Source organism: Akebia trifoliata, chromosome 14 (genome assembly GCF_017979445.1).
Source record: "Akebia trifoliata isolate Shusen 1 chromosome 14, ASM1797944v1, whole genome shotgun sequence".
NCBI lineage: Eukaryota > Viridiplantae > Streptophyta > Magnoliopsida > Ranunculales > Lardizabalaceae > Akebia > Akebia trifoliata.
The window spans coordinates 13,797,723-13,869,239 of NC_141388.1; the positions used below are offsets into that span (position 1 = coordinate 13,797,723).

Sequence of the window (71,517 nt, forward strand, 5' to 3'; positions counted from 1 at the left end):
TGCCAAACCTAAACTTAAACACGCCAAACCTAAACTTAAACACATGAAAGCAAACACAAAAATCAAAGAAAATTTTTTAGAAAAATACTACTCACACCCCCAAACTTAGTTATTGCATTGTCCCCAATGTAATCAATAGAATCAAAGGTAGGTGAAAGAACTTCCCTGAAATATTTATTGGCGGTCAGGAGTCATCAGCATCATCCGCGCCATCTTCATTGTTATTATCATGCAGTCCTGGTGGTAGTGATGAAATGTTGAAGTTCGTGTTCTGTTACTTTTCACAATCGGTGGTTAAAAATCACGACTCCACAATAAGTAATAGTAACCCAATCACCCACAGTCGAAGTGACAAGTATAGCAACTACACTCAACTATCCAGCAAGCACCATGTATATCAGACAACCCCCAAAATTTTCAACAACTTAATCTTCCCAACCTTTCTCATTATCATTGAACTTTTCACAAATACCTGGTGTGCACAAAAATTTAATGATCTCCCCAAAATTTAGTAATACCAGCTACTGTCACAAAGGACCGTACTTATTGCAGCACATAGTACTCCACCAATCAAACAATCCACACACCCATTCCAACATCAAGCACTCCATCAATCACTCAACATCAATCATCGATTAAATCCATCAAATCTCAAACAACCACAAGTGTAATCAAAACTCGAATTTTTCAATCCAAATAATCAAATATTTATTCACAATACGCAACATAGGTTAATTGAATGTAAGACTTACAGACAAAACCTGATGGTGCCCTACTTGATTTGGTCAAATTGGCAAAGAGAGTAGTTGGAATATCTATTGAAATTTGGCGAAATCGTGCTCACGGATTTGATCTCTCTTTTGACACCCTTGGATATTGAGAGGGAGATATAAAAATAATGCTGGAGAAGAAGAAGAGAGAGGAAGAGTTTTTCTTTCGTTGAGACATGAAGAGACTGTTGGTTGTGAAATTGGGTAACAATAGAAATAGTAGGGCAAATATACCCTTTTTCTATGTGGGTACGAGTTCGGGCCGAGGCCTGTTAGAATATCATGCCGTGGCCCGCCTTTTTATGTTGCTGATCAGTTCTGTCACGGACTAATGCCTTGGCCTGAGAAGAGTTAAGCCATGGCATCCTTTTTAACATTTCTGATTAGTTCTGCCACAAACTAATGCCTTGGCCTGAAAAGAGTTAAGCCATGGCATCTTCAAACTGTGAGAACATGACCTGCTATTTTCGTTAGATGCCACGGCTGTAAATGAATAGATGCCACGGCCTCTTCAATTTGTACTTCCACAGCCTTGCATCATGTTGCCAATGCCCTTGAATTGCTCAGAGACTCCCAACATGTTTCAACACAACATAATTAAATAAAATTAAGAAGAATTCTAAATATTTTAATAAAAGCAAACTAAATAAATTTTTTTTTTTTTTTTTTTTTGAAATAAAAAAAAATAACGAAGAATAATAAAAATCAACATAAACGAAGAGAGAGTTTAGAGCACTTGGGTTGCCTCCCAAGAAGCGCTTGTTTTAAAGTCTTCAGCCTGACTTTCTCTGAAGTCACGTCAAGTTTGCTAGAGTGGTGGTGAATTTTTGGCGATCAATTCTCCACACATCATAGATCTCCACCTCCTTCATGATTGGGTTAAGTCGACGTTGGTACTCAATAAAAGGCTTATGATATTCCTCCATACGGATTTTCTGCATGCTGGTAGAAGGACAAATCCCCTTAATATCCGTTATGGACCATCCCAATGCTTTCTTGTAATCTCGCAACTCCCTTATATGGCTAGGAAGATACTTGAGCTCTAATGATGATGATTCTTGAGTTGACAGCTTCAAATGAGAACATAATGGTGGTACTTCTAACAACTCAAATTCTGGTTTAGAACGAGAGAATTTTGGTGCAGCCTCCAAGTATTTTACCAACTCAAAATACTTAAAATCTTTCTCATTATAAGTATTAATGATTGCTAATTCAAGCTGGTTAAATGGGAGTATTTTTTCATGGTCATGTCGAACACATGTGTCCACTGCATCAATTCTATAGCAATCTTCAGGCTCTTCAGTGGGAAACTTCGTAGCTTTGAAAATATTAAACTTCACCTCTTGATCTTGAACTCTCATAGTAAGCTCTCCCTTTTGCACATCAATAAGAGTTCTACCTGTAGCTAAGAATGGTCTGCCAAGAATGATTGGAACATCCTTATCTTCCTCCATATCAAGAACAATAAAATCCACAGGGAATATAAATTTGTCAACCTTAACAAGCACATCTTCATTACCCCCTTGGATACTTCAGTGATCTATCTGCTAATTGGAGTGTTACAGTAGTAGGCCTGGCTTCTCCCAATCCCAATTTTTGAAATATAGACAGTGGCATTAGATTAATACTAGCTCCCAAATCACACAAAGCTCTACCAGAGAAGTGGTTACCTATTGTGCATGGTATAGTGAAGCTCCCTGGATCCTTAAGCTTTGCTGGAAGTTTCCTTTGAATGATAGCACTGCACTCTTCAGTCAAACCCACTGTTTCAAATTCACTCAATCGCCTCTTTTTAGTTAAGATATCTTTCAAAAACTTGGCATAACTTGGCATTTGCTCTAAAGCTTCCGCGAATGGGATATTAATATGCAACTTCTTGAAGATATTTAGAAATTTTACAAACTGCTCATCATGTTTTTGTTTCTTGAAACGTTGAGGAAATGGTGGGGGTGGGTTGTAATGAGTAATATTTTCAAAGCCCGGCTTGTTATGATCTTGGTTTGTAGTTTCTTTCTCTTGCTCACCCTTCTCTTTAGAGACTGTTTCTTCTGCCACTAAAACATCTGGTTCCTTTGGTTCCTTGACAACATCATTCAACTCTTTTCCACTCCTCAATGTGATAGCATTGCAGTGCTCCTTACCATCTCTTTTTGGATTAGTCTCGGTATTGCTAGGCAAGGTTCCTGGAGGACGGTTGTTAATTGTTGAAGCAAGTTGACCCAATTGAATTTCCATATTGTGAATAGAAGCTGCTTGGCTTTGGAGTTGAGTTCTAGTCTCTGTCATGAACTGATTAGTGTTTGTCATGAACTGCTTAGTATCTGTCATGAACTGATTAGTGTTAGTTCCCATCTGATGTACTAGATCTTCCAAAGAAGGCTTCTTTTCTCTTGGGAGAGCTTGAGGATGATAGCCTGATTGAAACATGGGTTTTGCAGAAGAAGAGGCCTCAACTTGATTATTATTACTCCATGAGAAATTCGGATGAATTTTCCAGCCCGGATTGTAATAGTTAGAATATGGGTTATTCTGCCTACTACCAACAAAATTGAGAGATTCTGGATTATTAGGGCACATATCTCCCGAATGATTGTTTCCACAAACCTCGCATGTAACGGTAGGAGTTTGAATGGCATGAACTCCAAATGAATCAAATTTCTTAGATAACGATGCCACTTGAGCTGTTAAAGCAGTAAGAACATCTAATTCATGCACTCCTGCTGTTCTTCTTGGATTCATCCTCTCTGTATGATGTTGGAAGTTGTTAGAGGCCATTTCTTCCAATAAATTATACCCATCCTCAAATGTCTTCGCCATAAGAGATCCACCTGCTGCAGCATCAACAATTGTTCTAATAGATCCAACCAACCCATTGTAGAAAATTTGGATGATCAACCATTCCGGTAGAGCATGATGAGGACATCTCCGAAGTAAATCTTTGTACCTCTCCCAAGCTTCATAAAGAGATTCACTGTCCGACTGCACGAAAGTAGTGATATCATTCCTCAACTTTGCAGTTTTTGACGGTGGAAAATATTTGGCAAGGAACTTTTTCGCCAAGTCATCCCAAGTGGTAATAGATTCCCTTGGCAATGAGTTCAACCAATTCTTCGCCATGTCCCTCAATGAGAATGGAAATAGTCGCAACCGGATGGCATCATCATCAACACCGTTATACTTGAAAGTAGCACATATCTCTAAAAAATTAGCTAAATGTGCATTGGGATCTTCGACATTTGAACCCCCAAACTGAAATGCTTGTATCATCTGAATAGTAGCTGGTTTGAGTTCAAAATTGTTGGCTTGTATCGTTGGACGACGAATACTAGTGTGAATCCCATCCATTAATGGAACAGCATAGTCCCGCATAGACTTAGGACCTTCATTACCATTAGTTTGGTCGGCCATTGTATGGTGTTGAGAAGCTTCTCGCTTATTCTTTCTATTTCTTCGACAAGTTTTCTCGATCTCAAAATCAAAAGGAACAAGCTCTGAATTCCCTGTACTACGCATACACTAGCCAAACACCTACAAAATAAAGAAAAGTTTGGTCTAAAATCAAATATGATTGAATTAATATTAACAAAAAGATTAATAAATTAGTCCCCGGCAGCGGCGCCAAAAACTTGTTGTCTAAATTTACGCACGCAAGTATACGTATCGAAACAAGTAATAAAGTGATAAGAAAGTATCGTTCCCACGGAGACTAAATACCAATCTATTGCTAATTACCAATTTATCTCACTCTAATTTTATCCAAACAAAAGTAAAAAATAGGAATTAAAACTAAACAAGAAAACTAACTGAGAAAATAAATTTGTAAATTAAAATCAATGAGAATTAAATCAAGAAGAATTCATTAAGAATAAGCTCTCATAAGGGATGCACATGCAACTTGAGTATATGTCTATCTCAAATTAGCATATGTTACTCTATCTAGGTCATGAACACAAAATAACTCTGTCGATATTATTAAGGTTCACCGAATCAATTCAATCAATGGCCAGTTAATTAAATCGCATTAAACATAGGATAGAATAAACAATCACATGTGGAATCAGAGAAGAAAGAAATAAAACTAATCAAATATCATGAATGGGTTCCATTATAACCCTAGAATAGAAATTAGTTCATCATTGAAAAGAAAACAAAATCACAAAAGTATTCAGCCATTCTTAGAGATTACAAATATCAAGAGAAGAGATAAAGTTTAGAAAGATAAAACTCAAAAGTCGAATCTCCAGCTCTCGTCCTCCTTCTCGATCTTGTGCCTCCAAGAAAAACCCCAAAACTTCTGTCCCCAAATAAGGGTTAAACTTTCCTATTTATAGGTATGGAGTCATTAGGGTTTAAGAGTCCCAAAATCCGTCTCTAATTCGGTCACCACAAATTAACGTGTAAAGCTGGAAACGTAAGCAGGCCATGGCCTCCCAATATATCATGCCGCGGCTTGTATTTCTATATTTCTGTTATGCCATTCTTGAATTCCCGCCGCGGCATCGTTTTCTATCAAGCTGCGGCTTGAAAACTTTTTAGCTTGTATGCTTAGCTTCCTTCTTCCGAGAGAACCAATTTGGAGTCCGAATTTCTCCTAAACGTATGCACCTATCCCAATGTTCCATATTGTTCATAATCTGTAAAATAAGCATAAAAATCAAATAAAAACATATAAACACATAAAAAGTATAAAACTAACTAAACTTAAATAAAAACAACTAAAAGACTCTAAAATTAACAAAATATTATATTTAAAAGTGGTTAATTCGTAGGTATAAAACCTACTCATCACCCTCGGTGGCATCTGGCTGGGCAAAATCAAAGATAACCCTTGGCGGCAACTGAGCAAAATCCGAGATAACCTTCGACGGCAACTGGCTGAGCATAATCCGAGCAAACCCTCGACGGCAACTGGCTGAGCAAAATCCAAGATAACCCTTGGCGGCAACTGAGCAAAATCCGAGATAACCCTCGGCGACAACTAGCTGAGCATAATCCGAACAAACCCTCGGTGGCATCTGGCTGAGCATAATCCGAGCAAACCCTCGGCGGCAACTGGCTGAGCAAAATCCAAGATAACGCTTGGCGGCAACTGAGCAAAATCCGAGATAACCCTCGGCGGCAACTGGCGTAGCATAATCCGAGCAAACCCTCGGTGGCATCTGGCTGAGCAAAATCCGAGCAAACCCTCGGCGGCAACTGGCTGAGCATAATCCGAGCAAACCCTCGGTGGCATCTGGCTGAGCATAATCCGAGCAAACCCTCGGCGGCAACTGGCTGAGCAAAATCCAAGATATCCCTTGGCGGCAACTAAGCAAAATCCGAGATAACCCTCGGCGGCAACTGGCTGAGCATAATCCGAGCAAACCCTCGGCGGCAACTGGCTGAGCAAAATCTAAGATAACCCTTGGCGGTAACTGGCTGACCATAATCCGAGCAAACCCTCGGCGGCAACTGGCTGAGCAAAATCCAAGATAACCTTGGCGACAACTGAGCAAAATCCAAGATAACCCTTGGCGACATCTGCGCAAAATCCAAGATAACCCTTGGCGGAAACTAAGCAAAATCCAAGATTACCCTTGGCGGCAACTGAGCAAAATCCAAGATAACCCTTGGCGGCATCTGAGCAAAATCCAAGATAACCCTTGGCGGCAACTGAGCAAAGTCCAAGATAACCCTTGGCGGCATCTAAGCAAAATCCAAGATAACCCTTGGCGGCAACTGAGCAAAATCCAAGATAACCCTTGGCGGAAACTGACTGAGTAAAACTGAGAACAAAGAAATAAATCTGGGAGAGAAACGATTGAAAATGAATCTGGAGAAGAGTGGTTGAATCTGGGAATGAATAAATTTGGGACAGAATGGATGTCCTATCTCCTATGTGAGATTCAGAATGAATTTGTTTGAACCTCAAGGTTTTAAAAAAGTTTTGTAAATTTAAAATCTGAGTTTGAACCTCAAGAGTTTTTTGAAAAACTGCTATCAAGAGGGTAACCTTAAGTTTGGAATTCTCATTTTAGGATTAACATTGCTCAAAAATAAAATGTCCTTAGTTTGACAATAAACATGGCATTGAAAATAATTGAACACATCATAAAGAAGATGCCCCTGGTATAAGGAGGAAATTACATATCTAGATGAAAAAGAAAAATGCCCCTGGTATGAAGATTTGAAATATTTGATTACCACAAGCGCAATAAAGATTCAACTTTTAATTTTGATTAATTTTATTAAAGATTTTGAGTCAGGCTCAAGAGAACAAAATATTTCCTTTTGAGACTCATCATAGAATTCACTATTCTCTCCATTGGTTTACTTGGGGAAGTAAGAATTTTCAGATCGATCGTAGACAAGATACTTGTGACTTCTAAATCTATGCCTGGTTTAAGTTGAGTATTGAACTTGATTATTAGAATTTCTAACGTTTCGGCTCGAACTGCTCTCAGCTTGGGATTTTCTTCTGTTTTTTTTTTATTGCTCTAATTTTTGCCTAGATCGCCTTTCCAGGTTTTCAATCTATCGAGCCTTTTCTAACTTTTGCCTAGATCGCCTTTTCAGGTTTTCAATCTAGCGAGCTTTTTCTTTTTTTTCTTGGCTCTGATTGTTGCCAAAGTTGTCCTTTCAGATTTTCAACTTTGCGAGCTTGCCTTAATTTTTGCCTAAGTCGCCCTTTTCGGGTTTTCAACTTAGCAGGCTTCATCATTTTTTTTTATCTTTTTTCTTTTCCTCTGACCTTCTGGAATCACTGTCTGATCATGTTCTACTACCCTCCTTGACTTTTTCACACGGTACTTAGGAGGACTTTTATAGGTAGGCTTGGGACTAGGCATAAAATGAAAGGGATTTTGAGGCTCAAAAACCCAAATGCCCCTTGTGTGGCATTTCATTTAAACTTTTTCTTGAATTTTCTTCCCCATTTTGGATGATATTTTTTTACAATTTTTTTTTTATAGATTTTTTCTTCATCAGGGAATCTATTTTTTATTTTGATGTGGTCGGGCCTGAAGTAACTTCTCAGGTTGCCTACGTACCCCAAATTTTTGGGATCAGGCAAAAACGTAGTTCAGATTTTTCCCTCCCCTAGGTTAGGTGAACGGGCTGAGAAAGAAAAAGGCATAATTTTTTTTTTTTTTTTTTGAAAATACTGCAAAAGGGTTGAAAAAGGATATATTGAACTGGGTAATAGGAGAATTGATTCGGCCAAAGATGGCCTCCTTAAATGTAGTACCGCTTGATCTGGTCAAGGTTGGTTGGTTCTGGTAGTTCACTTCCATCATGATCTTGAAGTCTGACGACTTTTCCAGACAATATTTCCTTAATGAATGAATTTCTCCAATTGGGTTCAGACTTTCTCTTATAGTCGAGTAGGAGTGTTCAATTTTCTTTGAAGTCTGATAGTTAAATCCTTGACTTGTAAATGATGAGCTTTGACCTTTTTGTCAAATGCACGGGTGACTCTTCTTAGATAAGCTTGCACATGGTACAGGGCTTTAACTCGTTTTCTTCGATCAAGTTTAATTCTTCATGCTGCTGACGAACCCATTCTATTTCTAACAAATGATTTTCCAACAAGACCCTGAGAGACGAAATTTCCATTTCAACTGGCAAGACTGCTTCCATGCCATACACTAAAGAGTAGGGAGTAGCTCTAGTAGAGGATCGAATTGAAGCTCGATATGTCCATAGCGTGAATGATAATTTTTTTGACCAATCTCGATGTGATTGACACAATTTTCCTGATGATAGTCTTGAGACTCTTACTAACTGCTTCAATCGTTCCATTGATCTGAGGACGGTAGGGGGATGATTTGTGCTTCCGGATCTTCAACTTTAAACATAGAGTAATGATTTATGCTTTGAAGTACGACCCATTATCAGAGATCAGTTCAAAAGGTACCCCCATATCGATTGATAATATGTGATTTGAAACTCAAGATGTAGTAAGGATAGTGCTGATACATTTTATAACATCTTCTTTAATTCCATCGATATAGACGAGTATCTATTTCGTGTTGAACAACACCCAAGCTTGTACCTAGCATACCCTCATATGATCACACGAATAAGTCTTTTGAAATTTCTGAGTAAATTCATTATCCCCTCGTGTTCCTTTAGGGATAAGATAGTTTCTATTTGAATCTCTTTAGGAATTATTTTTTGTTTCGAGGTCAAAGACCTTTCCTTTCTCGATTAAAGGTTGAGCCCGACTCTTATCTTCTTGTTCAGAAATGAAATCTATCAAATTATTAGTTAATTCGTTAATGTGCTCGAGGTATTCAAAATTTCCTTTATCCGATCAATTTCAGATGGGACAACAGACACCTCTATAGACTCAATGAACTAACTTGACTCAATAGGAAAAAGTAGACTCAATCTAAGGAAGACATGACCTTGCTGGAAAAAGGGACTCGAGCTAACCCAAATGACTCTTGAAAACTCAAGATAAGTACTCATACGAGTTTGATTAGGACTGAGGACTGAGATATTGCTTATAACCGGTAGGATTGAAGCCCTATGATCTTTAAAGAACAACTGGACGATGTTGAAAAATTTTGAGGTCATTTCTGACTGTTTGACTTGATATTGACGTTTACTCTAACTGACCGGATTTACAGCCCTAGCTAGACGATAGACGATTGAGCTTAGATACAATGATAACCCTTAAACCTCTTTGAAGGTGAATTTAACCAATTTCAGTGTCACCCCCTTGATAACATTTTAAATGAACCCTGAGATTTTTTTGAATTTTGTGCACCAATCCATTAAAAAATTCATCCATTCAATGATTATTCAGAAGAAAAATAATTATGTTGCACTCTTGAAAAATATTGAAAAATAATGTTTTTATTTCACAAATCTGATTATTTTTTTGCAACATTTTTTGGTAGTTTTCCAAGGTCCATAAAAACTTTTCATGCAAAAATAGATCTTTTACAAATTATTTTTCCTTCTTTTTCTTTTCTTTTGGAAAACATTTTCTTCTGGAAAATATTTTTTCTCTGGAAAATAGTTTTTAATTTGGAAAGTATCTTCTCTTGGAAAATATTTTTTGGAAAACGTTTTTTCTTAGAAAACATTTTTTTTTAGAGAATAATACTTTTTTTGGAAAACACTTCTTTTGGAAAATATTTTTTCTGGAAAATACTTTCCCTTTGTAAACTATTTTTCTTCTTTGAAAATTTGATTTCTATTTCGATTTAAATGGCCCGGTCCATCAAGATTGTTGGATCGAGTTGGGCTGGGTCATTTGCAAGTGATGGATTTTTTATTGGGTCGGTGCACCCATTTTGATTTTCAAAAATAACATTTTTTATCCTTGAGGACAATCATACACTCTGATCTCATCATTCACATACATCCATTTCATCATTCACATGCATTCTGATCTCATCATTCACATACATTTATATCAATCACAAAGTCTCATAAAATTCCATTCAATGAACAACCCGGGAACATCCAAGATAAGTTCGAGTCGTGACCTACTGGGAAGGTTTCTAGACTCTAAGCTTACTACGTGCAATACATTTTTATCTAGCCACCCTTGCCCAAGCACACCTATATACCTTTCGATACGTGGTGACTTGGTTTGATATACCGTGTAGGTGATAATCTAAAACCTCAATTCACTTCTCTAAAGTTAAAAAACAGCCAGTTTGATCTCCAGTTGAGAGGTGGCGCACAATGCTGAGCAAGGGCCCACTTAAATACCTCTCGTCTAGAATAGACGTAGTCTATCCCCCTCGTACAGTAGGGTACAGCGGGGCAAGATCTTGCTTAGGCACCGGTTTTGACCAAGAAGTGCAATTGATATACTTAGACTATCTTTTATACCTACGGGTACGAGTCAAGAGTTGTAGCTTTCATAAATGGTTTGGCATCCCACGAGGGGATCGACCACGTACTAGTACTACGTTGGCAATCGGGACATGTGACTGTGTGGCTTACAATAGGTCAAAGGCTCAGGTCGCTCCAGCCTGGGTGCATCAACATACTTCTCAGAATCACCTGATCAGATGGTATTGATGCCCCCAGTTTGATATACCCTAAGGTACGTGACTGGAGTTGTGGGTTTCATGAATGACGTCGCATCTCCGAAGAGACCGGGCCACGCACTAGTGCCACGTTGGCTAAATGGGACGTGTAAGTGAGTAAAACAGTAAACGTACATGTGGTGTGCGCAAAACAGGGTGGGGTGTGCCCGGGACCTTTTTCAAACAAATGGGCCCATGGATCCAATCAAACCAATCATATATTTAATCAAAATCAAAATCATTCAAATCATATGAATATTCAATTAAGATCACATTATTCCCAACACATAAGCACATTAACATTACGATCAACATCAATCATGTATTTCAAGCAAGATCATGGTAAATTAATCAATAAATATGGCATATGATAATGATCAAACAAACATTGCAATAAGCATAATTTTTATAATTTTTAAGGTCCAATCAATGATCACTTTTGGGTGATCCAAAATAAATCGAGATTCCAATAGGTGTTACATTGATGATAGAATGACAATGGTTGAGATGAGCTCACTCTCAAGAACATTAATTGTGCCAACATTAGATAAATTCAGATTTTCTGTGAATTAGGAAAATACAATCTGAACTTGTATCGATGATATCTAAGGCTCCCGATAACAAAATCAAGTGAAATCAAGTTCTAAATTAATCTACTCGATGAGATCTACATTTTATTAATAGGTGTCCAGACTTAGTTCTCACCAGAATGTTCTGTAAAAACGTTTTAACGTTGCTGTCCCAACTTTCATTCAGAAATAATTCCAGATTTACAGATTGAACTTGCATCGATGATATCTAAGGCTTCCGATAACGAAATTGAGTGAACTCAAGTTCTAAATTAATCTACTCGATGAGATCTACGTTTTATTAAAGGTTCCCAGACTTAATTCTCACTAGAATGTTCTGTAAAAAAGTTTTAACGTTGTTGTCCCAACTTTCATTCAGAAATAATTCCAGATTTACAGATTGAACTTACATCGATGATATCTAAGGCTTCTGATAACGAAATTGAGTGAACTCAAATTCTAAATTAATCTACTCGACGAGATCTATGTTTTATTAAGAGGTTCCCAGACTTAATTCTCACTAAAATGTTCTGTAAAAAAGTTTTAACGTTGCTGTCCCAACTTTCATTCAGAAATAATTCCAGATTTACAGATTGAACTTGCATCGATGATATCTAAGGCTTCCGATAACGAAATTGAGTGAACTCAAATTCTAAATTAATCTACTCGACGAGATCTATGTTTTATTAAGAGGTTTCCAAACTTAATTCTCACTAAAATGTTCTGTAAAAATGTTTTACTATTTCTGTCCAACCTTCATCATTCCATCATTTTCATAGGTCAATTTGAATATTTCATTATTTAGGGGTCATCAAAAGTGATCCTTAATTGGAGAAAAAAAAATGCAATACCCAAAATCATCTACAATCAAGATAAAAAATAAATAAATAGAAAAAATAAATAAAATATATCCAACTAAATAATAATAAAAAACTAGGTCATCTTGGCAATGCTCCCATACTTGGGGTTTTTCAAGTTTGATCCTCAATAGTCCCCAGTGGAGTCGTCACTGAAAGCGCCCTCGATCCGCGGGGTGCGCGGATCCGCTTTTGGCCCTTGAGGTTTGGGAGTCGCCACCTAGTTATTACAGTCTAGGAACCAAATTGACCCTACAATGGATAAAAAGAACTAATCTACTATAGAAATCTGGATCCGGGAATCATGTTACGGGGTTGGAAGGTGTTAGGCACCAACCCCGCCCCGCCAATGCCAGTCTCTACTTATCCCAAATAGATCTACATTGCTAATGATAAACCTAGATTAAAAAAAAAAAAAAAAATTTACCTTTGATCTGCAAAAGTATTATTCCCTCAGATCTGGTTAGAATGGCTCCTTGTACCTTATTCCTTACTTCGTTCTATCTCCGGATCTGATTCCTAATCTCCGAGGTAAGGTATCTCCTTCTTGGATCTGAGTGCTTCAAATTTGTTGTAGATTTTTGGGTGTTTTTTAGGCTAAAATCGGAGTAGGGGTGTTAGGGAAGGAGTTGGGGCTCCAAAATTAGGGTTTTGGGAAGGCTATGGAGGCTTCTTTACCTACTTTTCCTAAGGTTTTTTCTTTGATACGAAAATAGGGTGTGGAGGCTCCTATTTATAAAGTTTTTTTGAAGCATTTAAGGTTTGATTAGGATTTCTTTTAGGGTTTCAATTAGGGTTTTGATTTAGTCTTTAGGGTTTTAGGGTTTTGACTTTAGTCTTATGAGATTGACTTGATTAGTTTAGATTAGAATTTTGATTTAGGGTTTTGACCTTAGTCTTATGAGATTGACTCGATTAGTTTAGATTAGGGTTTTGATTTAGGATTTTGACTTTAGTCTTATGAGATTGACTTTAATATTTGACTCTAGTCTTACTTAATTGACTTTAATTTTGACTTTAGTCTTGCTTAATTGACTTTAATACCTTGACTTCAGTCTTGCTTGATTTAATTTTAATTTTTGGAGAACCCCCCTCTAAAATATCTTTAATTCTTTGGACCCCCAAATGGAGGGGTCCTTAAAGAAATATCCCACGAACCCTCAACAATTTTACCCGAAAATCCGATTGATCAATTTTTTAGGTTCAAAATTTTAAATTAATTTTATTAATGTTTTACTTTAATTATTTAATGTTTTAGTTATTAATTTTGAATTTTTTAATTATGAAAATTGTGAAATTATAATTTTGCCCTCGGAGAGGATTTTTTACGTTTTAAATCATTTTTCAATGTTTCAGGATGTTTTGGAATCAGTTTTTCGTAAGGAATTTAATGGGAATGTTGGTTTTTGTCATTTATGAAGTTTTTTGTATGAAATGATTGTGAACTTTATGAGGGGTATTTTCGTAATTTTGTCAAATTTTGTGAAAATTGGCGAAGTGGTTTACTTGATTTCGATTTGTTGTTTAATGTGTTTGAGTGGGTTTTCCTAAGCGTAATGCAGGCTCTAGGGTTGTTTTGATGTTAGGGGTAATTTGATAATTTTAGTGATTTTTATCGTGAAGCTTCTTTTTGGTTTGCAAGATGATGATTTCTATGTTTCTGGGGTCGTATTTTCCTAGCGTAGCGTGGTTTCTAAGTTTTGTCAGTTCGAGATACCTCATCCGGATTTCTAAAACATATCTGGTAACAAAATAAAGCATTGGAATAGACATCCATCATTGGGAACCTTTGCGATCGGGTCGACGAGTTGATTAATCAGGCGAATGCAAAAATGGGGTGTCTACAAAACCAAAACAAAGTTTTGAAATAGATTGATTTAAAAATTGATTTGTTGCACAAATGAAATGAAAATTAACTTGCAATTAAAATTTAAAATAGAAAATAGAGAGTAAAAATTTGAGAGAGAAAGCTTAGAGAAGTCAATCAAACCTTTGCAAATCATCCATAATATAGATTAGTTCTAAGAGATAACTCAATCCATAGAGCAAGCCATTGCTTATGGATCAGAAGGTGGAATAATTGAACCATTGAAAGTAATCAAAAGCTATCCATGAAAATACTAATATGATTTAAATTGCCTAACTTATCTTCTGATTTTTCACAGAGCATAGTTATTCTTGAACTTATCTAAGTAATGACTATCTAAGTTGGATCAGACTATAAGCTAGATTATCTTAATCATAAGAGAACTTTAAGAATAATAAACATGTAAACAAAGTAAGAATCTAAAACTATATTAGAGGGATGAATTTGCTCTGACTTTCTTAACTTCTCTAATGAGAATTTAGCTAATCATCGCAAGAATTAAAATTACAGAAATTAATAAAAGAGCAAAGAACATGGGTGAAGAAGATGATGATCTATCTGAAATTCTTCTTCTATATCTCTCCGAAGAATTACAAAAATAATGAAATCCCACTCTTGATGTTCTCACTACACTCAAGAGCTTTCTTAAAAGAAAATTACAGAGAATTCTAAACAAGAAAAATAAAAAATTACAAAAGAAGAGAAGAGCTTAAGAGGGACCCAAGAGGGGACCCCTTCTTTGAAATCAACCCTCCAATTTATAATATTCGTATTCGGGTAATCGGGGTGATTTGGCGGATAATTCGATTCGAATGACCCAATCGATTACAACCACCGAAGCTTCTGTACGAATCTCAAGGATAAATTCCTCGAGATGACCGCGACGCGGTCTTGGCTACTCGCGGCGCGGTGACGTGGCACTCAAATCAATTTTGCTTCGGCTGATTGTTTTCTCTTTGCTCGCATGCTGTAATAGTAATTGTTACGCTTTTTGTTGGTTTTCGAATGTACCTTTTTTACCTAAAATTAGTAACAAACTATTGGGTAAAAAACAACCGTGCAATCAGGGTTGTGGAGAGACGAGATAAGGGTGGGGCGAAACTCGTGATGTTCAATAGAGAACGCTTGTGGTTGGTACAGATTTTGAAAGATGCCAAGAAGTGGAACTCATGAAGTATGTTTTGGAAGAAATCGACGGTATTGGGACATTACAAGATGGCACGGGTCTATGAGAATGAATACAGACGATTTTTGAAAATTTTTGAGTACTCAGGGCAAGGTTGGTTCTCATCTCTATTGATTCCCGAAGGAAGTGAGGGTGTAGGATGGGATAACTTAGCTGAAACTTTAGCTAGAGAAGGCATAGCTGATATCGACCATTGGAAGAGTAGAATCGAAGGAAGGAAAGTGCCTGTTGAGAACAATAGCAAACTGCAGGAACCTTCAGGTCCAACAAATGTGAATGGTTTCGTAGAGAAGTTTGGTGTGTGGAAGTGGGTGATTATTTGTGAAGTAGGAGACTAGGTGGTTTTTTGGGACGAGACAGCGAGGGTGATCAATTCCTTGGCCTCATCCTCTCCTAAAATTATTCTAAGGCCATGGGGGCGCAATTCGAAAGTATTTTTGTGCCATATGAGAGTTATTTTTTATACTTTTAGAAATCGCAGACAAGTGGAAGTCCAAGATGCATTGATCAATCTGAGAACATGGTTTGCTAATTGTAATAGCATTGAGGCTCGCTTGGAACATGATGGTACATGGATAGATGTCTTCGGCCTCCCATTCCATATGTGGGAGACAAAGACGTTTGCATTCATTGGGGGCCTGTTAGGTGGGCTTATGGAGGTGGAAGAGTCTATAAGGACTTTGGCAGACCTCACAAAGGCTACCATTAAAGTCAGATGGAGAGCTGTAGACATCCCCTAACGGATTAAAGTTCCAGCGAGAAGTGGTACAATCACATTGGGTGTTAGAATACCTGATGAATGGGACAATGAGTTGGAGAAGATAAAGTTGGGATTTAGCCAAACAGATTTGTTTGTATCAAACCAGCACAAGTTAGATGCATTTAATGCAAACTTGAGTGCAACTACTGTAGAGGTGGGTCAAATGGAAGGTTGTAAGGACAATGCGCAGTATCATGGTAAAGGCAAGGCTGCTGTAGTTGATGTACGAGAGGTGTGTGGTACAAGCAACACAGGGTCCAAGGAGCTACTAGTGGGACCGAATCTCTGTAGTAAACAAACGGATCAACCTATAACACTTGAACACATGGCTGATGGTAGAGGGGCATTTTCTAACACAACGCTGAGTTTGGACAAGGAAGGGACTGAAGGGGCCAAGCCTACGTTTGAAGATGCCAGTGGGCCGAAAGTCTTGGATCACGCCCTTTTGGAGTTGGATCAGACCGAGCCCATGAAGATAATCCAAAGCAACTGTGGGCTGGTGCTTTCTAATCCAAATGTTGCAAAGCCTTCAGGTACGAATCATGTCTTTTTGGAGATCGCGTAGGCCAAGCCCATGATGAATAATCAATATGCTTGCAGGCTGGTGCAGCTTGGCCCAGCTGATCCAAACCATTCAGGTTTGAGTTGGGCCCGTTTGGAGGAGGATCAGGCCGAGCCTGTGAGGAACAACCAGTTAGAAGTTGAGTTATTGCAGCCTGATCCAGCTGATCCAAAGCTCTCAGGTATGATTAACCACGAGGCGTTAATAACTTGTAATACTGTTTTTAATAAGGTTGGTTGGAATGTCTGTGAGCCCATAGCAGAAAAGCCCATGGAGGCCTTATTTTTGGAGGGTGATCTCATAATGGATATGTTAAGGAAGGAGCCCATTATGATTGAAGGGTTGGATAAATGTAAAGTCTGTGAAGCTGCTGGAGATGAGTTAATATGCTTAGAGGATAAGACATAGAACGTCCAAACTCACCTGTAGATGTGTGTGTGTTGTTAGAAGATGGATGCTTAGAGATAATAGTCTTGGAGGGGGGCAAGTTGGCAGCACAAGAGGACATACTAACACGTGACCCGATGGCAAGAGCTGAAACTCAATGGGTAGGACATAAGGTGATGTCACAGCAGGTGACTGACAGTATAAGGAGGGGGGCATGAGAGAAGCCGGAAAGGGTGGATTCCTACAGCTCCTTCAATCTGTTGAGGGGGCAAAAACTCGAGGGGAAAGCTATGATAACGGGGAGATAAAAAGGGGAGAAGATGCAAGGTTTGATGCAGTTAATGATACACAGGTAGAAATGGGTTCGGAGTCCATACCATTAGTACGGGTAGATATAGAAGATAATTCGAGGAGTTGAAGTGGAGGAAGAACAAAACATTAGGAGGTGGAAGCTCTAGCTGATTGGATCATTAGTAATCTAAATGAGATCAGTTGGTCTGCTGGTTTGAATATAAAAGGACAAATGGAAGGGTCCAGCCTTTTGTTAGAACTAGCACTCAAAAAGAGGAATGGGATTGAAGAATGTCTCGATACAGTGATTAGAGAGGAAGATCTGGTAGAGTAAGAACAAATCACTATTCGGGACGAGGTGGAATTCACTCTTCGGGTAGAGTGGGATCAGGAAGAGATGAGTCAACAAGGATACCTATGTAAAGGGAAAGGATTAGAAGGGATAGATGAAAACAGAGTGAAGAAACTGAGGGTGAGATTAGCTAAGGAGGTCCAAGAGCTCCAAAAATCATGGGCTACAAGTAAGGCCGGCACATCTGTAGTCTTGAGGAGTGGGAGGAAACTAAAAGAATGTCGATTAAAATTATATCGTGGAATGTGAGAGGGCTCAACGATAAAAATAAAAGGGCTTCGGTTAAGTCACTTCTACAATCGAATAAGCCTCATATTGTAACCTTACAAGAAATCAAGTTGAATCAAGTAAACAAAGTGGTTCTACGAGACATCTAGGGTGGCCAGAACATGGGGTGGAAGTATCTAGCAGCTAATGGGACAGCAGGGGGAGTTTGGGTGTTATGGGATAAAAAAACGATCGTGGTAGAGGATTCTTTAGTAGGAGCCTTTTCAGTGTCAATTTTATGCAAGTGTGTTGGGAAAGAAGACAATTGGGTGTTCTCAGGTGTGTATGGCCCTACTAAAGAGTGGGAATGCAAACAATTTTGGGAGGAGTTGGATGATGTGGGAGTGTATTGGAACCGTCCATGGTGCTTGGGAGGGGATTTTAATGTCATAAGATTAACTTGTGAGAGGCAAGGGGGATCGAGGATAACTACTAAGATGAGGAGATTTGGAGAGTTTGTGAATCGAAACAAGTTGGTAGACATCCCTCTGCAGGGTAGAAGCTTCACTTGGTCTAATCTACAAGATGTGCCCACGCTGAACAGGTTGGACAGATTTCTTGTTTCAGATGACTGGGCTTTGTTATTTTGTCAACTCTCTCAGACGGTCATTCCAAATCCTGTGTCAGACCATTGCCTTATTCAACTAGAAGCAGGGCCTTTTGGGAGGGGACCTATTCCATTTCGCTTTGAAGTTATGTGGTTGAAATACCTTAACTTTAAGGAGTTGGTAACTGAAATCGCCTCGACCCGTTTTCTACCAAATTGTGGGTAGGGGTCCGATTGATAAATTGGGGATTTTGAAAAGTAAGGAGTCGCCACCTAGTTTAGGTCTAGGAATCATAAATGACTCTGAAATGGATCGGGTCGGTCTATGGATTAGAGAAATGGGTAAGGGGTCAGATTACGGGTTTCGGAAGGTGTTAGGCACCGAACCTGCCCGATCGGAATGATCGGTCCCTACTACGATCCAAACTATCGTACGGTCAACGGGTAAAGACTAAAGTCAAGATTATGGTCCAATCATCATTACTATCATCATCAAATTATATCGCATTTGCTAAACAAATCTCAAGGCTAATATTCCCCAAATATCATATAATTTCTTGAATTTCGCATAAAGATGGAAATATTCGAAAAATACCTTAATTCCAGTCTATGCTTCAAAGTCCACGTGGCACCATTTCAATTACAAATCCAAATATGTGAAGATTTTCCAAATCGACCAAACTAGAAATTTGTGAAAACTTCCTAAAGTGGAAAACTGAGAATATGAAACTTCTAATTTGGGAATTCACGAAATTTCTAAATTAGAAATTAGAAATTTCCTAAATTGAGAGATCAAAATTAGAAATTTGAAAAAGGGATTTTCCAAATTAGAAAATTATCAAAATTGGGTTTCCCAAATTAGCAATTTACAAATATCAACTTTCCAAAAATAGAAAATCATGATCTTAGGAAAATCACCAAATCAAAGAAAAATCCATAAATCCCCAAGATTAGCAAGCTGTGAATTTTCAAGAATCCATTTTTGTCACGTGAACATAAATCGACGAGTCGACTCGTTGACAACATTTTGAAAAGTAAAATAAGTTTTCACACCCCAATGTCCACCAAAATCAGTGAGTCAACTCATATGTCCATTTCATCAAAAAATTCGATTTTGAAATTCCTATGTACACCAAAAATCAGTGAATTGGCTCACGTATCAATTTTGTCAAAAATCGATTTTAGTTTCCTATGCACACATACAAGTCAATGAGTTAACTCAATGTCTATTTTGTTAATAAATCAATTTTGGAATTCCAATGTACATAGAAATCAACGAGTCAATCCACATGCTTATTATTAAAAAGAAAATCGATTTTAAGCCCATATGTGCACACAAATCAGTGAGTTGACCTATGCCCATTTTGTCAAAAAAATGATTTTTACATTTTCATGTATATAAAAAGTAGTGAGTCGACTCAGTTGCAACTTCATTAAAAATTCAAATTTAAAATTTCCATACTCACACAAATCAGTGAGTTGACTCACGTGGCCACTTTATTAATAAATCACTTTTGAAGTTCCTATGCATCAGTGAGTTGACCCATATAACAAAATAAATTGTTGAATAATAAAAATTAGGAATGCGTTGCAAATCATCGAATCAACTATTCACATGTATGTGTAAATCTCTCGGATAAAAAAACATCGCCAGTCATTGAATCAACTATTCATACACACATGAAAATATTAAAAAGAAAATTGATTTTACCCATATGAGCACACAAATCAGTTAGTTAATTAGCATGGCAAGTTAATAAAAGTGTCAATCCTAAACTCCTAATGCACACAAGTCAGCGAGTTAATTCGATACCCATTATTAAAAAGAAAATCGATTTTAGACCCATATGTGCACACAAGTCGATTAGTTCATTCGTTGATCACTTGAAGTCTCAATGCCCCACTCGATGCACTCCCCTAAACAGTGAGTCGACTCACCTATTTTTAAAAAAACTTCAAACTTCCAATGTGCGCAAAAAACAATGAATCAATATGCAAATTCTCGAATCAACATTCACAAAGAAAAATCCCCACATGAAATGACGATTGAGGGAGAATAATAATGAAAAAATAAACAAAATAAGCAAAACAAACTTACCACCAACGGGAATTCGGCTGCGTGAGATCCCTTCAGAGTTACTTGATCGTTTTCGCGACGAGAACAAAGCTAATGGGCTGCAATGTAATGGGGCATTGAAGAGAGAATGAAGGAGGTGATCGGCTGCTGTTGGGGGCATTGGTGCAGGGATAAGGAGATGTGTTTGAGGCTGTAAAAACGTTAGGAATGGGCTGTTAATGGAGGCTATATTGCATGTAGGGAGATGATGGCAGCGTGGCTGTAAAAATGTGATGAGTAGGGCTGTAAAAACGTGATGGAAAAGGTGATATCTGGGGACTGTAAAAACGTGATAAATGGGCGGTTAATGGAGGCTATGTTGCAAGGACATGGAGAGGTGTTTGTGGGCTGAAGTGGTGTTGAGAAGAATATGAGAACATGAAGGTAGGGGCTGCTGTGTGGAGCTTGATAGAGTTGCAGCAAGGGCTGCAATGGAATGGTGACTTGGACGTTGTAGCAAAGACAACAATGGAGTGGGGTTGAAGGATGTTATTGCTATAGGATGGAGGAGTTGCAGCAAGAGGGAGACCAACCCGTTGGAGAAGAATTCAGCCAAAAAGGAGGTAGCAGTCCTATAGAGAAGAAGAAGTTCCTTTGCTGTTTTTTTTCTTCTGTTTCTTCTTCTTCTTTTTCCTTCTTTTATTCCTTTTTGTTGCTGTCCGAGAGGACGTGAGGGAGAGAAGAGGGAGATGGGAGGGCTGTTGCAAAGCTTGATAATGAGTCGGAGGGAAAGAGAGAGCAGCCACGTGAGAGAGAGATCCCCTTCTTTTTCCAACGTTTCTCCTTAAATAGAAGCAACGTTTCTATTTTGAAAATATTCTTATTTTTCTTTCTTTCTTACACGTTTCTTAACTCCCCTTTTTTCTTTTTTTTTTTTTTTTTTTTATAGCTAATGAGAATAATCATCCTACGCTACTCGTAGTATGATTGTTATTGTTTAGCTCTTACTTGATTGGTCTATCGAGTTTTAAATTTCATTAGTTTCTTTTGCGATTTGATTTTTATTGATCAATTGCTGATTTTTTATTCAATTTTAAATTTGATTTTTAATTTTAATTGGTTATGTAATTTTAAGTTTGATTTTTAATTTTAATTGTGAATGAGTCGATTAATTAAAATTTTGATTTTGGTTTCATTAGTTGATAGATTTTTAATTTTTTGATTAGTTGATTAATTTTTATTTTGATTTGTTGATGGTTTTTAGTTGGGTTTTGCTTTTAATTAGGATTGGTTAATTAGCTTTTAACTTAATTTATTTTTTATTTAATTTTGAATTTTAAGTTGATTTGAAATTTTAAATTGTCGATTAAATTCTAATTTTAGTTTAATGTTTATTTTCAAGTTGAAATTTGTTATTTGATTGTAAATTTTAATTGATTTTAATTTAATTTTGATTATTCGAGGTTTTTATTGAAGTCTTTTTTTTTTATCTTTTAATTGTGTTTTCCTAAGCGTCAAGGTTTCTAAGAATCGGACATCGAGGGGCGTTACGGTCATTTTGTGATTTTTCATAAATTTCTCTGATTTCAATGATTTGAGTCCCGTTAGACTCAAAATCTCATTCTGAGTGCAATAGATATACTTTCGAGACTTTTTGGAGGTCTGAAATTCATGATGGGTGTTTTCGTCATTTTTTCGATTTTTGTCAATTTGGGTAAATTTTGGCGTGAAGTTTCTTTCAATCGCAATGTGATTATTTCTAAGTCTCGAGGTCATGTTTTCCTAGCGTAGCGAGGTCTCTAAGTTGTCCAAATGTGTAGCGAGCCTAAGTGTACGTACTTTCTAAGTTGAGTGTATGGAGTAACGATCCTAAGCGTATGTAGTTCTATGTCGCGTATCGAGAAGAAAAAGTAGAATAAAATTGGAAGACAGAGAAAATTGAAAGGAGACTTCTCACAAGTTTTTCGAGTTCTTTGCGCTTATCATTAGGAATCCACAGCAACCGGATAACAGATTGCCAAGTCAGGTGGATGCAAAAATGGGGTATCCACAGTAACAGATTGGTGGAGGAGTTTTGCTTGTTCAGGAACAACAGGGGAAATGTTTAGAAAGAAGTTAAAGGCTCTAAAAGCGGTGCTAAAAGAATGGAATAAGGAATCTTTCGGAAAGGTGGACATACAAAAAAAAAAAATAGGCTCTATTGAGAATTGAGGAGATAGACCGAATGGAAGAGTTAAATCCGATTTTAATGGATGACAGGACAATGAGAATGAACCTTCGTGAGAAGTATCAAAGGCTGGCACTTATGGAAGAGATTAGTTGGAAACAGAAGTCTAGAGTTAGATGGCTTAAGAAAGGGGACGACAACACGAAAATTTTTCATTGTATGGCTAATACCCGAAGTAGAAACAATCGCATTACAAAAATAATAGTAAATGGAGAATGTTTGGAAGGGGAAGAGGAGGTCACCAAAGGAATCGTAGAATTCTACTCGAAGTTGTATACCGATGAATCTCGCATTAGACCTAAACTTGCATTGTTGCAATTTGATAGAATCTCTGAGGGTCAACGTGTTTGGTTGGAAAGGTCCGTTGAAGAAGGTGAGATTTGGGATATTATCTCTAGCATGAAGAATGATAAAGCGCCTAGTCCAGATGGTTTCCCTGTGGAATTCTACAAATCTTATTGGGAGATCATCAAAGGTGATTTCATTGCATAGTTGAGGAATTTTTTAGAGATGGTGTGTTGGATCTCGGTTCTAACTGCACTTTTATCGCCTTGATACCTAAAGTAATGGGGACGGAAGATATCAAAGACCTGAGGCCAATAAGTTTGATGAACACTAGTTACAAAATTATCACGAGCATCCTTGCAAAAAGACTAAAAGGTGTTATCCAAGGGTTGATCGGAGGGAGTCAAAGTGCGTTCATCAAAGGGAGGCAAATTCTGGATGGAGTTCTAATAGCAAACGAGTGTATCGATTCTAGATTGAAGTCTGGCAAGGCAGGGATGGTTTGTAAGGTGGATCTGGAGAAGGCTTATGACCACGTCAGTTGGCAATTCTTGGAATACATGTTGGGGAGAATGGGTTTTGGTAGAAGATGGATATCATGGGTTATGACATGCGTGTCCTCTCCTTCTTTTTCGATTCTGGTGAATGGATCGCCCTATGATTTTTTTAAGAGTTCTAGGGGTCTTCGACAAGGGGATCCTTTATCCCCATTCTTATTTATTATTGTGGCAGAAACGCTTGGAAAGATGATGGAGAGAGGGGTTTCGAATGGATTCTTTGCAGGGTTTTCAGTAAGAGCTACTGTTAATGTTTCACACCTTCAATTTGCAGACGATACATTAATTTTCCTAGACGACTCTATTGAGCAGACAAGGAGGCTAAGTGGTATGCTTTGTTGCTTTGAAGCGGTATCGGGTATTCCAATTAATATGAGGAAAAACAAGATATTTCCAATCGGCATGGTTAGGTGTGTCACTCTTCTTACGGCCTCGATGGGTTGGAATGTGGGTAGGTTACCTTCTACTTATTTGGGGTTGCTGCTAGGGGCCCCATATAGGAGGGTGGAGATCTGGGATCCAATAGTGGAAAGGATCAAGAGGAAAATAGCGGTGTGGCAAGCTAATTATCTCTCCAAAGGAGGCAAATTGACTTTGATAAAAAGTGTATTATCTAGTATCCCAGTTTACTTTCTTTCTCTACTTTCATTGCCCAGAAGTGTGGAACAAAGACTAGATAAGCTTTTCTGCAACTTTCTTTGGCATGATAGAGTTGGGAGTAGGAAGCACCATCTAGTGAGTTGGAAACGGGTTTGCTCAGACAAGAAATATGGTGGCCTTGGAGTTAGGAGACTCGGGACTATGAATTTGGCATTGAGGGGAAAATGGCTTTGGAAGTTTGGGACTGACAGAAATAGCTTGTGGAGACAAGTCATAGAAGGGAAGTATGGCGCCAGACGAACGAGGTGGGAAAGCGGGTCAGTTAGACATCCTCATGGATGTGGGATGTGGAAAGGTATCATGAAGATCATTCCGTTGTTCAATCCGAGAATTAAATTCAAAGTGAGGCAAGGTAATCGGGTAAGATTTTGGGAAGATATTTGGTGCGAAAACCAACCACTTGTAGAGGTTTTTCCAAATTTGTACTCCATATCCTCAAAAAAAGGGAGTCCAATCACATCATTTCGACAATCCATAGGTGGTGAATAGGCATGGGACCTTGGTTTTCGGAGAGGACTCGACAATTTGGAACTTGAAGATGTTGTTAGATTAGTTGGTAGAGCTTCAAGCTTAAAATTTCATTCGAGTAGGGAGGATGAGAGAGTGTGGATGGCGAGTAAGGATGGAAAGTTTTCGTTGCGCTCATTCTATCATTCCCTATGTGACAATGCAGATATTTCCTTTCCTCATGTTTCAATTTGGGACTCTAGAGTTCCAAGTAAAGTTGCGTTCTTCACATGGACAGCGTCTTTAGGAAGAATTTAAACGATGGATTTTCTGATGCAACGTGGTTTGTGTAGGGCGAGTTGTTGTGTGCTATGTATGGATAATGGAGAATCGTCAGATCATCTTCTTCTTCATTGTAAATTTACACATGGTATATGGGTGCATTTTTTGAATTTGTTTAGAGTTATATCCTGTCTTCCTCAAACTCTAAAGGAGCTATTTACTTGTTGGTCTTCAACCGGTTACTCGTTTGGTGGTGCGAAGAGACTATTGTGGAGTATTACACCATTTGCAATCTGTTGGGGGGTGTGGCTTGTGAGAAATAGGCGTATCTTCGAGGGGAAGCAGAAAGATTGTGGAGAGACAATTATGTCCATTGTGGGCTTTATATTCTTCTGGTCCAAAGTTTTTAAGGAATTTAGGGGGGTTTTCTTCGAAGATTTTATTTTTAATTGGGATGGGATTTGTTGTATTCCTTATGAGTAGTTCCATATTGTAAGGTCGTGCTTGGTTGGTCATTTCGACTGGCCTGATTTTCTTATATGAATGAATTACTACTTATCAAAAAAAATATATGAGTTCATTGAATATTAAATCATTTTTTGAACTTTGAAATTCATTTTTATCATTTTAATTAAAAATTTATAGAAATTAAATCAAAATAAGGTCCGAGTAGTGGCAGATGACCCAATTGACGGAAATAATCCGATGAAATGTCTCATTCACATATAATTTATTATAAAACACAATTAAACACATATATTTCATATGAATTTGAAATAAATGATGAAAATTCTACATTTTGAAATATAATTAAAAGATTTATTAACATCCTAAAAGTATTTTCGAAATCTATGATTACCAATAATAATCATAAGCCCCTACTACTTTTTGGGCATTAGAATTGAAGAACATGCGTGTAAATCGAGATGATCAAAACAAAAATCGAGGTAAATCTGATGTGGAGATGACTGATTTTTTTAAATGGATCTAGTGATTTTGAAGATCTTGATGATAACGTCATTTTTCCCTTTTGTGACGAGGGACGATTTGGCTTCTAAATGGATGAAATCATAAGTGAAAAAGATTAAAATCCATTTTTTAGTACGGCTGATTTTTGATGAAAAATAAAGAAGGAAAATAGATAGAGTAAAAGAAACAAACGGGATTTGTAGAGTTCGACGTTGCAAACATTTTTTTTCTTCTTTGTCGAGTGTTGACGGAGTCCTGTTTGTTACGAATTCAAATTCAAAGTTAATTCAAAATCAACGTTTACAAAACAAACATATGGGGTGCTATTGGTTGACTGGTTGGGGAAGATGAAGAAATAAAAAATTAAAGAATTCTTTAGATAATAAATATTGGGACGCACGTGATATTTTCGAAGTTATTTTATTTTTTTTACACTAATTCGACTTTTCGGACTCCGAAACTAATGAATGAATACTCAATTTTCTATAATTTTTCGTCGTGGATCCAATGATGCGATTGGATTCTATCAATTCTCACTCTAACAAAAATTTATTTATTTAGTTCTGTTAAATGTGAAAATCAAAGATTTTATAATTTTTTTGTTCAAACTCGTATTTGAGTGTGCTTTCAGACTAAATTATGTTTTTTAATCATTTTGAATCTAATGATGAAGTTAGATTTTATTAAAAATGAATAAAAAAAGTCTTAAAATTTTATTTTTAGAATTTTTTTAAAATTTCACTATTTAATTTTTCTTGAGATATGAATAAAAAAATTCGGAGTATTACAGATGTGGTGAGTAATTTGACCATATTGGAAAATGGCGTGTATATGGGTGATACAAGTAAAAAATGGTGCAAAATAGCCCAACCCATTGATTGATCGGAGGCCCAATGACTCAAGCGAGTCAAGTCGGTATCTGTGGATGAGCGATGACGAGACAAGTCAAGATTCAAGAAGCCATGTTTTAAAAGTTAAAACCATGATAAGCTCGCATTTAGAACCAGAGTGACAGTGACTCGAAACAAAGATGGAGGGAGAAGGAGGAGAAGAAAGTGGTGCCTCACAGATCCTGACCATCCAAGTGAAGTTCAGCGGAAGATCAATCCCAGTTTCCCTCTCTTCGGATTCCACTGTAAAAGATCTCAAATCTCTTCTTCAACCCCTCACCAATGTCTTGCCCAGAGGACAGAAGTTAATCTCCAAAGGTCTCTCTATCTCTCTTTCTATATAATAATAAAAAACGATAGAACCCTAACTAATAATCGTTTTTTGTGTGGCTCTGTAACAGGAAAGATGCTTGTAGACACCATGACTTTGAAGGCATCAGAGATCACGAATGGATCGAAGGTCATGCTTATTGGTTCTCAGGGTTTACATCAAGGGGTACTTTATCTCTTTTTCTTGGTTCTAGGGTTTTCTGTCAAGAATCAAGATGGGATTTTTTTTTTTTTTTTTTTTGTAATTTGATGCAAATTAAATTTGCTTAATTTCATTTTGATACTCTGTACCTAGTAATTTAATCGAATGGGGGCCATTATCTGATTACATTTAGATTGTTCCAGTGAGAAACACCTATTGGGCATTACAAAGTACAAGCTTTCTATCATCTTTATTGGTTCTAGGGTTTTCTTTCAGGATCGAATTTTTTTTTTTTAATGATGCAGATTAAATTTACTTAATTTCATTTTGATTCCCTATATCTAGGAAGAGTTATCTGATTAAATTTGGATTGATCAACCGAGAAACACTAATTACAAGTCCTAAGTATTCCTCTTTTAACAGGATGGTCCCATCACTAAAGCATCTTCTACCCCATCTATCTCGAGGAGGAATGCTGTTGACACTAATCGGATGGTGCACGGTAAGGTTGACGCACCTATTGAAAAGAGTAGGACGGAGCGTTGGAAGATTACTGGAGTTATAGCTTTATCAGAATGTCAATTGAAGGTATGAGGCATGAGTTTATATATATTGTGGCTTGGAAGTGTTGGTAGATTTTCCTTCTTATCAGACGGTTTTGTTGCGAAAAAAGTAGCCAAGGAAAACAATGTGTAGCCCCATGAGTGATCAATCTATAGTCATTGGGGGCAAGAAACAACAGAAAAATACGCAAATCAGAAATATGGAACACGTCACAGAAATTTATGTGGTTTGGCAAGATTGCCTGTCAATGATGATGTGATCCTTACTGCAAAAACCATGGTGACAATCTTTCAATCTCACTTCCTCTTTAAAAAAATCCCTCATAGAAATCCAAAAACGAGTTTTCTATGAATTTTTCCCCTAGGGAAAAAGTTTATGAAATTGTGATAGATGTTTTCCTGGTGTACAGTCCATTGTGCTTTGAAAATCTGATGAGCTTTCCTTTTTTTTATTTATCTATTTGTGGGTAGGGGGGATTTAACATAACAATAAAACCTGGAAAATTCTTCATAGAATTTGTGAGACATTAGATGTCTAGGTTCATAGACCTAGGTTCAAATCCCGCTAGCATCGAGTTACTAAAGTCCTTAAAAACAGGCTTACCAATATACAAAAAAAGTTAGTAAAGTCCAATGTTTTCAAACGCTAAGGCGTGAGGTGAGGCATTGGGATCTCCAGTGCCTCAAAGTGTAAGGTGTAAGCTTCATGCGCATCAATTTTTTTAAATAAATAGTATCAAATATATAAATAATTTAAATAAAAAATAAAATAACCAACACTAAGAATGTTTCAATCTCCTATAATTAAGAGTCGATAGCCAATACTCAACACTAAGAATGTCCATGATCTACCATTATATTAAATTAAAATAAAAAGTTCATGTCCACCACTACAATTGTTTTATGACCGAGGCATACGCGCCTCAGTAAAAACACTTGCGTCTCAGTCGAGGTGTATGTCTCATCCACACCTCAGATGTTTAATCGCCTCGGCACCCTTTTAGTGTGCCTCGAGGCTTATGCGTCAAGCGCCTCTAAAAACACTGGTAAAGTCTATGGGTGATACCATAGACCTGGGTTCAGTTCCTGCCATCACCGAATGGTTAGTGATCTCATTAAAAACAGGCTCGCTAGAACAAAACAATACATTTAAAAAAAAAAAAAAAAAAAAACTAAAAACTAAAGTATTATTTGATGATGCATTATCTGATTTGTTTTTATTTGAAGGTACTAGCTAGCTTAGTTGGTAAATCTATGGTTGATGAATGATGATACCATAGACCTAGGTTCAATTCCCTCCATATTGAGTTATTGATCTCATTAGAAGGCTTACCAATAAAAAAAAGGTACCATGATTGAATTTTTTCTTTATATAATGTTGAGTATGTTTCAGTTGCAAAGGCTTTTGTGAAATATCATTAAAGGTTTTTATGATTGCTATTGAAGGTATAAAATCATTTAGTTTGTCTTGTTTCTAATGTTCCTTTTTCTTCATTTCAGTTTAGTCATGCTAATATTCCCTGAATAATAACATAAGAAAACCAAAAAAAGCTTAGATGCTCCTGCTAATTAGACTTACCAAGAAACCAAAAAACCCAAAAATATTTATGAATTTGGTGTCACCTCAAATTTCCATATTACCAGTGAAAGGAGAAAAAGCTCTCATTCTTGTTCTTGTGAATTGGAAGGTTATCCCTGATGGAGTGTGGGCTTGTGGATCTTCTGTAAGAGTACTGGATCTTAGCAAAAATTATATTCACGAAGTACCAACCAAAGTTGGCTCTCTGAGTTCTATACAGGTACATCTTTCTCACCATCCTGTTGTTTTTCTATTGGAATTTATGGATTTTAATTATTTGGAGAACTTTGTCACTTCAAATTTTGAGAAACTCTGCTGCTTTATTTGCAACCTTTGTAGAAACTGTTCCTGAATTCAAATGATATCTCGGACGAATGCATTAGCTGGGAAGGTGTTACATCTCTAAAGTCTCTAACGGTTTTGTTTCTAAACCAAAATTAGTAAGTGGTTCCCCACCCTTCCCGATATTGGTTTGGTTGTTGTAACCCTTAAAAAAGAAAGAAAGAAAGATGAAAATAATTATAATGTTTGTAGTCCAAAACAGGACAGGCTATATTCACACTTTCAGCTCCACTAATGTTCATGGGAGTCAAGATTATGAAAGTTGGCTCCATAAAGGCAAAAAGGTTTCCATTGAGGACTGACAAAGAATTCCAGGGTTGAAACTAGATGGACTCTTGGGACTTGCCAAAACTAAATTTTAAGGGGTAATTAGATGGGAATCTAGGTCCGCATTTTTTTGGGGATTAATGGTTCAATGGGACGACAATGAAGAGAGAAATGATATATGCAGGTAGTTGGGATTGAACAACTCTAATGAGGTGGAAGCTTGTCTCTCCCCTTGAGGATTTCTAAATTTTAGAACTCCATTGTGGAGTCCTCTTGTTGAAGGTTACCCAATTACTGTCAGTGGATCGCTAAGGAAAAATGTTTGGATCTCCTTGTATATCTCTTTCTTCCTGAAAGTAAAACTGCCATTTATAGACAAAGATAACTTTGATGGTGTTTATCATAGATCATTGTATGTTTTACAATGAAGTGTAGTTTCCTGTTAAATGTGTTTTCTCTACTGCACTTGACCATTTTCAATTGTTAGGTAATGGTGTATTTTGGTTGCATTGGCAATTGTAAATGGCCTCACACTAGTAGAGAATAGTGTCATAAACAGTCTAATACAGGAAATTCTCTTCCAGTGAAGTTGAAAAGTTTTGTTTTGCTTTCTATTTATTGTTTTAACTTAATGAAAACAATTATAAGAAAATGTCTCTCGCTATTTTCTAACTATGTTAAGTTTCTGCTCATTCGGTAAGTTGCTAGTTCTTGAGCTGCTCCTAGATCTAGGTCAGTTGATCTTTTTCTCACCATGCAGCTTAAGCTGTTTAGATCCTTTAGATCTCTTTTGATGGGTTTGTGTGTTTTTGCATATCCGATCTTCTAGTCCACGTCTTACAGTTGTTTGTTTCGGTTGAGAAGTGGGAGATGACTTGTAAATTTTACTATATTGGGATTGTGGTTGTGGGTTGTGACTTCCATGCATCTCAACACATGCACTTGAGACAGTAGCATATGTGGATTTCCCAATTTCTCGCTTCTATTTAGGCTTCCTTCTCACTTGGCCATGGGGTGCCATTTTTTGGGGCAATCAACCTGTCTGAAGTCTTTGTTTTAGTATAAGGATTATTGCTCCATTAGTTCTTTTCTTTCCTTTTTTTAACTTTTCTTTCTCGATGACCACATCTACTTTGTTTAAAGAGTAGCGGTTTCTCATTTGATAACAGTATGTACATACTCCCTGATTTTACTTCCTTTTTCTATTCTCATTTGTAGGGGCCTGCATAGACTTCATGTTTGACCATCTAACTGTTAAGTGAGTTCTTCTCAATATGATGATCATCTTTAATTTGGCATTACTAACCACATAAAAGTGGACCTGAAGAATTGTATAATTGAACAGTCATCTAGATTTTCCAATTTCAAGTGAATTTCATGAGGTTTTCGGTATCAAAATGGATTGGTTGTTTTTGAGGATGGCCTACTAAGCATGATCAAGTACCCATGTGGTTGGATCGTCCAATGTGATATACATCTGGGCCCAAAAAGTGGGAGTGCAAAGGAAATAGTAGGTAGTAAATATCGACTTTTTTCATTTAAGTTTTGTTTGTTTTTTTATATATATAAATATTATCAGTTTAAGGTACATTTCAAAGAAGATAGGAGGTTGAGAAGACCTACCACATTTAGAATAGAAAGAAGGAAGTAAAAATTGAGCAAAAGGAACTCCACTAACATGCATAATGGACACCACCCCCAAAACTATGATCTCTTGTTACAAACGTTCCCCCAATTGAAAAGAAAGTCCTTGAAAAATACAGTATTAAACTTTCAACTTGTTTGCACCAAAAGGATATGAACCCAAGAATAGAGATAATGATACCTTGAAGGTCATGCTCCTTTCCATTGAAGACACAAGAATTTTGTTCCTTCCATGTGGCCCTACAACTTGTAGAAGGGGCCACTGACCATAGGATCCTTTTCCTGCCAGAAAAGGTTGCGAGCTGCCAAGATCGGAACAGGGATTTTTATTGTGTTTGGCAACTATATTGCATATTCTGTATATAGGCATATCGGTCTATTGTCTTACTTCTACTTCTCACAACATGTACATAATCATGATGGTAATCTAGTTAGTAAAAACTAGTAAGGAACTCACAATGACTGAAGGTAATATTTCCTAGTACCTGATTTAACTGCCAAGAAGCCGATCTTTTCTAGTGTTTTGTTCAGTAGCATGTCTTCTTATATTTTACTGTGTTGACTAACTATGGGTCATTACATAATATTGTGCAGTTTAACAACATTGCCTTCTTCACTGGGTGCTTTGACATCTCTGACGCAACTTCATGTTGCAAACAACAAGTTGACAAATCTTCCAGTTGAAATAGGTCTTCTAAGTCAACTTCAAATTTTGAAAGCAAACAACAACCGGTATTATTTAAGTTCTTGTTATTTTTTTTTTTTATTTTTTTCCCTCATAGGCTATTTTAGGTACTTTATTGACGTCGGTTTTTATCATTTAATTGGCCCTGCAATTGATAGTGAGGTAGTTTTTTTCACCCTTTTCTATTATTAACATGCTTGCTATCATTTTCGATTTTCAATCAATTTGCTACTACTTATTTACTAGTGGAAAACTAGCTTTGCATCACAAAAGTGAAGGGTTAAAGATTCTCTTTTGGGAAGGCATTGAATGAGTTCCATGGTTTTTAGAAATATGTTTTTTTTACTAATGCTGTAAGAAGTAAATATGATGGGTTTTTCGGAATAAATTTTAGACTTCTACTACATACGTCAACGATACATTGAGTTAAAATTTATTTAACTCATCCTTGATAACCCATGACATTTTTTTCTTGTGCTAACAGGATAAGCTCCGTGCCTTCCTGTATAAGGAATTGCAGATCTCTTATTGAGGTTATATTCTGTTTTTATCTCTTAAAATTTTTTACATCCCAAATTCCTTCCAGTTATAAAAAAATTTCGACTGCCATTGTAGTCTTATAACATGGTTCCAATACACACAGATTGATCTTTCATCAAATCTTCTGGTGGACTTGCCTGAGACACTTGGAAATCTGCAAAATCTGAAGGTACATATTCTTTCTTCTATAATACTGTTTTCCCTTCTCTGGAAATTGGTACTGTAATTATATCAAAGCATGTAAGGCATAATTAATGGTTACCATTAGAATTTTCTGCAAGTTTCGAAGGTGCCAGCCTGCTAAGTTGGTAAAAAATTAGAGTGTTGATAGAATGAAAAACCTGCTTGCATATCAAAAATGAAAATAAATTTCTTATTTCATTTCATTGTTGAATTTATATGATGAAGCTGTTTGGTGCATCACACTGTTATTGTACAAGTATTACAAATATAGGGATAGCCCATAAATCCTTTGCATAAGCTCTAAATAATGCTTGGGCTGAACATGTTCATAAGCTTTCATCTTGGATAAGTAGGTGATGGTCTTCACATGGCCAGTGCCACTACATATCAGGATGACACGCATTAAGTATACAAAGCATAAGACAACGATGGTAGTACATGACACGAGTAAATAATAACTGCCCTAAGGTTTTGTGTTGCTCCATGTTAAAACCACCATTAAGGATAAAAACAGATTAGATAGTTTAATGGTAGTAGCACTGAGATCATGGTACTCCTTTGCGTCATAGCAATCATAATTCAACTGTTTTTTTTTTTTTTTTGATAAATATAAACTTATATTAATAACGAAGCGAGAAGAGGAGGCTGAGATAGCCCCCCAATACAAGAATAAAAAACAGCAAGAAAAAAAACAAAGAAAGGAAAAAAACCTTCCCAAGAAGAGAGGACCTAATCACAAATAGCTTCCCAATTACTAACAAAATCATGGAAGCTCACTCGCTCAAAGTCTCTACTCAACTTTGACCAAAGGAACAGAAACCCCAGAATCTCTAAAATCACAGAGTGAGTTGAGCTCTCTTTGCCTTGGAATACTCTGTTGTTCCGCTCTCCCCAGAGACCCCAAGCAATGGCCGAGGGAAGGATAGCCCAAAGGTGCTTCTTTCTCGAAGAGAAGATATTGAAAGTCAAACTCTCTAACAGCGCAAAAAAAGATAAAGGAAGAACCCAATCCACCTGAAAGCGAGAAAAGAAGAACATCCAAATAACACGGGAAAAAGAACAATGGATAAGGATATGATTGGCAGACTCCCCATCCCTCGAGCAAAGGAAGCAAAAATTTGGGGTAATTCACCCCCGACAAATCAATTTATCCAAATTAAGGATTCTACCCAAAGAGGCAAGCCAGACAAAGAAAGACACCTTTGAAGGAACAAGAGCGGACCAAATGATAGAAGGAGAGAAAGAAACCTCACCCAGAGGGAGAAGGCAAGAATAGAAAGACTTTACAGAGAACTTCTTATCCTTAGCCTTAATCCATTCTCTTCTGTCTTGCTCATTCTCTCTAAGTTGGATCGAGTTTAGGAGATCTAAGAAAGATGCAACCTCCATCAATTCACAATCATTGAAATTCCTCTTAAATCCCAGATCCCAAGAATCAGTATTCCCATTCCGAATCAGACATTGCCTCACTGAATTATTCTTTTTCAAAGAGCAAGCGTACAAGGATGGGAATTGAGTCGACAGAGATGAAGTTCCACACCATCGATCCTCCCAAAATCTAACCTTATCCCCCAACCCAACTTTGAATCTAATCTCCCTATCAAACTTATCAACTCCCTTCAGAATGCCTCTCCACACACTACACCCATACGTACCTCTAGCCTCATCACTATACAACTTGTTAATTGTGCTTATTGATCTAAGTGAAGGATTTGAATTACACAATATCTGTACTCTCTTATGCAACTTGTAAATGGAGTTCAACTTCAATAATCGCACCCATAGAGAGGAAGAGCTCTAGTAAATAATGATGGCTAGAAATACCTTGCAACAACCATTTTCTTTACTTTGGTTTTTATTATCCACGAGGTTGGATAGATTAAGGAGGTGTGCTCCAAAAGCAAATATGTAGTCACTTTTGGAGTGCTATGTGACCAAATAATATTTAATCAAACTATAAGAAGAAATTGTTTCAAGAAGAGTAAAACTAGCTATCTTTTATGGAGCTATTGTTGGCAATCAAGAATGTGTGCATGGTAGAGATGAGGATGTTCAGACATCTAATTTGATGATTTTGGAAACGTAAAATTAGAGAGTAACACATTTGAAAAATTGTAGGGGTAGCCCAGTAAATGATAAAAAAATGGAAAGTCGATTGAAATGGTATGGTAAGGTGCAAATAGGGCTGATTGCAGCCCTAATTAGGACTGTGCAAGTTGAAAGTTACACGAGCGACAGGAAGACCCAAAAAAAAAAAAAAAAACACTGATTGACGTAGTGAGAGAGGTTATGAACAAAATAGAATTATGAGGGCATGGCTTTAAACTGAATTAAATGGACAAACGTTTGAGATGTATCTTTGATGCTGATAATGAAGATTAGAAGAGAATCATATTGCTAGGTCATCCTTTAAGATATATCTTTAAGATTCCATTGATATAATAGTACAGCTTAGCTTGTCTTTGCCAACCTGGTATTGACTAACTAATTTCTTGCCTGAAACAATAATCCCCATATGTGGTTCATTCAGGCTTTGCATCTGAGAAACAATGGGCTAAAATCTCTTCCACCCACACTATTCAAGATGTGCTCCAAGCTCTCAACGCTTGATCTCCATGGCACAGAAATCACAATTGAAATACTTCGTGAGGTACTAACTTCTATTTTCAATTTTTTTTTTTTTTTTGGTTAACTGAACCTTGTCAAAAGTTGTATCTCCTTCTGTTTGAACATTTTGATCACAGTATCATTTGGTTAACAGTTTGAAGGATGGGAAGACTTTGATGATCGGCGTCGTTCCAAGCACCAGAAGCAATTGGATTTTGGTGTTGGTAGCTCTTCGGGATTCGACGAAGGTGCAGACAAAATCTGAAGGTTTTCTTATGGACTCCACTGATTTATGCAGATTATTGCTGTCCAAATAATCAATTTGAACGGAATGTCAAAATGTTTTAATTTGCACCAAGTCGGTGACCCCTTGGAGATTGTTTTTGTCTGGGGCTACAACAATACAATACAAGATTAAAAATGTGATCATTTGAAGTGAATTACTGAATCAAAGTTAAAACCATTGGGATATAATAAGTGGAAAATGTGTTCTTTGATAGTTAATGAGATTTTGTTTTTGGAAATCTAAGCATTGAAAATACAACCAGTATAAGAGAGCATCTCTCTCTCTTCAATTTACCTAATCTGAAATAAGGTTGGGATGGTCATCTTCACATCTTTGGTCCTTTAGAGAGGAGGATGTCACCATATGCCACCGTTTGTTGAACTCTCAGGAGATCATGAGAAGCAAGAACTGCAAACCGCCAATTACCCATATCAGATTTAAAACCCATCCAATGGCTTAAAATACACTGCTCGAGAAGTGATATTAACTAATCAGTGATGATAAAAGGCACTGAACTACAACTGTGTAAGACAAGGAAAGAATGATGTTTGATACCACAGGTCTGGTAGAAGAGTTGAGCGGCTTTTTTCCGATTCATTCCAGAGGCTAGTTGGTCTAGAGACTCGATTGGATAGGTCCCCGGTGTATCAAAATGTGTCTTTAGTTGCCTGTATACAAGCAGAATCATCCAAGACAAACAGACCAAAAAGAGATTAGGCTGACATTTGCACAACGAAGACCATCAGAAGTTGAAGAAGAAAAAGAAGTTACTTTCGGATGGCATCGGTGATCCTATCGATTGGGTGATCGATAAGTGGGTGTGGGGTCTGAGTGGGTCCAGTTTCAACTAACATTTCTGCAATAATCAAATCAAGAAGATTAGGTACTACCATTGCTGCTAATATATATATATATATATATATATATATATATATATATATATATATATATATATATATATAAGTAGATGGGTTAGTTTACCCTGGTCATGGGGTAGCCCATTTTCGGATAATCTTCTGAGCTTGAACTGAGGTTCGTTTAGCTCCCATGGATCCTCCTCGGCTACTGGAGCAAGGCCGCTCCCGCTTTGTCTTGATGAAGAGTAAGGCCTTTTTATGTTGGATCTGTTACACAACCATTACTTAACATTCTTCAAAACTAATAACTAAAAAATGTGTATTATCATGAAATGATGGTAATTAAGTTCATAGATGTATTTCTAGTGATTTTTGCAAATAAATTAGAAAACATATCGATTGTGATTCAATGTTGACCTAACATCTACTAACCTTCCTGAAGGCAGTTGGATATCTGGTTCACGTGGCAGGAAACCATTCCCAGATGCAGAACTGGGAATGGATCTCTCATTGTCCCCTGTAATTCCAATGGAAACAAATATCATTAATTGGAGCTATACTAGTATTGGTCTGAAAACATTGCATTTTAGGTAAAGGGTTTCGAGTAAAACCCAATATACCAGAATTTCCTGGTGTGAAGATGAGATTCGCCTCATTTATTGGAAATTCCACGTTGTCAAGATTGGGCATTTGCTTCTCTATGGAGGCTTGCTTGGGTTGAGACCCAACTCCACTGGGAAAATCTTCAACAGACTTCAAATCCAAATGCATCAATTACGGATCAGCATTTCCTCAACAAAAGACACTACACACTTAAAGAATTAGGTACAACAGCTTACAAATTGCAGAGGGTCCTGATTATAAACAGGTGCAGTCGATGATGATGGTTCGGGTGGCTGGGGTGGTGAATTTCTTCCTACAATGAAGTCAATTTTAGATTATTTAGTACTCCATCTGTTTTTTCTCCCTGATTCTTTCGATTTGGAAAGAATTTTTTTCACAAGACCCTGACCTGAAGGTGAATCATGGACATGATGAAGCTCGGTAAGTCTCATCCAATCCTCCAAAAGAGGTGTCGGATGATGGATTTCTTTGGTTCCAAATCCTGGTGGCCCATAACCAAGGGCCACGGGTGGTAGCTCCATTCGATGGGCTGTCTTCATAATGGACATCGTCTTCGTGAGCTGCAAAACAGATTTGCATTTATAAACTAATAATATAGAAAACAAAAGGTTGGAAATTCTGTTTATAGCAATTGATCCTTCTGGAAAAGACCTTGTATGACTCAGAAAGATTTTCTTTAAAATAAAAAATAAATAAATAACCACAAAATGAATCTTAGAACAGTTTCTGTATGAACTTCCATTGCTTGAAAAAGAAGGGGTACAATTTATAAACCTTGTTCTTCCTTCCTCTTCTTGAGACAATGTCAGATGGATTCTGGAGCCAGGACTGGTAAATAGGACCCGAAATGATGGTTTGTTCATAATCCATAACGATGCGATCTGTTCTTGTTCTTGCTTTCCGTTTTGTTGGCCCTGGCCTCTGTTTATTCTCCTGGGCCTGTTAGAGTTTCAATGCACTTTGTAAAACAGTTGTTTCTCCATAGCTATTACATTGTTATTTATAAAGTTCAACTACCTGCTGTGCTTCGCCTCTGCATTCATCGGATTGCTGGTTGTTTTGTGGTTCTGGATGGTCTTGGATTTCATCTGCTGAAGGAATGAACTAAAGGTCACTAACCATAGCCAGCTTGGTCAATCCATGGGATAAGCATGAAGGTGTTCATAGTCTTATACATTCTTTCTTACAAGGGTATTGTAAGCTATGCGTGTGTTAAATTTGTTATTTGAAGCTTTAGCTATTGCACTTATAAGATGGGGCTTCCAATGATATATAGCCTATATAGTAAATTCTGTGTGTGTGTGTGTGTGTGAACAAAATCCAATATACTTTTAGACTAGTTTTTAAACCCTGATGTGAGAAGTCTTAAATAAAGTTTTTAAAACTCAGAAACTTAACTCCACTTGAATTTGTGATCCAACTGAATATTTATTCTATCCGACTCGGCCAAGTTGATAAGGCTAGTCAATGATTTCATCCGGTCTTGGGGCCGAGGCCTCTCAAAATTCAATTCAATCAAGGGAACTCAGCCAAGTTTTGAGTTGACTCAACGGGCTATAAAACTATGGTCTTTTAACAATAGATAGATAGATAAATTGTGTTGATGTCGTCACAACTCACACGTGAAGAAGTCATAAAAATAGAAAACCCTTTAAAAAGCATAGAGATTGAAGCATTTCTTCATTAATTAATTGTTATAAACCTTGGTGTGGATCTTGTTGAGGGGGTGGGGAAGGTCTAAGAGAAGTAGGAATTCGTGAATACTCATGAGGAGTGAAATTCGTCTGCTCGTCTTCGTCTCCTTCAATATCAAATCTGTAGAAATTGACAAGTTAGTTTGATACAGAATTACAGATGTAAAAACCCCTAATAAGGGAGACAAAAAATAAAGATTTGGGGGTAGGAAGAAAGAAAGAAACATTAAGCTGACCTCTCAAAGCGATTATATAGGGACGTATCTGGCTGGTATGAATCAAAAGGGTCGAACAAGGTGATATTAGCTGCATCAGCTGAGTGAGATCATTAAAGACAGGATTATATAGAATCAGTAAATTAATTCATGAATCATGATAGAGAACAATAAGCTTTTGAATGTTTGGATACCCATATAATTAAGAATATGTTTGTGGATATAAGAATAATTGGAGACAAGAAATGTAGTGAGAGAGAGAGAAACCTTGATGATGGTGCTGAGAAAAATCCTCATCTCCTTTTTGATTATCGACATTAATGAAGGGCCCATCAACATGGTCCAGTCTCTGCGCTTATACAATTGCATCATCATTTTCACCGTAACATAATAGCTTTGTTGCTTTCGGAATCAAAATAATTTACCATTAGAGCTGGCTTAATTTTATTTTCATTTTTTATTATAATAATAATCAGTCCATGTAAGCAGGGGGCCCACCCGCCCTCTCCCCCTCATGTTTTTTATTTTAAAGATGACATTACATCTTGACAGGGCCTTCTCCCATGGACCAATTGAAAATGACCTGAATATCTTTTTCTTTCATTTCTCAAAAAAAAAAAAAAAAACCTAAATAATTTACCCTCACTACAAGAAAATCCTGCTCTGCCCGTGCATGTAAGTGCAAATTATCGATGGATTGAATGTCGTATATGATTTAGTGGGGGCCAACACAAATGTTTGTCCCATGTCTTTTAAACCTATGGTTAAGATGGGAAGTAAGAATTAGGATCCAGAACAATGTTGTTCCTATAATAAACGTAAGGTATTTATTTGGCACATTTTTGTTGGAATTTAAAACAACTAAGGCTCTTAACTAAGCCGTGCTCGCTGTCCAATGTGTTTGATCTCTAATAAAAATGTGCCTAATATTGTTATAGGGAAATGGGATGCCACTCTCGATTGTAACTCGAGAAGTAAAATATAATTTTTCTAGGGATCTATATATTTTTCTTTGAATGTGTTTATCGGTGGAATCCTTACAAATATTCAACCCCACCCCCAATTGACGGAATTTTTTTTTCTCACAGGCTTTTTCCTCACAATCTCGTGGGATCCAAGATCAACCAATCACATGAGCCCACATGCATTGTGAGTATCCCAATTACAGGAGTCTCAAGTATAATGATCTGAAAAAGACTTGAGTATAATTTCTCCCAATTAACTCAAAGCCAAGGGCACTCTCTTTAGACGCATTAACCCATTAGCGATTGACCTGTAAACTATAAATTTCAGCATGATTTCTACTCTCTTTATTTTATTTAAACATTTTTAATCATATTAAATATAAAGATAAAAAAGTTACCAACAAAAAAAAATGCATGAAGTGTCATGGATCTTTCTATCACAAATGAGCGCACGGCTTTGACTAAGATGGTCCACTCAAAACCGTCATGGATCTTTCTATCACAAATGAGCGCACGGCTTTGACTAAGATGGTCCACTCAAAACCGTCATGGATCTTTCTATCACAAATGAGCCGATGGCTTTGACAAAGATGGGATGTAACAAAAAATCTTCAGATTTGCAAATTATTCAATGGGATTTAAATTTGCTTTGGAAAAGTTTCGTAAAAATTTCATACAATATATAAAATTTCATTTTGGGTTTTTAAGTAAAACCCATTATCTTCAACCTCTCTAAAAATCCTATCATTATCAAATGTTTGAATGTAAAAAGAAAAAAATAATAATAACAATTGAAGGTGAAAGATAAAAAATGTTATCCTATTCCATTATTAATCAAGGAATCATCGATTAATTCGTTGATTCACAAATTTAATCCATTAACCTCTAATTCAAAGAATTTTATGAATTTTGAGACTATGGTGGGAGGAAAAAACATTTCTCCCATATATATTGATAAATTTTTTAACCTAAGAAATATTCTCTAATCATCTCAATAGTTTGTTTGATTAAGATGCAAAACCCTCGTCGAGGCTTAGAGTATTTCAAATTTCATGCATCATGACCAAGTAGTGCGTTAAAAGTGTGAATAATATTATGAGTGATGCTAAATGCACAATTTTTTTTGCCAATGCCCTTCAAGCTCTTTTCTCTCTTCCTCTCCTGCCCATAGTGAAAATAAGCAAACTTTTTTATTTGATCACCTTGTGACATTCAAAAATATGATCATACAATGGAGTTGAGTGGACAAAATTCTATAAATTAAAAACAAAAAGTTTAATAATTAATTTTTGTCGTTGAATTTTATTTTTATATTTGAGTATTCGCAGCCGTTCATTTTCAATACCTTAATTAAATTAAAAAATATTATCTTTTAAATTTTTTTTATAATATGAATATTTTCATAAAATCTAAAGGATAATGTTATTGAATTGTCAATGCGATTATCAATGTGGGCCTAATAATATTTTTAGAAATTTAAAATCTAAAAAAATAAATATGACAGTGGAAACAATAAAGAAATTCTGTTTATTGTTGATGTTATATTGCGATGGCAAACGTTGGACTATGAACCAACACGTTCCGAAGCTAGGCGAAAAAACGGCGTCCATTTAACATTCCTCGATAAGGAAAATGCTGAAATGACACAAATAACTTAGGTGATGCGTACGTGGCAAAAATCGTTAAAAGGCTAAAAGCAGCTGTAACGGTCTCGATATGAGGCCACATGACCGCACAGACAAGATTTTCCTTGCCTCCTTGATGAAAGCAGGCTGGTTTTGAGTGATATTTACGGAAGCAACCCCACCACGACTAGACGCCAACGTTACCATCAGATCATGTAGGGATGGATGGATGGATGGTGATCTAACTATGGGATCCTAAATCAAGCTCCCTTCCCTTCCTGTGTTTTCTGGGTGAAAAGAATAACCCTAAAATTATTCAATTATCTATTCTAGATCATTCTAGTATAAGTTAGAGTGGCATTTTGGTCATTAAGTAAAATAAGACTAATAAGTAAGGAACGGAACAGTATGTTAGCGTACCATAGTAAAATATCCAGCTTCATGGAATCTCATGGTTGTGGTTGTGGTAGTATTGGAGAAATGGAGCAATTGTTCAACCTCCATTTGTTCATTATTATCAGGCAAAGTAACAGCTTCGTATCTGCGTATGCAACCATTAAAATAAACAAATAACTCCTCACGAACGAACCACAATTGTTACTATTCGTACGTACTCGAACGGCGGACGTTAACATTTCTGTGAAGTGTGAAGTTCGGAGTCTATTGTTCTAGCTAACATGCGCCGGACGAATCAGTAGAAGAAGGTTGTATGAGTATTATAATTTAAACTAACTTGGCTTGGGATTTCCCTTTAGGAAGTACTGTGGGATCCGCAACTGGCTTGATCTTCCATGCTTCGTTGATCTCAACCTAAGAAGTCGAAATTACAGAGAAGATCAGAAAAGTGTAGATCAAAAACATGCAAGAATGGTTTTCAATCCTCTTCAGTGATGGATCGAGAAGTTTTGTTCCATTACCAGGAGACGAGTAACATCATCTGTAATTTAAAAAAAAAAAAATAGAAGAGAAACACAGAACATCAAATGAAGTTGTACTACAGAGATTCTCTGAAACTGAAATAAAAGATGAAATTAATGAAAGCTTTAATTACCGTAGAGAAGCTTAACCTTCCGTTCGTAGACGATGACGACTCCACCTGAAAATTCAGGCATAGAAATGAGATTGAGATGAAAGGAACTTAGAATCCTTAGAGATGGAGTAGAGAGGAGAGGGAGGATTAGTAGTACCCATGAGAATTCCAGAGAGTCTGAGAGCCATTGGAACGGATGGATATAAGATCTCTTCGCTGAAAAATTAAACAGAGACAGAGAACTATATGGTTATGAATTAAGATCAAATTAATTAGAAAATGAGAAAAATCGAAGAAGAAAATAAATAGATGACCAGATCTTGATGATATTGAGCTTATCAAGCTTCTTCCTGTTGATCTTTGCGTGCATGGTTGCAGCCATCCTTCACACCATTATTATTGCAGGGAACATAGAGAAAGAATTCATGAAATTAGATTTAATTGAGTTTAATTTAGTAGATGAAATCGATAAGAAAGAAAGAATGAAATTTCAAACCAGATCTGGCCTAGTGAGGCTTTTCTAGCGAGTAACTGATGAGAGTAGAACATTTTCTAGTTATTGCTTCGTTCTTCTTCAACTTGTCACTGTAATTTCAATAATCAAAACTACCTAAAATCGTTTTTATGTAGACGAGATGGCAGAGAGAGAGAGAGAGAGAGAGAGAGAGATTGCAGAGACAGAGGAGCTTAGATGAAATTCGGACCACAGAGATCGAAATAGAGAGAGGCTAAATGTGTGGGGAAAGTAAAACGAGTTGCCAGGCAACTTAATGCCGGGAGAGTAAGAGTAGAGTGCTGATAATGTGACCCTGATGTTGATTAGCTAATGAAATCCCGTTTCAATAAGAGTAATGATTTTCTAGACACGTGGAATGGTTGCCTGTCAGCTTTGAGTCCATGGTTATAGAGGTGGATTATGTAACGTGCGTGCCCAAGGAAAGTTGATGATCAACACCACTTAATACCCAGCAAGCCATCATCGTGGCCCATCACCACTTAATACCCAGCAAGCCATCATCGTGGCCCATGTATATCCTTTGAACAAATTTTAATCACTTATGATGTGATCGATACAACTTTTTTTTTTTTTTTTGCTATATTGGAACATTTATTCTTATTTCAGAAAATTCTCCTTTACTTTTTCTAATCTTCTTATACTACTATGGGTTTCTTTATCTTCTTATAATCAGTTTAAATCATTTTTGAGTAAAAATATATTTATATTTAAAATTAAAATTTCTTTATATAAAAAATAAAAAATAAAAAATAAAAAAAAAAACCATCAAATTTATAAAATTCGGCCAAGTTTTCAAAAATATGGGTCAAGTCATCATATGACGAGTGAGACAAATTTTGTAACCATGTCCTTGCTTTCACAATTGGTTCGACCCTCCTGTCAGCATATGCACTTAACCCCCTCCGTTGTAAGGAATGGAAATGAGTGAAAGCAGACATTCTACTCGCAGACTAATAGAAAAGATTGAGAGAAGTATAACACCACACAAGTTTTGCTAGAGCGTAAAATCCAATCCCTGGAAACAGTACCCTGTGCAATGGATAGGATGATACAGTAATCTCCATATAATTCTATGTTGCAAAATAAAAACATTTCATGGTAATCCATGCTGACAGCACAGACGTTTTCTAAGGGAACTATAATAATCTTTCATCTCCAAATTCCACCAAGAAAAGTGGCACAACCACAGATAGACCATATTTGACACGAAGGCCCTCTCTCCTTTACTTTAGATCAAAGGCCTATCTGATCAAATCAAATAAAAAATAAAAAACCATCCACCCATAGAATCAAAAATGTAGTTCAGGAAACATGGTGCACAATGGATAACAAGGGAAAGACCTAAGCAGTTATATATGAGATTATATATCATTCTCCAGCAATTTATGCAACTGTTTAATATTTTGATGGGTTCAGGTAACTGTGGTTGTGTAAATCTCATCACCAGCAGATATCAACTGCAAAACAGAATATAAACTGTACTTTTGTCCTAAAACCCTTACTGACTTGACACATACTGGGGTCGGGATAGGAGGAAGTCGGTGTAAGGCAATCCTCTAACGAAATTTAATGGAAATCTGTGGGATGTCGATGTCATTGTCATCATCATCCTCACACGCCACCACAACATCCAAATGGTCTCGATAAGGAGGCACCTCCACCTTAGCTACTTCCCTCGCAAGATCCACCACCTTACGGTCCATCCTATCCTTATGCCTGGGAAACATACTGTTGTAAAGCAAGCTAGTACCACACGAGATGCTGTAAGCATTCAGACCCTTGTCCTTCAGCCACTGTAGTAGCCCCCTCAGTGTTGGGTCATCTTTTAGGATCCAACGATCCCAAACCGTCCATGCCATGTCCCTGTGCTTCATCACCTTGGGCGGAACTGGCTCAGCCATGGAAAATAGCGGGAGTGCAAGGTTGGCAAAGGTGTTACGATAGTCCTCCACTTTGTGCCCTCCATCTAGCACCTTGTACAGCTCGAGACAAACGAGACCGGTTGCCATCGCTGTGGTGGTTGCGATAGCAGGGATGATTCTCCCAGCAATGAACTTCGCCTTCAACTTGTCAACTTCAGGAATGCTGTAGTTCCTTGCCCGCATGTTAGCAAGTCCAGCTATCATATCCATGTGGTAGTTTGTGTCATCATCCTACAAATTCAAAAAGAAACAGTTGGTACTGAATCTAGCAGAAAGTAATATAATACAGTATCATAGAATTTGGGTAAAAATATGAACCAAGGGTATGATTGAACATGGAAACCCCATCTTCCCTAACCTTCTCAAATTGTATCGGGTTCATCCTGAAACCTGGAGGCAGCTTCTTATGGCACTCTTCCAACCTCCGAATCAGATCTTCAATAACTGCAGCATCATCTATCGATGCAGTGGAGACACTTGTGGCTTTCTCGTCTGTAACGATCTTCACTCCTTCCCTCGGCTGGAAATCCGGGACCATCACTTTATCAATTGCATCAGCCAACTTCTTGGGATTCTTGGCCCAATCAGGAATTGGAATGCCAAATGTCTCAGCTCGCAATATTGATGCTGCCATGATGAACTGAAGGTAACTAGGATCATTGGTCGAAAACTGCAGTGGGCGGGGAAAGCGCTTAGGAGCCGACCAGAATGGAGCCCCCGTACTGGTTGCAGAATCTTCGGGGAATGTATAAGTCAACTGCTTCACACGGTTAGCAAAGTAGTCTTCAAACCTGATGGCAATAAAAGCACATCAACTATGAATAAAAGCAATAAAATTTTGTATCAATTGAAAGACAATAGAATGAGATATACTTTAGACGTGCCCAGGTGATGCACTCTTGGAATGTTTCACATCTCTCCCTGTCGAGACACTCAATAACACGTTCCAAATTATCCCTGGCCTGAGCATCACCTGCATTTTTCATGGAAGAGGTGTATTCACTTGTACTTGACAGAAAAGCATTAACTTCGGCCGGTGTCTTCTCAAGCAAGCCCTCAAACTCTGAGCGAGCCCACGTCAGACAGTGATCGATGTTGTGAGGAAATGAGTGGACAGTGCACATGGGTGCCTGCTTCTCAGGCGGATCTCTTGAGGCACCATAGTTCTCTGTTAGATGGGGAATAACCATCTGAGTGTTGCATTTGGCACCAAGTGTTCCAGACTCTAGGAGTGGCTTCTGAAAGTACAAACACCTCTGATCCATGTACATCCTAGCATTAACATTATCCAGTGCATTGACGACAACATCCAGATTCTCCCAGAACGCATCATTAAACACAACTTCTGATTCTGGGTTTGCACGGTTCTGCAGAGCTGCAACATGGAGGCGCGGATTGATCAAAGCGGCAGCGGAAGCAGCAACAGTGGATTTGGCTTGTCCAATATTCCAATCCCGAAAGAGGAACTGTCTGCTGAGGTTACTCTTCTCGATGACATCATCATCTGTAATGGTTAGCTTCCCTTGGCTATTGCAACAAACTCCCATCAAGGCTAAATTCTTCAAGAACTCGCAACCAAGTGCACCAGCCCCTACAATGAACACTGCGGCCTCTTCCAATTTCTTCTGGAGCTTGGATCCAAATACCGAAATCTGGGCATCATAACGGCTATTCAGCGGTTTCAAATCCTCTGGATCCAATGGTTCAGTTGGAAGAGATTCAATAGAATCGAAGTAGAAGAACTGTAACAAAAGGCAGCAGTACAAGCACATCAGAGTAATTCCATCATAGCAAAACCAGGTTGCAGTTGCATCAAAAAAAAAAAAAAAGGTCAGTCAAACGAAGGTTTGAAAGGTCACATCTTAGAATCGGATGGCCAGGTGAAAATCTAAATTTGGGTAAGTCATAGATTTACAAGATATTTTATATTGGTGAAAAATAATGGTTAACTCTCCCTCTATTAAAAAGCTCATGGTTGGTCAACTCACAAAGCCCTAGAGAATGTATGGATGACCCCAAACCAAATCAGCGAATTTGTCCCTCGGGGGATCGACAGAATGCCTCCACAGTGCCAAAGTAGAGCTGTCAATTGATCGGGTTCGGATGGGATCGGTTGATTTGGTACCAACCTTATAAGGATCGGATCCAATAAGTAACGAATCGGGTGTTTATCAGATCTCAACATAAGTAATGATTTGGCCGGGCCCTTATCGGATCGAGACATGTCAATCCAGATCCGATCCAATAAGATACCAGATCAAAACCTCATCGGATCAGATCATTGTCGGAATCTAAATAATAGATCCAGACCCAAAATTAGGATCATAACATATCGGAGTTCGGGTCTGATCTGATCCATTGACAGCCCTCGGGCCAAATCATGAATCATATTTTGAGAATACTAATGTTGATTCAACTTATAATCCTGTCTCAAGTCTCACCTGGAAAAGGGGATGAAACTTTCCAGAGCACGCCTTCACAACCTCCTGGCCTACAATACCACCGAACATGGCAGCCATGGGATTCAAAACAGCCCTGGCGCCAAATGCAAACTGCTGCAGAAGTTTCCTGTCAATCTCCTCAACTCTCCCATCCCCTAAGCTCTCATTGATGTTAGTGGCAATGGAAATCAGTTTCTGAGCATCCTCCTCTGACCCAGCAACAGGAAAGCGTCCCAACTCAGATACAAACTTATCTAAAGCTTGGAATGCCAGGTGTAACAGAGGTGGGCGATCAAACTTCGAGAAGTCGCTCAGAAGGAAATCACCCGGATCCTTGATCGCTTCTCTCAAAGGCTTGAAGTCCAACTCCTTGGGTTGTTTCACCTGTGTGACAATACCACCTTTCTCATACGCACCATAATTTGTAGTGTCCTCCTCAAGAGCGAAGGAGTAGGGCCGAGCATTCTTAACCTTTCTCAGCTTTCCATCATTCAATTCAGTCATGCCATGGACTTCCGAGAACACAACCAGATCCCCATCTTGAAACTCGAGCCTTTCATCATCAACACATGATACAAGTGCAGGGTTGTCATTGCTAATGGATGCAATTATACCCGTATGTGGTTCCTCACCATCAACATCAACAACAGTAAACTTCGGGCCAAAGTCACAAAATACAGTACCAAAAAGGCCTCGAACTTCAGTTTTGATGAAGGCAATTGGAGGCTGGTGATTATGACAGTAATCATCAAACTCAATTGCTTCCTCTAACCTGACATCGGTAAATACTACTGCCTGCACCATCACAAAGTTAACATGTTTGAAATGTGAAACAACACCATCACTCAGCCAGTAAAATAATTCAGAGAAATATAGATAAAGAGAAAATATAGAATGCAAAAAAAATGTGTGCAAGTATGTGGTGCACTTGTGTGTGTGTGTGCATGTGAGAGAGAGAGAGAGAGAGAGATTCACTGAATTTACAATTTTGGCATTGAATTGGATGATATGCAAATAGAGGGAGAATAAAAATAAAAAATGGAAAAAGTAAACAGTAACAGTAGAAAGAGGGAACTATTTTTGTGTTTGCACAATACATCCCTATCCTTCATACAGAAAAGAGAGAATGGCGAGTTTTGTAGTCAAATGCAACTGCATATGTTAATATGCACTCACATTTGATTTCCAATGGGCATTTTGTAAGGTGGTTGTGGCTTATGCGAAATATTCCTGTTGGACTCAATATTTGATCGTCATATCAATCATATACAGTTCTAACAGTCGGATTTCTGACCATTGGACAGCAACTTTTTTTTTTTTTTGGTTTACATGTTCTTTGCTTATATCTACTGAACAAAAAATAAGTTATTTTTTTATGAATGCCCCCTCCCTCCCCTTACCACAACTTCCTTTACAACAAAGTCTAGTTCTATTCTCTACAAAAGAGACCAAATCTCCACAACAACAAGACCTATTACTCATTTTCTCTCTAATCTCTGCTCCCTTGTATCTACAACAAGATATTTCTTCTACATCTTCTGGATTCTTCTACTTCCACATATTCTAGATTATAAAAGACTACAAACACCACCTTCTTGGAGTTGAGATTCAAGTATTCAACCACAACAACTCTGCAAATTCAATCAAGAAGATTGAATCCAACTTAAGAGACAAGACTCGAGAGGTGAGAGTACATCATCTTCAATTCTTCATTCTTCAAGTAATAATAATGTCAACAAACTACAACTATAAGCTCAAGATTCAGGAATTAAATAAGCTTGGAAAACAATATATTTAACAACTACAAGATGAGGATGAGATACAAGGAAGATGATGAAGTTGAAGAGCCATCGGATGTGGACAAGGCCTTTGTAAGACCCAATGAAGAGAGAGAAGAAGATGAAGTCTTACATTGAAGAATGTGCTGATTTGGATGATGACGGAAACAGAAGCGATGCTAATGCTGGTGGTACTGGAAATGTGCTACAATAGGTTAGGGTTGAGTGTGTTGAACACATGGTTAGAGTCTCATTGAGATCTATATCAGTACTTTCTCCAGATTGGAATCTATTTTTAAGTCTTCAATAAGGATCCTGCCCATTGCCTGGGTGTCATCCATTTTGTCCCCCGGAACAAAATTATGTTATGACTTCTTCTTTGAATCGTGGTCATATGGAACGGGTGTTGCGGTCACCACATTGCAGCCAACAAATTCTATCTTTCTGAGCCCAATGAATCTCGTTGGCCTGAAGAAGGTTCTCCCATTCGTCAATTCGTTTTTTTCTTCATTACTCGGTTAAGGAATTGGTGAAACCTCACAATTTGCTACATTTCATAGAACCAATATACCCCGGGCATCCATCCAATGCATGATTTTCGAGACAGTACGGTCGAGTTCGAGTGCGTATTTAAAGTCAAGTGCGAGATTGGCATCCGAAGGCCCAATGAGCGTAGAAAGATAGGTTCGAGGACCTGCTTCGCCGGACAACCTATCGGTGTAAGCCCTAATCTCTCTCTTGCTTAAAGTGAGTGCTCGAAGCTCTGTTCTTGTTCGTAAGGGGAGGAATACGTTTTGAAGGACGTATCTTTCATCTCGCTAATAATATCTGAAGAGAGCTAAAAGCAAAGAGCTCACACCGACATGGGAACAGAGCTTCAAGCAAGATGTTCAGTAAAATTAGTTATATATTACATCAATACAGCCTTGAAATTTTATTTTTTCCCAAATTCTTGAGTTTATGCATTTTTGGCTTCTTAATCTTGCATTCTTGTTAAATTTACAATAAAGTAAATTCAGATTGAGAATAAAATTTAACAAATATATTTCTCTACATTTGTGGTAATGAATTACATAGTTTTCCAATTTTTCTCAACTTTTCTATTTAAATAGGAATTGATATGCAGCCACGTATGCAAAATAGCACATGCAAACAGGGTATCTGATTACATACCCTCGCATATGCGATTTAACAAAACTGGTGCTTTGCCACATAAATGAAGGCCCTCGCCCAATGGAAGAACACAATCCTTCTCCAAAAGACAGAAATGAAAAACAGGAGATATGGCCCCAATCGTAACAAACAGAAGTGGGGGAGAGAAAAGTGCTCAGAAAAAAAATGTTCATATGCTGCATAAACAACTTTTTCCCCATAAATCAAAGAGGAAGAGAGGAATATTCCCATGTTGCACACCAAATCAATGTTCCAAAAACCAAACCGATGATCGAGCTGATTTTTTTTTCCAATTGGTCCGCCAAGGTCCAACTTGCTTTCATTAAATAATAATATTGACCCATGTGCAAAACAACTTCCTCTTACCATGGGTGATGGATAAAACCAATAACCCATGTAAGACGACAATCCATGAAAGGCAACCAATCCAATTTGGTCCGGGTGAGTAAGACATGCAACACTGGTGATTTAACACCCAGTCAGGGACTGGACAAGGCACTTGCCTTTGCCACACTAATTCACATTCTGTTTGCCCAACCAGGAGGCAATAAACAATTTTTTTTATCGATAAGGAAATAAACAATTATGCTGCTTCTGTGTAATTTTAGTAACAAAAAGCAAACCTGGAAGCAAATTGACCAACCCAATAACATTTTTAGCCATACCTTCTTTTTATCAATAAAAAGAAAAGGGTTGTATCAACAATACTTTACAGTGTGAAGAGTGCACATGCATGAAGTTATTCATAACTTACCAATGACTCCAGATCTTGAGAGAGAAAAAATAGATAATACCCAAACAAAGCAAATACATGATCAATTAACATGGAAATACATGATCAATTATGATGAATGACTTGTTTATCAAAAAACTTGCAACAATAAGAGAGCACAGAGGTAAAATTACCTGGAAATCAGAAAGCTTTTCTTTGGTCAATTTTTCTGTTAAGCTAGAAATGATAACTGCATTGTTCAGTTCTTGCAACTTCTGGACAGAAGCAAGTGCTCGGTTCTTCCCCACATCATTCTCTGAGAAAATAAAATTACTGGACAAGTCCCACAACTCCACTGTTCCTTCATCGTGCAAGGTCACAGATTTAACACCGGCAAGAATAAGATTCTTAGCTGAAAACAGAACAAAGAAGGATAGCAGTAAGACTCTGAGATGGGGGCAGTGCCGGGACGCAAAGATGTAATAATTCCCTTGCAGATAACCAACTATAATTCTAAATTCATGGATTATTTATCTGTCATCATTCAAATTTTTATCCAACCAGGTTTCTTTAACTTCATAACCGTAAATAAAACATATATAAAAATGGCTCCTACCCAAAACAAGTCCAAATATTATAATAACAAAAAACTAATTTAGATACCCAAATATCACATCAAATGTTCACATTCTTAAACTACTCTCAAATCACAGAATTCAGTGAGCTATTTTAGATAGCATAGTAACCAAGATTGGATTCCCGATTTGGTAATTATTTGGGCTAGGTTCAATATGGTTAGTCGGATAAGTTCAGGAAAGTTTTGGAGAATATAAAAATGATGTTTTGGGGTTTCTTACCAACATCCGTCATCTTCAACCTCAAGGCCTATCTTGTTCTAGAGATTTGAATGTTAAAGAAATTTTTTTTTTGTTGAGGGTAAACTGCTACCATATTCGGGGATTAATTGATAAATGAATTCCTCGGTTTAATTGTCTAGTCTTTAATTTTAAGGATTTTTGGAAATCTTCAGAGAATTTAGAAACTGTTCTAGAAAGTGAGGATTCACACAGACAAATCTCAAAGACCATCCAAAGATCTGAACTAGGAAACGAGGAGATCCATAATTTTCCATTTAGACATAAAGATCTTCCATATAAATTCAAAAATAAATCAGATAAAATCAAACCTAAATATCAACCAAGAACAGAAAAAAAAAGAAGATATTTTTGTATACACACCGATTTCAGCACCAAGGCCCTGCATTCCTGAGATAAGGATGTTGGAAGCAAACAATCGACGCATAGTCTCCCTTCCATAAACTGCAAGCTGTCGACTATGAAGATCCTCATCGATATCGGATGGATTCCCATTTCCCAAGGCCATGGTTGATCGATCAACGATACTGATCTCTTCGCTGTTTGTACGATCGTTATCGTTACTGTCAACGTTACTGTTACTGTTACCGTTACTGTTATCCGTTGTTGTTGCCGTGGAGGAAGAGACCAAGTAATCGATCCGAGGTTTCTTGATCAAGATTTCAGAGTTGTTGGTCGTGTCTTCGTGTACTACCTCTAGTCCAACAGCTCTCTTTCTAGGAAGCATATAGTGCAATAAACTGCTCAAAACCCCACCACATCCCATCGAAAAGATCAAGAACAGAAAAATATTCAAGAAACTTAGATCTATAGAGGTTTCAAACAGATATCTTAGAATCACCGAAGTCAAAATCGAAAACCCTAAACCAAACCCTAACCCTAATCTTAACCCCATCATTTCTAGGTTTTTTTTTATACAGAAATCCAAAGCGGAGAATCAAAGAAAAGAATAATCTTGAAAAGAAAAAACGAGAAAGAGAAGAAAAGAAAAGAAAAGAAAAAAAGAAGAAAACGTACCGATTGGAACTTTGTTGCAGCTAAGAATGAGATTCTGATTGTGAGAGAAGGAACAACAGAGAAACAAAGAAATCGAAATTTTTTTAGTTATTTTTTCTCTTGTAGTGTTTGATTTATATAGAAATCTTGGTTTGGAAGTCTAGGGTTTTGAGCTGAGAGAAGGTCGGTCTTACCTCTTAGGGTTGTTCTGTTGCTTTTCTGTGGCGTCTCATCTCTTTCTAGTTTCTACAGAGAGGAGAGAGGAGAGAGGAGAGAGACTAATGTGGGCCGGTTGTTCGTTTGACCGTTTAAATGAGAAATGGGGGGCATGGTTTTCAAACTCAGTAACTCGTCTAGTCTAACTAGATGACTCGGTATCTAGGGCGAGTCAAACATTTTAAATATTTTTTTATTTTTTAAATATTCACACAGTTTTAAATTTTAAATAGAGAAAAGTATTTATAGAGAGATTCTTTTGCCCCCCACCAAATTTTGCTAACACCACCCCAATTCATATGTTAATCTCATTGGTAGTACACATCTGGAGTGGCATTAGCAAAAGTTTGTGTGGGAATAGCATCTCTCTATTTAAATCATAAAAGATAAATTATTTTCTCTCATAAATGCAAAACCCAATTGACTCACTTGGCATTTTTAAAAATATAAGACGAGTCATCTCAGATCTCAGGCGACTCAATGTAATGGACGATTCACATGACCATCTCACCTGATAGCGTCCGACCTAAGCAAGCTGAGGAATGTAAATATTTAATCCAAAAGTATTTGAGCCTATTCAGTATGTAACTCGATGGGCCTAACTCAACTTTAGTATGGACTGGGATTTGGCCTGATCTTAACTCAAGTTGGGCATCAGTACAAGACTTCTAGGCCCAATCATAGATCTTTACTTAAGCTGAATTGTGGACAACCAAATTCCATCCGCCAGTATGATTTTGTTCTCACCTTGTTAATTTTACTAATATGGTGTCAATAAATTGGTGTCATGTGCATCTAAGTAGTTGACACCGATTGGTCGATCTATTGATAAAATCGATTAATCCTCACTTTAATGAAACTATATATATAATAAATCAATCGGACAAATTGAACCAGGAATTGACTATGGTCCAACAAATGAGACAGACTTCCAATCCAAATCAACATTTGATTTTTTAAAATTGTTGCTGATTGTGAATAATGTGGGTCTTTTTTTATTAGATCTTTCGATTCTTTCAATGTTCTCTCTCTCTCTCTCTCTCTTATTAATTTTTAATTGAATTTAAAAGATTAAGTCAGTAAAAATTTTGGTAAGGTAATGAAGTTTTTCAGAAGTTGCATACAATTCTCATTGATGTTTCTATTTTTATTATGCTTCAGCTTATTCAGTCGTAAAATTCATACCCTATGGGGATCACTTTCTCACAATGGATCATGATTTTGATATGTCATCTTCTTGAGGTTTTGATACATCACTACTAGAGCTCCCCTAGCATGATATAAATAAATGGTGGTCAAGAAAGTCCTTTCTTTTTTGCTTATCGTGGGTATCCCCACCCTTCGAGTGAGACTAATCCCACGGTCACACGCACCACCCCCTCAGAAAGTCCTACGTGCAACTGGTTAAGTCAAGGGTCAACTAGACCTTGGAGGGTGGCCCCAAGGAATTCATTGCTTTGTCAGGTTTTAAAACACTTGACCTACTCTTCATGAGGAGCTTATCAAGGTTTGGCTTGCCACTATTGTGAATTCTGAATCTGATTTTTTTGTTTTGTATTATTGAAATAGTAGATTGTAATCAATAGAATAATATAAAAATATGAAATTGAATATAAAATATTCCAAAATATATACCATAGATCCTCTAAGAACCATTTCTCTTAAAATATACATATTCTAACACTCTAGAGCTCATAATGAAATCATGTTAAACTGAATCTCACAAAATTTCAATCTACATATTCCAAACCTCATGAAAAATTGATTTAGATTTGAAACCATTGTGACGATTAAATTAAATCATTAGTTTAGGTCAAATTTGTATTTAGTTAGAGTGTTTTTTGGTGACACATCATGGCATTGAAAATGAGAGTCATATGAACGACTAAAATGGCTAGATTTTCTTTTATCCCTTTATTTTAATCATATGGCATCAAATTACAAAATCCAATACGATTGGGCCTGGGCTCAGAAAATGATTTGGGTCCCTAAAAGGGCCTATATTGGGTCTAATTACGAACAAGTATTTATGAATGTTTGTTATATCAGTCAAGGTGGGGCCCATTATTGAAGCCCAATTTTAAAACCCATGCCCATAATTTCTTAATGTAACCCAAACTTATTCAATCCCATCGAAATTGCCCATTTTAAAAATAAAGTTTAGGGAGACAACAAAGTACATAATGAAATCAATAATTGAGCTCATGATGGTAAAACCTACTTTAAACCAATTTTAAAATCAAATAGAGGTTATTGGATTAGTTGAAGTCCTCATAAACCCTTGAGTTGGTGGCGATCAAATATTTTTTTAAATCGAAATGTTGGGTCAATCCAATGTTTGATTTCCAAGTGGTTTATGGGGGGACTGACTTGAAATCCGCTTACATATACGCTAGTTCAAATCTAGCTCGGACTAATAATTTGTAATCCATTATGAGGATCAAACTAATTCATCCTCCAGAAGCACCTTAAAGTAGATTGGGATTCGATCGAGCTCAATTAAAGGTTCAAAAAACCCAATTCAAACCCAAACTAGCCCTCGATATTCATCTATAAACTCAAGCCTGATCAAATTAAGTCAACTTCATTGACTTAGTCAAGTTCGTTGGGTGAATTAGCACAAAAGACACCAATATGAAATGTAGGATCCTTTTTATTGGAATTTATGAAGGGGACATTTGGCTCGGATTGTAGAACCTGATTTTTTTTTTTAATTCTTATTATGAATTGTCAAAATCAAATTATAGAAATTGATCTCTAGAATCCAAAATTCCATTTGACCAACGCTGTTTCTAAAAACTTATATCGTGAAAAACAAAAATGACATAATTTCACATCCTAAAATTAACAAAGAGAGTAAAAATGTTTGTCCCAAAAATTGAAAACACTGAATTTTTTAGAGAAAAATCTAAGATTTTAGGCAGGTATTGAAAATAAGGACATTTTCTATTAATTTAAGTGATATTATAAGCATAAGGGGCATGTTAAGATTACCTAAAGAATTATGATGTTTATGTATTTTTATATAGAAATAATAATAATAATAATTATTATTATTATTATTGTGTCGTTAAATATAATTATGATTGTATTAGTATTATTATTAATTATTGTTATTCGAGATATTCTATTAACACACCAACTTTTACTTATAACACACTAAGTTATATGTAACCAATCACTTATTTTGGTGTGTTGTAAGTAAAAGTGATGTTGCATAGAATCCCTCTTATTATTAATTCTATTATTAGTATCATTATTTGTAACAGTACCTGCAACTTAATGAAGTAAATAAGGAGAAGTAAGAAAAAAAAAAAAAAAAAGGAATACTTTGGCTAATTCGAGGAAGCAACCTCTAAATTCTAATTGGGGTGAAATTCTTATCTTTTCTCATTCAAGGGTCTATCAATTTATAGAAACAATATATAGAGAATCCTCAATCAAAAGATGCCTCTCAAGCCAAAGAGTCGGTTAGCATGTCTTGGCTATCAACTAATCCCATGAATTAAGTTTTTCACATTAAAAAGTTAGAATGTGTCAATCTAATGGACACAAAATTTCCCACATTCAATATCGAGGGATAGGGATATTTAGGCAAAGTTGTTGTTGAAGAAGAAGTCATTACTATTGGTAACGAAGAGTTTGTGATGAAGACAAATAATCTCTCACAAATTAACCTTGGTATAGCTCTAATACCATATAGACTTTTTTAACACAAAAGTCGTATAAGATTTTTCTCCAAGGTTGATTCAAGAGAAAGATGTCTTCTCTATTTAAAAGATGTTTACAGTAGCTAGTAGTTGTAAACTTGTAAGTTTCCTAACATGTTTTGGATCCAATAAGGAATAAAAGATAAAAAATACAATATGCATATCTATCTATTTTTTTACATAGATGTGTTTAGAATATTCTTGATTTGCTCAATGGTAAGATTTACAAAGAAAAGTTTCTTTATATAAGAATTCTCCAGTTGTCCATTGTCCTTAGAGTGCTTCAACTTTCCATGTTGATCTCTCTACAGTCAAATGCTATTCATGATTGATGGTGACCATGCTGATTGATTCTCTGGCTTGAGAGGCATCTTTTGATTAAGGATTCTCTATACAAAAGTCCTACTCAACAATTCAAGATAACCTAATTGTAAGAAACAAATCAAAACAACCTACCTATTTTCCTTGATTATATGGATGTTACTTAGAAACTAACCAAATAGATATCTATAAAAGATTATAGAAAATCTTGAAGGTTTTCTACGCTAAATGCACATGCTTGTGGTTGAACCCCTAATTGGAAAAAAAATGTCTTGTCCTCAAGGCTCAAAATTTGGGAAACGGTTTGTGATGGATGACCATATTTCCCACGTAGCTTCTTTAATTGGTTGATCCAACCATTTAATCAAAACCTCTATACAAGTTGCCTTGTTACGCTTGATCATTTGATGGTTGAGGACCGCCTCAGGGACTTTGCTCAAAACTCCTTCATCAACGAAAGTTGGTAGAATAGGATGGATTGTGATTGATGTACCCAACTTCTTCTTTAGTTGAGAAACATGAAAATGTTGTGGATTTTGGAAGAGGGTGGCAAATCCAAACGGTAAGTCATAGAGCCAATCCAATCCAAAATCTTGTAAGGACCATAAAATCTGGGAGGTAGTTTGGAGCAAATGTGGTTAACGATCAAATGTTGACAGTAAGGTTGTAAGCGGAGGAAGACTTTATCGCAAATGAGAAATTCCTATTCACTTATGTGTTTATCAGCATAAAGTTTGAACTGATGTTGAACTAGAGATGGATTATCCTCGAGTAGGGACAAGGTACAATTGCGATCCAATTAGCCATCCTCTATACCATGGACGCAGGTTGTTCCAGGCAAATACATCTCTATAGTGGGAGGGAGTAGTCCAAACACTACCTCATATGGCGTTAGACGTGTTAACTCATGGTAGGTGGTGTTGTACCACTATTCTGCTCAAGGGAGCCATTTTACCTATTGCTTAGGACTCTAACTAGTGAAGCAACGCAAATAAATCTCGAGGCATCTACTCACCTGTTCAGTTTGTGGGTGGTACGTCATACTCATCAAAACATCGGATCCTTGTAAGCGAAAGAATTTTTGCCAAAAGTTACTAGTAAATACCACATCTCAATTGCAAACAATAGACAATGGCATTCCATGTAACTTGAAAACATGCTCAACAAAGGCAGCAACAACAATTGTAGTCAAAAAGGGGTGAGAAGGGGGAATAAAATCTACGGCTTTGAAAAGCCAATCAACCACCACAAGGATAACACTTTTTTTCCACGAGATGGAGGAAGACCTTCAATAAAGTCCATAGATATCTCTGTCCAAACACTTTTTCCATGTGTTTTGATTTCTGATTATGAAAAATCAAGTTAAGAATCTAAATCAAACAATGCATCGGATTCTAGTATTTGATTATGAGCCAAACTCAACAATGAAACATGTTTTTGTATTATGATATTATAACAAAAAGCCATTCTTTTTTATGGATCCTTATTTATGTAACAAGAAGTTAATTAATTACAAATGATCAATTGGTCATGTTTAACTTTATTAGCATGTTTGGAGATCATTTCTCATGCTTTCTTGCACTCAAAACCACTGTTGGAATTCAATTTAACATTTGCTAATGATCTAGGAAATACTTCTCAACAAAAATTCAATAAGTCAAAACGGATAGAGTCGTGGAATTTGACAGAACTAAAAAATATGTATTTTTTGACTAAAATGTATCTTCATTTTTTTAATAATGACTAAAATACCGCCTAAATCATTTCTAAGACATGAAATCAATGACAAAAATGTTCAAAACTTTCAAAGTAATCATCAAAATCTCTAAACAAAAATAAGTCATTTCTTCAAAACTACTTTTTAAAAATTGTTCCCAAATTACCAATGGTGCAAAGGAGCATCCAAGGGAAGTGCCCAGAAGGTAGCTTTGATTGCTTTAAGAGAATAATTTGTGGTAGGGCCAATTTTATATAAGAAAATGTACTAAAAATCTAAGAATTTTATGTTTTTTTTTGTGTGGGGTAGGCAAAATTGACATCTTTATTTAAAATTTATTAACTTTTTGATTTGTAGGAATCGTAGTTGAGGAGTTATATGATTTCACTTGTCTTTATTTAAATAATTATATAATAAAACAAAATATATTGTGTGAGCCGTACGATTCAACCATCATTTAACCTTTCTCTAGTCTTAGTGGGTCATTTGACATGGAAAATTAAAATATAATACAAGTCTGGTCAATTATTGGAGCCAAACCTTTTCTATTTTTTCCCATTTTAACCCCCATCACTTCCCTTTAAGTAGTGTTTTGGGGGCCGCTTCTTGTTCTTATCATTCCCAAAAGCACTTTCAAAGAATAAAATTATCATTTGATCTTATAGAAGTTGAAATTAAAATAGGTAGAAGCAGAAACTTTCTAGACCAACTTCTTACTTTTCAGTATCTGTGATAATCAAATAGAATTCAAAGTTTTGTGACTAAAAATTCCTTCAAAAATATTTTTAAAGTACAGAATTAATGATAAAAACTTTTGATTTAACTATTAAAGTATTCAAAGAACTCCCAAAAAGTACTTTTAAAAGCTATTACCAAACAATCAATTTTCAAATTTCCATCATTATAGTAGTAGTGCAAACAAGGCCTAATTAACAAGATTCATGTTTCAAATCTCGTCGAGTCCACTTTGATCAGGTTGCCAAATCTAATTGAACATTAAAACCCTAGTACCCAAGATTGGTTCAGCCCTTAATATTTTAAAAACTACTAGAAGGTAACAACTGCAAACGCACATGTATCAAAAAGGCTTTGTAATTTAAAATATTAATTAAAAGGTTTTTAAAGATTATATAGTAAAAATGATATTTTTGAAATTTCAAAAACTAACCAACGTGGTTATGAAGTCTTGGGTTGCAATTTTCTTGGTCTTTGACAAAAATAACCTTTTGATTATATTAAGTTTAAATGTAAAGGTGGGGCATTTGTGAGATCCAAAATTTTGTGTTCAACCAATATAATTCTACTCCACCTTCTCTCGTTATAATAGTAAAAGATTTATAATATATAAAATAAATAAAATTATAATATAAGTTACTGAAAGAGTAGTTGAACTTGCATTTGCACATCACCTACTACAAGTTGCACTCCATCACATTAAAATCCTACTTGCACCCCATTGTTACGATTGCCCTCAAAAAACAAAAGGTTGAACTGTTTTTCTTCTTCTTCTTGAAAATTAAAGATGAATCACGATTGATGCAATTTTCAAAGTTTCATGATCTACAAGTAAGATAAAAATATGCATGAACTCCAGCTTATGATGGTTTCTTTATCTTCAATATTGGTGTAAAATTATTTCATGGAGTGTAACAAATAGGGATATGATGGGATTTTTTTGTTAAAAAAGTGAAAAATAAACCTTTTTTTAGGTTGGAGTGCAATCGGTACTGTGTGATGTGCAACAAGTTGCTCCCTATAAGTTATCAAGCTGGTTGTCTGATGGGCCTAGCACCCATACTCGAGTGTGACCCACTGACCCTAAAACATGAATCAGACCTAACTTGTCCAGGCCCATAACTACACGGACCTACTAATACAACTAGACAAACCCAATCCACAATGGGCTAGGTCAGGTAAAAACCCAGCCCATTGACAGACTTAGAAAGCTGTGAGGGTGTCCTCGTATTCCCTTTTGTTTCCACCTGAATGGAGCTTTTATGAGATTCACACGTTAGCCTTTGCTTTTCATTTTTCCTGACATTAGGAACCCCTAAGAAACCCTACCGTACGGACAATCTCATGATTTGGAGACAATTGGCAGTGAGGGGTCACGAGATTCTTAAATATTTTCTTTAATAAAGTTTCATAGAACAATATATTAAAAGTTCAAAAAAAAAAAAACAAGTCGATCTTACTCGATTCTTTTGTTCCTTGTGAATTTTTATGAACAAAATAACAGCTATTAACTCTTAATTTGTAATTTAATATCCTAGAAGGAAATAAGTGGCAAATTAATTTAAGAAAAAAAAATCATACTAACTAACAGGTTGGGTATATATTGCTTATTTAAAAAGTAAGAGAAAAATAAGATATATTTTCTAATTATTTATTTATTTATTTTGATCAAGTTGCTTACAAATTTTTTCGTCCAAAGTATTAAAAAATCTAAACTACAATGGAAAATAGGGATTTGCAAGGAATCTCATATCTTTTTTAGCATATAATATCAATAAAATAATATTGGAATCACAATTATGAACCTTAGGTCTATAGAGATCAAAGTGCCTTAAAAGATTATTGTTAATATATATATATATTTACAATTCAATAATAAGTTGAGGTTCAACCCGTGACAATGTATTTGCAAGATAGATTATCCATCAATTTCACATGTATTATGAAGACTCAATCAGGAAATATTCGATTTACAGACTTATTTGATATAATCCTCCATGTATCGTGATAATATGTTAAAGAAACAAATGTTATTACATTAATATAGAACATGGTTGAAATTTCTAACCATCATTTCTATTAGGGATGTGATTCCTGTGTTCAATTAACTTATAATCACATATGGTGTCATATATCACATCAAAATTCTATTATAAATTCTTGAAATTAATAGCAAAAATCTTATTCTTCCATTAACGTTATATTTTCATATAATATAATAATAATTGTCGAATATATCAACTAGTTTAGATTCCTTTTTTCATAGAGTTATTATTATCACTACAACTTTTTCTAATGCCACACCAATTCCTATGCAAATCACCAAAGAGTTGCACACATTTGATGTGGTGTAGTAAAATTCAGTGTGGCAATAGTAACTCTATTTTTTAGTCAACATATCAACTAGTTTAGCTGGTAAAGTTTACGAGTGATCATCGAGTTCTTGATCTCACTAATAATTGAATTATATAATTTAACATTGATTTCTAAATATGTCACATAATCATCATTGACATAAATAGAAAAAATTATTTTAAATTTAAAAAGACCATGAAAGATCCAATCTCTATAATGGATCCAAATGTATCTCTTTGCCTTAAACAAATATGAAAAAATTTTAGTTAAGATATCTGTAGAATTATTTTATATTTAATCAAGGTGACATAAGCTGAATATGATGATGATGATGATAGGTTCTTCTTTAAGGGGTAAAAATAAAAATAATTGATTTATTATTGACTTATAAAAGAGAAGAAAACAGATCATGGAGGTAAGAGGAATATTGCTAGAAAAAAAGGGGAGATGTTGAATAATAAATCTAAAAGTTAAGGGTAAAAGTGGAAAACAAGTAAAAAGATATAATTTCCTTCTCACTAACTTTTAAGATGGGATGGATTTGCCGTAACGTTTACGGGCATATGATGATAGAATTCTGTAAATATTCCAAACAATTGATGAGTCATGTCAAAGGTCATTTCCATCAAATCAATTTGATAATAAAGTCTTTTTTGGGAAATCAAATGATAATAGGGTTTCCCTTATTTTGAAGTATTGTTGTCATCTAGGGTTAGGGTTAGGGTTAGGGTTCAGCTGTGTCCCTCTTGCAACCCAAAAATATCCCAATTATGGCCATTCACATGGTTTTATGATCAATCAGAAAATGATGTAGGTTTTAGGGTTTGCAGCCCTAAATGATATTTTATACTTAGATTTGCCTCCCTGACATTTAAAGAAATTTAGAGTTGCCTCCCTTGACCCTTGTGTTTGAAAAAAAAAATTGACCAATGATGATCAGTTGAGGAGATTTAGAAAGAAATGGGTTTGAAATATAAAATAAAATACTAAATTTTTAAATAACTTTGGCATTAATAAAAGTCAATGAAGAGAGGCATCAATGATTTGATAAATGCTTATAAAAATGGGAGAATGATTTAACAATAGTGATAAATCATCTTTTTGACCTTTTCATCCAATCTAACTATAAGAACTATGGTGTTATAATTTAAGTTCTCTCTCTCTCTCTCTCTCTCACAATTTCTAATTCAAAATCTTCATTCAAACTATTTTAAGTGAATGTTGTTTGCACTACAACAGATTAACTCCTTTTATTTTAAATATTTAATTCAAAAAATCTTAGAAAAAAATGAGATTGTATCCATGTTTTAAGAACATATTTTAATATCTTTGTCATGGTACGTAGTTGTGTATGAGTACAGACAAAAAAGAATGCATTCTTACTATTGAATTAAGTCCTTATTGGGATCCTCAACGGGATATTAACCACGAGAATGAAACTAACTCATTAATTTGAATGTAATAAGTTCTAGAACAACCAAACAACCAATTACGTTGAAAGAGATGTATATTTTCACATCTCCGAGGAGTCGAGAGTCAGAAGGGTATCTACCACCTTGGAGGGATCCCATTTATTGGAGTTAGTGGATACGACGTCATGATATGAAGAGGAAAACCAAGAATATCATGTCTACAAATAATTAATAACAAATTTCCTAGAAAGATTCGTCACAATAGTCAAAAATCAATGAAAGAGATATGAATGCATTACTAACAAAAGGAGCAAGAAAAATTCTCAAAAAAGAGGGAAAATAAGTCTATGTAGTGGGAGATATTGCTTTGTTAGACTTTTTTATGTGATTGCAATTAAAGATATTAATTTAGAATCTTAGAAGTCGAAATTTCTTTGTTATTCAACAAACCGATGTTGATCAGTTTTTGAAAGGATTGGAAGTGCTGTGAATCTTAAGTCAAATTGACATCAAAATATAATAACTACTCTGATGGTATAGATACAAATTAACTTTTCTTATTAAATCTTATATTAATTTTTCATAATTTAAAATAATAATAATAATAATAATTTAGCAAATAACAGTTTCTAAATTTGCATTATCTTTATAATAGTTCAAAAATTTTCAAAATAACTTGGCTTGAACAAATTAAACATTATTTATGAAACATTGAATATAGTTTTGGATTACTTCTTAATTATTTTTTCTAAGCAAGGTAATATATATGGAGACAATATATTTAACCATTTTAGATTCATGGCACCCTAGCCAGTTGGTCTACCATTGTAGCACAAATACCATTATGATGGCCGTTGTCTTTACTGCTATAATAAGAGAGGAATGTGTATTGCTTGATGCAAAATCGCATTAGTTAATGTTTTTTAATTATCGAGATCAGGTGACTCGTAAAAAACATGAAATTTTTGCTGATAAACATACCCCAAGGATATGTAATATCCCAATTAAATCTAAATATATAGTTGGATTTTGTATTTTTTTGATTAATTTTTCATAAGCAAGCAGATCCCAAAATTGTCATTACATCATATTAAATGACACCCTAATTACTAAGATTAGATTATATATATAAAAATTTAAAAATAATCTCTTAAATTAATTATAAAAATATTTCTAATCTTGTATATATGTGCAACAAGGGTAAATTCAATGACAAGATCCGTTGAATTTTTTACAGACCTTAATATCAAATTTACCCCCACCCCCCGGCCCCCAACTTTTTTTTTCATGTAATGGTACACGTGCCACCCACATATTCAATTGACTTGATTAGAATCAGCCTCTCACTCAATCTAATTTGATTTGTTTTGTACCTACTTTAATTTGAATCGGTTCCTATTTAGTCCCTTCTAATTAAATAGTCACGGGAAGGTTGTCACATGTTAACCAGTTTTTGTATTTTAAAGTGGTCGAGTTCACTTGGCTGAGTAAACTTGAGTGGATTGAGTTTGTAGTTGATTTGACATTGAAACAAATTTGAAAGACGAATGCTGAAGTGGCCTCAAATTTGTACCTCATATAACATATATGGAGGAATCATAGACATTTCATTGAGATATGAGTCAAAGAGTATCTATGGTTCTCACACACTTTCACGTTATGATGTGCGATGAGATACAATCTTGAGGTCACTCCACAACTCAATTTGAAAAGAGTCGTGATAACCTAACTTACCTATGAGGCATACTCAATCGACACCCCTGATGCGACAGGTTTGAAAATTGTAGATTTGCTCTCCTTAGGATATAAAATTGCATTTTTTTATGGGGAATCATAATTCTGTATATCAAGGAGAATTCATCTACGATTGCCAAACCTATCACGTCAGGAGTATCGATTGAGTATGTCATGTGAGTAAGTTAGATGATCACAATTCATTAGAAACCATTAAAAAGCACTGAGTCTGATTAAAAACTTGAATAAGTTACGCAATCATATTTAATGTTATTTTGAAAACATAAAATCACAGATTTTAATTTTAAAAATCACTTAAAAATATTTATTAATTAAATTTATATGAATCATCAAATGAAGTTTGAGTTGAAAGGTTCCAGTTAGGTTAGTTAGTAAAAATGAATGGTTGATGATAGCATAAACTTAGATTCACTTTTTATCTTAATAAGAGCAGGCTTGCTAATTAAAGATTAGAAGAAGTAAACTCAAAGTTGATCTTTCAAACTATAGCCTAAAACTGACATAGGATTCAATTTTGGCAATATCTTAAGAATTAAACCAATGATCAAATAGAGAGTTTGTCAATTTGGTTGGATCCAAGGAAAGATTTACAGTGGGGGCAATGGCCCCACAAGAAATTAATAATAAGAACGTCAAGAATTTTGTGCTAGTGCAATTGATAACAGTGATGGAAAAAAAAAAAGAAGATTCACCGCTATTTATCTTACTAGAATTAATTGTCCTTATGTTGACAAAACTCTCGCTTCGCCGAATTGGATTGATTTATATTTATTAAAAAAATTAAGAATATCAATACATTTACATGAAATTTCTTTTATTGATATTAATAAAAGATGAACACTCTAACTTGAGAGGTTGGTTCAATGGCAATTTCGAATCATTATTTGTTCATATACAATGATTTGTCCATTTTTAAAATGATATTTGTATCCGACTTGTACCAAATTTCAAGCGAATATCTAAGTTGGATATATGTACCTCATTGTGAATATAATGGAAAAATCCTTAATTTTGAATTGTACATGTGTTTAATTTTGAATTTATCGTATTAAACTTGATTAAACGGATATTCGAATTAGATATGACATATTTCCATATCTGATCACCCTAAAAATATTTAGATAAAAACAACTCCGAGTAAATTTATCTGAAATCTTAATCAGGAAAAAGTTTGTACTCATACTCGAATAACTCAAGTAGGATGAGTCTCATAAATGAATATTACCTGATCCATTGCCAGTCCTATCAAGAATACCTTATATATATATATACATAGGGATTCCCAAAAGAACAAATAGATGGTAAATATACCCTATGCTTATCGATCCTCTGTTTTTTTTTTCCTTCCATCCTAACTATAGATTTGATCCCATCAAATCTTGCTTGAATGAAGTTAGAAAAGTCCCGATTGTTAACATTATAAGCCGCCACTTTTTTTTATAATTGTTTTCAAGGCCTGTCAGTTTTCAAATTTATAAATTTTAGCGCAATCAGGTATTTACTGTTTAATTTAACTGTAGTAAAAAAGTAAATCCAGTTGGTCGTAGTATTATTATTATAACGTAACGTAACGGAACGGAACAGTGTTCCGTTTATGGGGTCCACCATGTGAGTACAAGCATTCATTCAGTCTCACTCATCTATCCCTTTTGACGTCCCATCTTCCCTTCTCTCTCTCTTTTCTTTCTTCTTCTCCCTTAAAACCCGCTCCTTCTCACAAATTATAAAAATAAAAAATAAAAAATAAAAAATAAAAACCCAAAAAAAACGAACTGAAAATCCCACCAACAACAGAAGAAAAATATATAGAAAAAATGAAAAATCTTCTCTTCTCATCGCTTCTCCCTTCAAAGAACCCTACCTTACCTTAGTTTACAACCTAACCCTAAACCCAAACTCACGAGCAGAGCTCCTTAAGAAGAGTGACTCATAGAGAGAGAGTTTCAGCAAAAAAAAAAAAAAAAGCTTAAAGAAGAGAAAACCCACCCAACAATAGTATCGATGGATTCAACATCAGGTGGTGGTGGTGGTGGTGCATCAGATTCGAACCCAGGAGAGGGGCCATCAGAGCGATCATCATCATCACCAGCAGCACCACCGAGTCGTTACGAGTCACAGAAGAGAAGAGACTGGAACACGTTCTTACAATATCTGAGGAACCACAAACCACCTCTATCACTTGCACGCTGCAGCGGTGCACATGTGCTGGAGTTCTTGAAGTATTTAGATCAGTTTGGTAAGACTAAGGTTCACCATTCTGGGTGCGCCTACTTTGGACACCCAAACCCACCAGCACCATGTGCGTGTCCATTGAAGCAAGCTTGGGGTAGTCTTGATGCTTTAATCGGACGGCTGAGAGCAGCTTATGAGGAGAATGGAGGGAGGCCTGAGTCGAACCCGTTTGGAGCGAGAGCTGTGAGGATTTATTTGAGAGAAGTGAGAGAAGGGCAAGCTAAGGCTAGAGGGATTCCTTATGAGAAGAAGAAGAGGAAGAGACCGGCTGGGGCGGTAGCCGGTGCGAGTGTGTCATCATCAGTTGCTGATGGTGGTGGTGGTGGTGGAGGTTCGGCTTCTGATGGTGGTGGAATTGTTATTGTTGGTTCTACTACTGCTTCCATATAGATTATTATTAAGTGATGACTTTTTTTTTTTTTTTTTTTGTTGGTTATTTTTCTATTGATAATTATGTGGAATCTATTTGAATTTGATATACTCGTGAAGCAATTTGGTTAGATCTCTTTCTCTGTCATACAGAGTTGTGATCAATCTAATAGAAGAAGTAAAGCAATTTATTTTGATATCTCTCTCACTCTCTCACTTACACATACACAAAGTTGTGATCAAGCAAATGGAAGATATCCCATTATGATTCTGCCCCTCTCAAATAAGCTCATTTTATCTTCAGGAAACATAACTCTCTCTCTCTCACACACACACACACACACACACACACACACAAAGTTGTGATCATCAAATGGAAGAAACCCCGTTATGATTCCGCCTCTCATAAAAGCTAGCTCATTAATTTTATCTTGCAGTAAACATAACTCTCTCTCTCTCTCTCTCTCTCTCTCTCTCACACACACACACACACACACACACACACACACAACGTTGTGATCATCAAATGGAAGAAACCCCGTTATGATTCTGTCTCTCTCTCTCACACACACACACACACACACACACAACGTTGTGATCATCAAATGGAAGAAACCCCATTATGATTCTGTCTCTCTCTCTCTCTCTCTCACACACACACACACACACACACAACGTTGTGATCATCAAATGGAAGAAACCCCGTTATGATTCTGCCTCACTCATAAAAGCTAGCTCATTAATTTTATCTTGCAGTAAACATAACTCTCTCTCTCTCTCTCTCTCTCTCTGCAGTAAACATAGCTCTCTCTCTCTCTCTCTCCGCACACACGCAATCACAGAGTTGTTATCAATCAAATGGAAGAAACCCATTATGAATTTGCCCCTCATATATCTACCTTGAAGCTTAGCTTTATCATAGCAGTTGGTTTGTTTTTTCTATATTAATTTAACACATATTCAATTAGAACAAGAAACCCATCAATTTCTTTCTTCTACTCTTCCTCTTATGTGATTGTTATAACTGTTTTAATTTGTTCAAAATTTTAACTCACTTGTTCAATATTGCTATGGTAACAAGCTTGTGTTGGTGTAGGTTGCTACTGGGATCACGTTAGCAGGAAAGCCACTACTACTATTACTACACTAGTCTACTTAAACAGATAAAGAATCAGCAAACTAGAGTTCGGATTTTTATTCTGTAAGGCCACACGTGCACCACTGTCCCACACGCTTTGCATTTTCAGTTTCAGGCTCCCCCTTCCCTGAGACTACAACCTTATTTGGGAGTTTTGGATTAATGAACCAAGAGTGTAGGGAATGGGGGCCTCTCTATTTGGCTTTGCATCTCTATTCTTATCTTATTTCTCTCTCACTACTATCATGAAAACAACCTTGTTTTTATATGAAAACTACATGACATAGAGATAGTGATGGAGAAAGAAAACCCTCTTTTTAATTTTCACTATATGAGAAAAAAAAAATAGTAGCAGCCGACCCTCTCCCATCTTATTTTAATTATTTTGTACCATTTATTGTTAGGGTGGAAGAATAAATTCGTATACAACTGGCAGGAAAGTTTTTTTTTTTAACTAATTAAATCAATCTTACGTCCTTAGGTGATTAAATTAAATATGCCGGGAAAAATAAGAACATAGCCCATCAATTTAGGTCTCTTTTGGAGTAGGGTTGTCAATGGGTGGGTTCGGGCTGGGTTGAGTGGATCCCTAACCCGACCCTAACGAGACAGGTTCTACCTATACTACTACCGGGCCTAAGTCGACTAAGTCTTAGCCCGGGCCTAACGAGCTCAAACTTGACTTGGGTTGGATTTGGATCAAATAAAATGACTAAAATTTAATATTTTTATTGAAAAGAAAATTATTTAATTTATTTTATTAATGTTTGAAGGCTATCCAATGGAAGTTGAAATTAACGTATTATTAATCTACAAAGGTATGTAAGAGAGTTAAATTGTGATTAGACAATATATTTTACTTTAATTAGAAAAATATTTTTCTAAGTGGACTGGGCACTAAAAGGCCCTAATCCTCATTTTGTTGGGTGGGCCAGGCTAGTGGACTGATGGGTTCAATTGACACCCTTATTTGGGAGTGGAGTCTAGAAGCACTTCCGCTAGACGCAGACCCAATGGTAACCTTTTTGTGTAATTGGTCGATTTGTGTGTGTGTTTGTTTTTGGAGGTGCATTTTGAAAAATATCATCTTTGAATATTTTGGTTATTGTGGGTGATTATTTTTGTCAATCCAACACCTCAAGTTGAGTAATAGTGCCACCCTCATTGAATTACATGCACTATGGCACCTCTATGTTATCTTCCAAAGAGACCTCGATGAAAAAATAAAAACAATACCTCATTTATTTATTTTTTCAAATCCTATTTATTTTTTATTTACGAAAACAATGATTATAATCTTCAGAAATCAAGGAAAGAGGTAAGGGTGCATCAATAGATTAAATGAAGGTAAAGATATGCAATACTAATCAAACAAAACTTGTTACATTGTCAAAAATTTTATTGACTTGATTATTTGAGTGCAATTGCGCAGAAGGACTAGAGGTTAAAATCTGAGAACAAGAATCCATTTTAAGATCGAAGACAAGAAGATGATGATAGTTGGATAAGATCTCTTTGTATCCACAAACACTATAAAATTCGACGGATCTTGATGTCTAATTTACCCCTTTTTCACGTAACGAACATATGTTAGGGTATGTTTGATGCATGAAAAATGACTGTGAAATTCATGAAAAAATAGTGGTGGAAAATGGGTAGGGTTGAAAAACAAAATTCCATTGTTTGATTCATCTAGACAAAATCATGGAAAAAGAAGAAGAGAGGATTGGCATGGAAGGAGGACGTGGAGAAAAAAGAAGAAGAGGAGAAGGAGAGGGTTGAGGGCAGAGAGGAAGAGAGTTGGGATGGAGGGAGGAAGAGAGAGAGGGGGTGGTGGTCGATGACGGCATCAAAGACGAAGATGGTGATGATGATGATGGATAGGATGAATATGATGGTGGTGGTAGGAAAGCAGTAGAAATGAAGTTAGGGTGATTTGGAGTCATTTTTTGCTCACATAATTTTAGCTCTCAGTGTTCATTGACTCCCCAATGATTGCCATGTCAAGCATATAAGGGTACTTTTGTAAATTAGGAATGTCATTCAATACATGTGCCTACATGTAATTGGTCGATCCCAGATTTCTATGAGCTCTTTGAGTAAAATTTTTTCTTTACTTTGAGGATGAAAAATAAGGGTAATTTTA

The 71,517-nt window shown here is 36.2% G+C and overlaps 6 protein-coding genes and 1 non-coding gene across 8 annotated transcripts; 4 read left to right on the forward strand and 3 right to left on the reverse strand.

Moving 5' to 3' along the window:
* Positions 1-2,285: 2,285 nt before the first annotated feature.
* On the reverse strand, positions 2,286-4,283 carry LOC147386379 (uncharacterized). The gene has a single exon (XM_086424538.1). It carries the CDS (start codon positions 4,281-4,283, stop codon positions 2,286-2,288), a length of 1,998 nt encoding a protein of 665 aa, XP_086280664.1.
* Positions 3,676-3,782, forward strand: LOC147386380 (small nucleolar RNA R71). The gene has a single exon (XR_015172364.1). It is a non-coding gene; the product is annotated as a small nucleolar RNA R71 (small nucleolar RNA).
* A 13,738-nt stretch (positions 4,284-18,021) lies between the features above and the next one.
* LOC147386381 (uncharacterized) lies at positions 18,022-18,672 on the forward strand. Its single transcript, XM_086424539.1, has one exon. The coding sequence runs from the start codon at positions 18,022-18,024 to the stop codon at positions 18,670-18,672; it is 651 nt and encodes a 216-aa protein (XP_086280665.1).
* Positions 18,673-26,906: 8,234 nt separating this feature from the next.
* LOC147386382 (LRR/ubiquitin-like domain protein) lies at positions 26,907-36,186 on the forward strand. Its single transcript, XM_086422694.1, has 10 exons — positions 26,907-27,137; positions 27,221-27,315; positions 27,715-27,879; positions 29,543-29,653; positions 29,773-29,873; positions 32,281-32,418; positions 32,856-32,904; positions 33,015-33,080; positions 35,625-35,744; positions 35,856-36,186. Exons 1-10 carry the CDS (start codon positions 26,960-26,962, stop codon positions 35,964-35,966), a joined length of 1,134 nt encoding a protein of 377 aa, XP_086278820.1. The 5' UTR covers positions 26,907-26,959; the 3' UTR covers positions 35,967-36,186.
* SYN1 (Rad21/Rec8-like family protein) lies at positions 36,142-43,645 on the reverse strand. 2 transcript variants are annotated; one of them, XM_086422692.1, is made up of 20 exons: positions 43,494-43,645; positions 43,312-43,380; positions 43,155-43,213; positions 43,019-43,063; positions 42,885-42,904; positions 42,701-42,777; positions 42,388-42,508; positions 39,645-39,726; positions 39,399-39,477; positions 39,171-39,283; positions 38,486-38,556; positions 38,243-38,407; positions 37,857-38,028; positions 37,684-37,760; positions 37,465-37,597; positions 37,277-37,361; positions 36,969-37,111; positions 36,759-36,843; positions 36,543-36,655; positions 36,142-36,395 (listed from the first exon to the last, which is right to left on the reverse strand). In XM_086422692.1, exons 1-20 carry the CDS (start codon positions 43,544-43,546, stop codon positions 36,313-36,315), a joined length of 1,845 nt encoding a protein of 614 aa, XP_086278818.1. In that variant the 5' UTR covers positions 43,547-43,645; the 3' UTR covers positions 36,142-36,312. The 2 variants fall into 2 exon arrangements, with proteins under 2 accessions (XP_086278818.1, XP_086278819.1); XM_086422693.1 differs by lacking the exons at positions 42,388-42,508; positions 42,701-42,777; positions 42,885-42,904; ... (2 more) ...; positions 43,312-43,380; positions 43,494-43,645 and having other exon boundaries at positions 37,857-38,407; positions 38,486-38,559; positions 39,645-39,765.
* Positions 43,646-44,840: 1,195 nt separating this feature from the next.
* On the reverse strand, positions 44,841-53,404 carry LOC147386384 (ubiquitin-activating enzyme E1 2-like). Its single transcript, XM_086424450.1, has 6 exons — positions 52,779-53,404; positions 51,735-51,952; positions 47,878-48,672; positions 46,310-47,178; positions 45,795-46,227; positions 44,841-45,667 (listed from the first exon to the last, which is right to left on the reverse strand). Exons 1-6 carry the CDS (start codon positions 53,311-53,313, stop codon positions 45,071-45,073), a joined length of 3,447 nt encoding a protein of 1,148 aa, XP_086280576.1. The 5' UTR covers positions 53,314-53,404; the 3' UTR covers positions 44,841-45,070.
* Positions 53,405-67,335: 13,931 nt separating this feature from the next.
* On the forward strand, positions 67,336-68,434 carry LOC147386385 (protein LIGHT-DEPENDENT SHORT HYPOCOTYLS 5-like). The gene has a single exon (XM_086423644.1). It carries the CDS (start codon positions 67,634-67,636, stop codon positions 68,252-68,254), a length of 621 nt encoding a protein of 206 aa, XP_086279770.1. The 5' UTR covers positions 67,336-67,633; the 3' UTR covers positions 68,255-68,434.
* Positions 68,435-71,517: the final 3,083 nt, after the last annotated feature.

Excerpts from the sequence above, each read along its gene's own strand:
- LOC147386379 (XM_086424538.1), bottom strand. The coding sequence starts at position 4,283 with ATGCGTAGTACAGGGAATTCAGAGCTTGTTCCTTTTGATTTTGAGATC.
- LOC147386381 (XM_086424539.1), top strand. The coding sequence starts at position 18,022 with ATGGGGTGGAAGTATCTAGCAGCTAATGGGACAGCAGGGGGAGTTTGG.
- LOC147386382 (XM_086422694.1), top strand. The coding sequence starts at position 26,960 with ATGGAGGGAGAAGGAGGAGAAGAAAGTGGTGCCTCACAGATCCTGACC. Across the intron at positions 27,138-27,220 it reads ACAGAAGTTAATCTCCAAAG|GAAAGATGCTTGTAGACACC; the intron begins GTCTCTCTATCT and ends GCTCTGTAACAG. Across the intron at positions 32,905-33,014 it reads ATTGCAGATCTCTTATTGAG|ATTGATCTTTCATCAAATCT; the intron begins GTTATATTCTGT and ends CAATACACACAG.
- SYN1 (XM_086422692.1), bottom strand. The coding sequence starts at position 43,546 with ATGTTCTACTCTCATCAGTTACTCGCTAGAAAAGCCTCACTAGGCCAG. Across the intron at positions 42,905-43,018 it reads GAAGGTTAAGCTTCTCTACG|ATGATGTTACTCGTCTCCTG; the intron begins GTAATTAAAGCT and ends TTTAAATTACAG. Across the intron at positions 39,727-42,387 it reads AAGCTGGATATTTTACTATG|AGACTGGACCATGTTGATGG; the intron begins GTACGCTAACAT and ends GTATAAGCGCAG.
- LOC147386384 (XM_086424450.1), bottom strand. The coding sequence starts at position 53,313 with ATGATGGGGTTAAGATTAGGGTTAGGGTTTGGTTTAGGGTTTTCGATT. Across the intron at positions 47,179-47,877 it reads AGTTTCATCCCCTTTTCCAG|TTCTTCTACTTCGATTCTAT; the intron begins GTGAGACTTGAG and ends CTTTTGTTACAG. Across the intron at positions 46,228-46,309 it reads ATCACCTGGGCACGTCTAAA|GTTTGAAGACTACTTTGCTA; the intron begins GTATATCTCATT and ends TATTGCCATCAG.
- LOC147386385 (XM_086423644.1), top strand. The coding sequence starts at position 67,634 with ATGGATTCAACATCAGGTGGTGGTGGTGGTGGTGCATCAGATTCGAAC.